The sequence below is a fragment of the Musa acuminata genome, chromosome BXJ1-11 (genome assembly GCF_036884655.1).
Source record: "Musa acuminata AAA Group cultivar baxijiao chromosome BXJ1-11, Cavendish_Baxijiao_AAA, whole genome shotgun sequence".
Taxonomy (NCBI): domain Eukaryota; kingdom Viridiplantae; phylum Streptophyta; class Magnoliopsida; order Zingiberales; family Musaceae; genus Musa; species Musa acuminata.
Window position 1 is genome coordinate 2,062,501 of NC_088337.1, and position 56,418 is coordinate 2,118,918.

General features: G+C 37.7%; 6 protein-coding genes across 10 annotated transcripts; 2 read left to right on the top strand and 4 right to left on the bottom strand.

Annotated features, from left to right (window-relative positions):
* The first annotated feature begins 1,156 nt into the window (after positions 1–1,156).
* LOC135596816 (UNC93-like protein 1) lies at positions 1,157–2,967 on the top strand. Its single transcript, XM_065089002.1, has 2 exons — positions 1,157–2,435; positions 2,545–2,967. The coding sequence occupies exons 1-2, from the start codon at positions 1,273–1,275 to the stop codon at positions 2,759–2,761; spliced, it is 1,380 nt and encodes a 459-aa protein (XP_064945074.1). The 5' UTR covers positions 1,157–1,272; the 3' UTR covers positions 2,762–2,967.
* A 3,250-nt stretch (positions 2,968–6,217) lies between these two features.
* LOC135596817 (uncharacterized calcium-binding protein At1g02270-like) lies at positions 6,218–10,552 on the bottom strand. Its single transcript, XM_065089003.1, has 11 exons — positions 10,407–10,552; positions 10,103–10,288; positions 9,905–10,009; positions 9,710–9,815; positions 8,283–8,503; positions 8,121–8,197; positions 7,935–8,043; positions 7,709–7,834; positions 7,151–7,261; positions 6,967–7,074; positions 6,218–6,754 (listed from the first exon to the last, which is right to left on the bottom strand). The coding sequence occupies exons 1-11, from the start codon at positions 10,407–10,409 to the stop codon at positions 6,512–6,514; spliced, it is 1,395 nt and encodes a 464-aa protein (XP_064945075.1). The 5' UTR covers positions 10,410–10,552; the 3' UTR covers positions 6,218–6,511.
* Positions 10,553–13,500: 2,948 nt separating this feature from the next.
* Positions 13,501–19,347, bottom strand: LOC135596818 (uncharacterized). Of its 5 annotated transcripts, none has more exons than XM_065089004.1 (7): positions 19,168–19,347; positions 17,578–17,991; positions 15,882–16,016; positions 15,753–15,795; positions 15,306–15,365; positions 14,996–15,110; positions 13,501–13,858 (listed from the first exon to the last, which is right to left on the bottom strand). In XM_065089004.1, the coding sequence occupies exons 2-7, from the start codon at positions 17,892–17,894 to the stop codon at positions 13,728–13,730; spliced, it is 801 nt and encodes a 266-aa protein (XP_064945076.1). In that variant the 5' UTR covers positions 17,895–17,991; positions 19,168–19,347; the 3' UTR covers positions 13,501–13,727. The 5 variants fall into 5 exon arrangements, with proteins under 5 accessions (XP_064945076.1, XP_064945077.1, XP_064945079.1 ...); XM_065089005.1 differs by lacking the exon at positions 19,168–19,347 and adding an exon at positions 19,097–19,121 and having other exon boundaries at positions 17,578–17,994; XM_065089007.1 differs by lacking the exon at positions 19,168–19,347 and adding an exon at positions 18,954–18,974.
* A 5,619-nt stretch (positions 19,348–24,966) lies between these two features.
* LOC103970248 (small ribosomal subunit protein eS17) lies at positions 24,967–25,621 on the bottom strand. Its single transcript, XM_009383951.3, has one exon. The coding sequence runs from the start codon at positions 25,570–25,572 to the stop codon at positions 25,147–25,149; it is 426 nt and encodes a 141-aa protein (XP_009382226.1). The 5' UTR covers positions 25,573–25,621; the 3' UTR covers positions 24,967–25,146.
* A 231-nt stretch (positions 25,622–25,852) lies between these two features.
* LOC103970249 (heavy metal-associated isoprenylated plant protein 44) lies at positions 25,853–27,374 on the bottom strand. Its single transcript, XM_009383952.3, has 3 exons — positions 27,110–27,374; positions 26,430–26,505; positions 25,853–26,347 (listed from the first exon to the last, which is right to left on the bottom strand). Exons 1-3 carry the CDS (start codon positions 27,305–27,307, stop codon positions 26,031–26,033), a joined length of 591 nt encoding a protein of 196 aa, XP_009382227.1. The 5' UTR covers positions 27,308–27,374; the 3' UTR covers positions 25,853–26,030.
* Positions 27,375–49,087: 21,713 nt separating this feature from the next.
* Positions 49,088–53,844, top strand: LOC135596819 (B3 domain-containing protein Os02g0683500-like). Its single transcript, XM_065089010.1, has 2 exons — positions 49,088–50,858; positions 53,517–53,844. Exon 1 carries the CDS (start codon positions 49,413–49,415, stop codon positions 50,445–50,447), a length of 1,035 nt encoding a protein of 344 aa, XP_064945082.1. The 5' UTR covers positions 49,088–49,412; the 3' UTR covers positions 50,448–50,858; positions 53,517–53,844.
* Positions 53,845–56,418: the final 2,574 nt, after the last annotated feature.

Consider the following 56,418-nt stretch of genomic DNA (forward strand, 5'->3'; position numbering starts at 1 on the left):
AAGTAACTCCGTTATTATACCACCGAATAAATATACTTCCTTAAAAATCAATTATCCAAAACAAAATTCTATCAATCCATTTTCACTCAAGCTATCTAACACCTTCAAGTTACATTGTGCTCAATTATTGAGTTTTAAATACTACTATACCTTGATTCCATATCATTCCACAATCAAACACATTAATTCCGATCAATCTGATTAGTATATTAATTCCTCAATCATCTCCCATGTCTCATCTCTTCCCTGAGCGCTGATTGATCGATTAGATTCGGACCATTGGGGATTGACGTTAATTTGGGCCTCTAGTGCAAGATCGAATCAAACCCTTAATGATAGTAGACTGCCTCTACATCATTGTTTAAGTCATGGAATCCACATATCATTGTTTAATTAGACCAAAATAAAATATTCATCAAAGAGCAATCTCTGAATTGATTTGATTAACTGCTCGCTCAACAACTCCTCCTTTTAATTAAGAGGAAACACGAAGATAAATATAAGCAACTCAACGCATTTGTTTCATTCGGCAAACTCGGATTCCTTGGATCCTTCCTTCAAAGGCAGCTATTGCCCAGTCCAAGCTGTAGCGACACATTGACACTTGGATCGTTCTCCTCCAATTCCAACCAAACTCCTTACCAATTGGCCACTCCTCCTGCCATGCTTCGCTTTCGCAGTCTATTCTTCAAGTCAAAGTGAGGGCGTCGCCTGATGTGAGCCTTAATTACGTTGGTAGAACAGGAAAACTCGCCGGCCGATGCTGCTGCTTTGTTCGTATAAACTTCCCCGATGATGGAGACGTGGAGACGAAGACATGCAATGGAAAAAGGGGACCCACGAGTTGCATGTGAGTTGGAGTTGCCATTCCTTTGCTACCGCAGAAGACAAAGGCGAAAGCCGGCAACTAAGAGTGTGACCAAGTGATAGCAACATGCAACGGGACACAGGAATTCTCTCTCTTCAACCCAACAACAAACATACTCATTTCTCCTAATCTTAGCTCACCAAACACGAACGATGGTCATTCAAATTCCTCCATCTGGACCAATTTTCTAATCCGGAAATTTTCTGTGTGATGGAAAAGATTCCAAACTAATGAAACCCGTTGGAGATATCCAATAAAAACTTCCCCGATAATTCCTCCCCCCTCCGCGCATATATCAAGAAGCCAACCCCCTTCGCTGTTTCTTCCAACCCATTCCCAAATCCCCTCGCTCTTCTCCTCTCCCAACGCCGCCGACTCCGTCCGTATCCAGAGGAGGGGGAATCATGGGATCGGTGGGGGAACCGGTGGCGAGTCCGAACACCTTTCCCGTCCGCCCCTCGCCCTTCCGCTACAACTCTCCGCTGGCCCAAGTGAGCCTGATCGGGCTGGTGTGCTTCTGCTGCCCCGGCATGTTCAACGCGCTATCCGGCATGGGCGGCGGCGGCCAGGTCGACCACACCGCCGCCAACAACGCGAACACCGCACTCTACACCACCTTCGCTGTATTCGGCGTCCTCGGCGGCGGCTTCTACAACCTCCTCGGCCCCCGCCTCACCCTGTTCGCCGGCTGCTCGACCTACGCCCTCTACGCCGGCTCCTTCCTCTACTACAACCATTACCAACACCAACTCTTCGCGATCCTCGCGGGTGCGATCCTTGGCATCGGCGCTGGCCTCCTATGGGCTGGCCAGGGCGCCATCATGACCTCCTACCCGCCGCCGGAGCGCAAGGGCACCTACATCTCCCTATTCTGGGCCATCTTCAACATGGGCGGCGTTTTCGGCGGCCTCATCCCCTTCTTTCTCAACTACCACCGAACCGACGCTCGCTCCGTCAACGACGGCACCTACATCGCCTTCATGTGCTTCATGGCTGCCGGCGCCCTTCTCTCCCTCGGCATCCTGCCCCCCTCCCGCGTCGTCCGAGACAACGGCACCCGCGCCACCGCCGTCGCCTACTCCGACGTCAGCACCGAGGCCGTCGAGATCCTGAAGCTATTCGCCGACCGGCGGATGCTGCTCATCGTGCCGGCGGCGTGGGCCAGCAACTTCTTCTACAGCTACCAGTTCAACAACGTGAACGGCCTCCTCTTCAACCTGAGGACCAAGGGGCTCAACAACGTCTTCTACTGGGGCGCGCAGATGGTCGGCTCGCTGGCCATCGGCTACGTGCTGGACTTCAGCTTCAGGAGCCGGCGGACGAGGGGGTACGTGGGGATCACGGTGGTGGCGGTGCTCGGGACCGCCATCTGGGCCGGCGGGCTCGCGAACCAGCTGCGGTACACCGACGGCGTGTGGCAGGACGAGCTCGACTTCAAGACCTCCGGTGCCGACTACGCGGGACCGTTCGTGCTCTACTTCAGCTACGGCTTGCTGGATGCCATGTTCCAAACCCTGTGCTATTGGATGATCGGCGCGCTGGCCGACGACTCCCAGACTCTTAGCAGGTTACTCCTCCATCAGTCATGTTCTTCTCACTTCAATTCCGCTTCAAAACAACGTGTCTGCTTCGTGCGCATCGCCATCATCGACATTTTGTCCTGTACACAATTGCAGGTACAGCGGATTCTACAAGGGAGTGCAGAGCGCGGGTGCCGCAGTTGCTTGGCAGGTCGACACGCACAAGGTCCCCCTGCTATCGCAGTTGATTGTGAACTGGTCTCTCACCACGGTGAGCTACCCATTACTAGCTGTCTTGGTGATGCTATTCGTGAAAGATGGAAACACGGCCGAGGACGGCGAGAGCGACCATCCAAAAGTCATGATCTCCTAAAGCTTGTGGATAACGCTCATAGACTGGCTTTTGTACGTATACCTGTTGTTTTAGTTTAGCAACTCTGCTATTCGTGTTGTTCCTCTGTCAGTCAACTTGTTAGGAGGAGAGCATGGGATATGGTTCAAAGATTTCATGACTGTGAAATTGTGTAGTCAGTCCTTTGGTATGTTCTACTAATAAATTATATATCATTTTCAGAATCATTCATACCATGATAAATTTAAAGCTTGTAGCTATCTGCATCCCTTACCACTCCAACATGAACTGGCGGCGAACGGAAGAAAGCACAACTCCTTCAAGGAGCTACAGAAGCCAACGACACAAGCAAGCGATGGCTGTGTCACGAAACGCTTTCCAGGATACGGTTGCCTAATACATGTCATGTACATGCTGCTTGTTTTGGGTTTCTCTGGGCCGGAACGCTATGAGTTGTATATGCTTCCCTCTCCGCTCTCGTCATCGTCATCGTCATCCTCGCGGTCGGAGATGGCTATGTGGACGCCGGGGTCCTCCGCCGTGCAGCTTCCTCCGAGAACGATCGTGTTGTTGACGGCCTGGTAGTTGCTGTTGGCGCATGCGGCCAGTGCGTTCTCGTCAGCCCGCAGCACTCCGCCCGTGTCCACCATCTCCTGCGAGTTCACCCTTGTCACCGCGCCTCTGTTCTCACCCGCGAGCACGACGATCCTCGTGCCATCGCCGCCCTCCTGGCCGAGTCCCATGGCATCGGTGTGCTCTCGGCTGCTCGACTTGGGAACCATGGTCGAATAGAGGTGAAATCTTAGTCCCCGTCGGTCGGTCGGTGGTGACACGCAGGTGTCGGACAAAGCTCGATAGATTTATAACGGAGATTGAAGCTTGCTATGGAATGGAATTATTCTTATCTTGTAACGAGATTTAAGCTTGCATGGCGGACAAGGGACCGAACTGCATATTCCGGTCGCAAGGTTGGAAGCCAAGGATGCGATTGCCATGGCTTAACACCCAAGAAATCTAATGAATTAATCTTGGAATGAAGTGTTGGGACTCCTCAACATGACAATCTCGTGTTCTGCTGCTTATATTTCAGTCGGCAAAGGTAGCCAACACGACAACATGACAGTCGAAGCTTCAAGTGCTCTCCATACAAGCAAATGAGAGATAAATAGTTGTTGTAAGGGTGGGAGAGAGTTGGGAAAGTCTTCCTCGGACAAACGTATAAGTGGGACAGGACATCATGGGTTTAAGGTTGTTGTTGGGTAGCTAAATGTAACGCAGATGTAGTTTCATCAGCGACTGTCCTTGCTTCTGCAGAGAACTGACAGATTTAGCTCCTGCGACAGATTTTGGCACGCTGCTAACGCCAAGAGCAGTGAAGACTCCGTCGACCATTTCTTTCTTTGCAGGTCCGCATGCAAGAGCTGGCGAGGGAGCTGTACAAGAGCACAAGTGAAACCTGGAACTGGTTTCTCGAGTAGCAGCCATTTCGCAGGACTCTTTCCACCAAGTTGCTGCTATGACACCGAATTAAGTGATGGCATGACTTCACTATTGCGTCCATCTCCTCCACCTTGGTTAAAATTGAAGCAGTGATGCTTGCTTGCTTATAATGTTGTCATGAAACAATCTTGTGAAGTTCTCTTGCAAGTAGAATATTATTGGTCACACGATGTTCTAACTCAGATTTGAAGGGCACAGCACACAAATAATGCCCTTCAAAGCCACGAATAGGTAGGTGTTCAGTAGCATGCCAATCTCGACAAGTACTGATCGGTTTTATGTTGGGAAGAAAGAAGAGATTTGAAGGAAAGATTTCGTTGTATTGGAGAAAAATACTGCAGCATATACAAAAGATTTCTTTTTAAAAGAGTATTCTGTTGAATTTTTAGATCTAAAACCTTAAACTCCTAATCTAAAGTAGTTGCACCCATTAATAGTTTATCAAAACTGTACACGCATTCATATTAAAATCATAAATTAGTCTTAAACTATAGGTTGATCATTTATACTACTACTGAACATATCTCATCTTTATTCACCAAGTCTTTAACGAAGTGATGACGAAGTTCAATGCGTTTTGACGAATTTCAATATGTTTCCTCCAATATTTAAGTTACCAAGTCTTTAACGAAGTGATGACGAAGTTCAATGCGTTGGGAAAAACATCTATATAAGTTGTAAATCATAATATATAATGAAATTAAATAAAAATTATAATCAAATATGAAATCAAGATTTACGTGAAAAACTCTTCCAACGTGCAGGATAAAAATCACGCGACAAACTAGAGATAATCCACTATAAAAATAATAAAAGTATAAATCTCAGTATTTTGTTCAAAACTCAAGCAACAAGCTTAAGAGAATAACTGAGATATAAGGATCATGTCACTGTGCATAATATCCAAATTCTCTAATTAGAACCTCTTTGCGTTATCTTTGTCTTCCTCCTTTTCTTTCTCTTATTTTTTTGTCCTTTTCTCCTCCTTTTTGAATCAAGTTGCTGCTGCAATTTGATGCATCGTTAATGCAGTTTTCGTAGCCACCACACTCCCCTTATTAGATCGGGTTAGATGAAAGGGGATGGACTATGGACTGTTAAAACCCACTATGGGCTGAACGTATGGGCTATCAGCCCAACAGCACTAAGGAGTCCTCAGTTCTATCATTTAGTTGGAGAAGAATAACGGACTATACCACGGGTTTGGAAAGGCCCTGCAACCACTCTATTTTGTAGAAGGAAGATATTTTTAACAATAATAGTACACTAATCACTAAAAATGTATCGACAATATACTTGAATCTGAAACTAATATGTAAAGAGAAAAAATATTATTATATTTTTTCTCGCTCATTTATATTAATTTTAATATTAAATGATATTAGATCGATGTAATGAGATAATTAACATGAATCAATTACCGAATTGTTTGAACTCAACTACTAGTAATAAGTTTTTATAAATTCAATTCATTCAAGTCTTCTTCCACTTCACACTTTTGATACTAATAATAGGATCTAAAATGCAAATAAGTAGAATAACTATCTACCAGTTACTAAATCTTGAGGCAATTGTTTCAAGGAGAGACATCCTAAAAGGCAAAACAACGACTTGGATCTTCAAAGATTTTCCATATTAACCGATGGTTAAAGCTTTCCATCGACTTGCATATAGAAAATTATAGCAAGTAGTATGTTTGAGAAATTTGTCTCTTCTTGCCGACGATACAAACAATAAATTGGTAATAGAAGAAAACAAAAGTTGTAACAAGACAAATGCAGATGTAATTAATGACTGTCTGATGTCGGAAGGGACACTGTTTTAAGAGTAAGAAATGGAGCTCAGCATTTGGCTCGAGAACATCTACTCTTGTCGCTTGATGAAAGAAAAGGTCAGCGATAACAAGTCAAGCATGAAAGGCCACTAAGATCTAATAACCATATATTATAAGCATCAATCAGTGAACGCTTGGAAAGAAACAAAGAATTATACAATATTCACATTAGAGAGGCCATGTTGTCGCATTGAAAATGGGACAGAAAGACGTCTCTCAGAAGATTGGCAAAACCGTTGACATTTGTCATTGTGTTCTATTCTGTACTGCTTCACTTTCATCCTCTCTCTCTCTCTCTCTCTCTCTCTCTCTCTCTCTCTCTCTCTCTCTCTCGTAGTTACAAGTGTATATCGTCAAATACCCTACTCATAGCTCTGCGAGCTTTACACAGAGAAGAGGCAGTGGTAACACTTGAATCTGAATCCCCAAATCAGGGATTAGCAAATTGGTTGACCACATGGAACACTTACAGGTGAAAACACAACGGTCAGTGGTGCATGGTCGGAGAGAGAATAATTTTCTGGCCACATCCCTCGCTCGACTTCTGGTGGGAAGAGGACAGCGTCCTTCACGTTAAAACCCAAGGTCTGCTGTCTCCCTCCCATCATCTGTGTTCCGTCGATTCCCGGTGCTATTTTCTCCTCGGGTGGCTCTGAACATTTATGATTCCAAATTCGCTGCTGCAAGAGCAACTTGTTTCCATGAGGATATGATATACATGCAGGGCAAAAGGCAAGCAGGCAGCAAACGACCAATAGTTCTATTTCCTTGACTCAGCATGCTTGGTTTAAAGATTTGCGAGTTAGAACACCGGTCAATATATAATGTCATTCAACCAGTTAATGCAGTGGGGTTTCAGGAACCTTAGTAATAACGTCTCTAGAGCATATACCTGAAACTCTTCATAGTCCACGACACCATTTCCATCAATGTCGACTTGAACCCATAGATCATTTGTATCTTTAGGACCAAGACCATGAGGATGACCAGCTACACCCAGCTGAATTGATTTGATGCATTAAACATGTTAGATTAATGATTTAATAAATGATTTCTTAGTAAGAAGTTTTAATTACCTGACAAAGTGCCTGACAGAAACCAGAGTAGGTAATGTAGTCACCAGGACTGGCCACTTTAAGGAATGCAAACGCATTATTCTCTGTAAGAGAAGCTGTTCGAAGAAGATACTGAACATGAAACAATTCAAGTCAGCCTATGAATTCTTTTCAAGATAAGATGTAAAAGATGGGGGGGGCCATAAATTTGACAAACATCAGAATGTTTTCAGAAATATGTGAAAAAATTGCAAATAACATGTCATGATTCTTTACTATGCAAATTTAGAATAAACGACATGCTCATTGCGCCTTCAGATGTATATATCTTTTCCTCGAGGAAAAGGGTCTAACATAACTATGATTGTAGAGAAAGCAGAGGAAGCATTCAAGTGCCACTGGATCACGGAAAGATCTTTCTACTGCCATTGCCTAGGTCGAAAAATGAGTTCCTTTTAGCTGAAACTCTTTGCTCTCTAAGAAGAGCATGATATGGGTTACAGATGCAATATCACTGGACAACAACAGCATATAGCATAAAGGCATCGTCGGTACAGTTAATCCAAATAAAGTATTCACCTTAATAATGCCAAATACAGCTTCATTCCAGCTAGTTCTCAAGGGTTTCCTGCACTTATTTGGATTTAAAAGCCATATAAAATCAACTCCACAGATGTTCCCACGGTGATTGCGATGGCTAACCCACTGCAAGCAGAAAAAAAAAAGAAAGAAAAGAGAGATGTCAACTAACATTAAAAAATTGACAATTATGGCATCAAATTTAGCATATATAAATATGACAAACCTTGTGAGCGTCAAAATCACTGTACTGATGAGCAGTATCGTATGATGATACAAACCCTTGGGACCTTAGGAACTTATAAACATGCCCTCGTTTGCTTCCATTCCAATCGCTGGAAAGTAGAGTATAAGATTAGAAAATTTCATACTATTCACTAATTAAAGATGAATGCGTGCGTATAGTACTCACCCACAGAGTATGATAGGCATAGGATCAAGATTGTGCTCTTTCTGATATGTCTCTATATACTGAAGGATCTTATACACCTGCCGGTAACAAGCCAATATCAAAGTTAAGTCACATGTAGGTAGAAGTGGAAGAAAATCCAACCCAAAGAACAGAAAGGATTACCTGTTGCAAACGAACTATACACAAGCTAGAATCGTGAGGAAATAATAAATGGGTATTTACAATGAGGACTTGCTGCTGAATGCTGCTTTTTTGCTCTTGCCAAGAAGGATCAACTGACTCAACATGTAACAGCTGAGCAACACGATCTCCAAAGTCATTAAAGAGCAATTCCCGATGGTTTATTATCTTAAAATAGTCTCTGTGGACAGCAGTGAGGAGTCCTGCACACAAATCGATAGATCTCTTGTAAGCAGAAAAAGAGTGCAGCTAACAAAAGTAACTACTAAAGCTGGTCTTCTAATATTTCATAATAATTCTAAATATATATATATACATATATATTACATAATAATGCTACATTCTGCTATTTCTCTCCAAAGATTGCACATCTTAAAAATCTGTCTAAAACTCAAAGTACACTTTGGAAAATAGGACTTGGGAAGTTAATTATTCAACGTTATTTTGTTGGATTAATAAAAATAAGAGGCAATCAAGACTAATTTGTGCAAGGGAGAGATTGAAGGAAGATTTTACAGTGGTGATATCACTTGAAACCAAATTTCTCATAAGCTAATTAGTCTCATTGTGGTCCAAAATGTAAAAAATATCCATAGCCTTGATAGGTATGTCAAATTTTCATACACCTAAAACAAAAGATATTTAAGCAAAGAACACGAAAGATTACTAGGGAAGAGGATAGGCTCTGCTGGCCAGCAAGGCTAAAAGTTTGTTGGTCATTACCGTCCAAGAACTTCTCAATTTCTTTTCTTGAGGAAAGCCAAAGTGCATTGATTGGAATGACGGTTCCATGCAGTAATTAAATAGCACAAGAACCCTAATTTCCTCTAGAAAACTGCACTGATTAACATGACAAACGACATTCTGTTCATTTAATTTGTCTATTGGAGAATTCTCTCAAATGTCAACTGGAAGAACATAACACGTCTATAAAGCAAATTGACAGAAATAACAAATAAAGATCTTTGGCAAGTGCACCATCATCCCACTTGGCAATTGCAACAGATAGCACAAAAACGAGGAATCAAACAAATGTCTTTTTTTTTTTTTTTTCACTACTACTTGTTTCAGTCCAATTCCCGGAAAGGGATTCTCGCTCCATAATAGAAAAAATTCTCGAGAATCTAAATTCTCATTACTGTATAGGGATCTACAAAATTAGGTCATGGAATTCCATCTCTCATGTTTGGAATCAAAACGCTAATCAATTAGATCTCTGGAAATAATAAAGCAAAACTACATCGTCAAAAGAAATAAATTAACGTAAATGAAAGCCTCCTTTTTTTTCTCTTAAAAAGCAATGTTAATAATCTAAATAGCAGAAAAGGTGCCCTCAGTCACAATACATCAAAAACATTCCATTCAAAGCCGAAAGAGATCTAAGAAAAAGGAGGATCAGACACGCATACCATCGCCACGATTGTTCGTCCGTGCGAGCTTGAAACAGACATAACCAGCGTCGCCTAACCTCTTCTCATACATATCGACGAGCTCATCATTCCCCAACCAGACCTCCTAAACCAATTCACGCCAAACTGATCAGATTCGCAGCATCTCTCATCCGAAATCCAGATTATCATTCTTACAAGGAACATCGATCGCACCTGGAGGCAGATTATGGAGGAGCGATCGCCCAAGAGCCGCTCGATGATCCTCTCGTTCCGGCTCAACCAATACGCTCTGTACTGGCTCTCCCTGCAGCTCTGATCCTGTCAAACATAGAGGACCAAAAGTCAAACAGATTGAGGAAAGGCGAAGGCAAACGGCAATGAGGAAACAAAGAATGGGAATCGGCTGCTCACCTCCTCGCTGAGCCGTTTGTAGATGGGCGCGAGAATGTTGAAGGTGGTGCAGGAGACGCAACGCTCGGAGCCCACCATCGAGCCGCACCCCATCCGCATCCTCTTCTTGTTGTCGCTGATCTTCCTGATCCTCTGCCGCCGCTGTTTGAGCCTGTCGACGCCCGGTTCATCATTTCGCTCCTTCCTCTGCTCTCAGTTTCCAAACAAACGACACATGAAATCAGCTAATTGGTTCGACGCCGAGATCCTTGCAGAAGAAGTATCTGGGAAGAAAGAGATGGACGAGAGATCCAATTCTGCGTACCATTTTGGAACGGGAACTAGAGGCGAAGAGCGTCGAAGAAGACGAAAGGTGAACAGAAAACGGAATAAAAGAAGGGAAATTGGGGTGGAGAATGTGACGGAAAGGTGTTCCGCTTTTGGCGTAATATCGAGATGAGTGGGGGACGGAGGAGGGAGGAGGGAGGAGTTTATTATATAGCGTGGCCTTTAAAAAGGGGATAAGAATTAAGAAGCCCCGATGGTGTACCGATGTTGATCCAACGGCTGGCCCACGTCATATTATGGTGATTTTTATTTTTGACTGCGTAAAACTTTGAACCATTGAATTCCGTCGGACCGTTGATTCGATGTGCGTACGCAGAGGGCATATCCGATCTGGCGAGTGGCAGGAAAAATGACTCTTATCACAAACCCGCATCGTTACTGGCAAGAATGATGGACCTATCAATTGGGTCCCGGAACTATCGGCCAATTACAAGCGGGGTAAGTAGGCCAAATCGGTGTTCTCTTAAGATAGTCGAATCATGTCCCGAAAAAACTGGCGGCTCAAGCGAAATCCCGCAAAGGCGGTGCGCCGTCCCCGTCTTTCGTGGCTTGAATCCTGACCCGAGTGGTCTTGCGAAAACATTTCTCCTCCATAAATGGAAGGGTGCCGCGAGCCGACACGAAGGGTTCGTAACCCAGGTGGCGGAGCGGTTGTTCGGCTCAGGGGTTCACATGTCGGTGGGGGCGCGTGTGTGTCCTGGAGATCCATGATTGAGTACGTTCCGAGTGGTGACACGATTCCGGTTCTGCCGACTTGAAGGACACGTGTCGGGACGCAGGGCCGGGGGCGGTTCCGTAAACGGGTGGCGGCCCGCAGCGGGAAGACGACGGCCGGTAGTTTCTCGAAACGCATCTTATGCTTGGAAGTTTCCAAATCGGACCGCAAGAAATCCCAAATTGAGTTCGGTCCGGTACTTACTATGGAAAAGATATTCTCGTTGGCCAATTGGTCTCCGAATTTTAGGTTGAAGGAGGGAAGTTGCAGCTCTCAGTCGCCATGCTTACGCTCCATTGCAATCTAACACATTCGTTAATGACATATGACATTTTCGTCGATCAATAGGTCTCCGGATTTTAGGTTTGAGTAGGGAAATTGCAGCTCTCAGTCGTCATCCTTACGGTCCATCGTCTCAATGGTTCATCGGTTATGGCCGGGATGCATCATTGTCTCCGAAACCAAACCTGAGGGATTTCATGTGGAAGACATCATTGTGAACCACATGTAGCACATTAAAAGAGCGCTCCCGACAACCCACCCCGTGAGGGTAGAAGAGATATCGTCAGAGAGGATTTGAGTGGAGGCAAGAAGAGGTGCCCAAAGTTGAGGGACTCCACGCCAAAGAGAGTCCCTCCATCCATCACTGAGCCGCCCATACCGTCGTTGACTTGGTGGTCTGTCAGTCCATCAGGTTATGACTTCCTTTCAAGATGCTTTTTTTTCTTTTAAAATCAAACGTTCATCCTTTTATGAATGAAAAAAAAGAAATATTAATTTTTTTATTTGATCCAATTAGATGGAGATTTGAGAACAACAAAAGAAGTGAGATGAATAGTTTAAGAATCTTCTATAGCTTTCCTATGAAGGGGGGTGCACATAATTTGCAGTTTTCTTCTCCTTGTGGTGGAATCCAGATTAAAATATACTCCCCTCTTCTGTTGGCAGCATATGTTGTCATGGGCTCCACTAAAGAATAAAGAACAATCAATCTAGTAAAAGGAAAAAAGAAATCTAGTCCTAGCATCGGTGGAGTTGATGCTGGCTCATGTTCGAGAGACATGTGACCCACTTTTATGTGAAATGAGAAAGAAAAGGTGAAATGGATATTTTAAAGGCCAGAACCTGATGAGAAATGAATATAATGATCAAAATAGAGGAGTTTAATGCATTAAGCAAAATAGATTCCCTGTTAACCTTTGCGAGATAATTAGGCTTAAGGTTGGTAGTCATGTCGGATTCTGCAGCCCTTATGAAACTTGTGGATTTCTACGACTTGGAGGCATCACATGAAAACGGATGTCAAAAGCAATACTTAAATAGGTATTGGATGTCAAGTTTCACTGCATGTGAACCGGTCATGTCCTAAGGAGCAGTTTTGTAGAACTTTGCGCGAGGGCGTGACAGATCGAGCTATGGAAAGCAATTTGGTATCCCCATTTTAATTCAAAATTACAATGAAGATGATGAGATGAACATGCTCTCGTAAAAGGTGACGAACGTACGTAAAAAGATATGTAAAAAGATGGATAAAGGACTAGAGATATTAGGAGAACGTACGTAAAAAAATGGATAAAGGACTAAAGATATTATGAGAATTAACTGTTTAATGCATGATAATGTTGTGTATCATAGAAACCTGGTCTCAACCTCAGTGTAATGTTGTAGTTTATGATCACCTCATTTGACGCCTATAAACAAATCCAATGTGTTTATGTAAAATACTGATCTAAGTTAATGCAGACACAGTGACTTGATTATGGGAAATTGATTGTTTTCTTTTGCTAAATAAATTAACTCTTTTGGAGATTTTTTTTTCTAGTATAATTTGTTTTTTCTTGATGCAAATTTTTTTCCTTTGTTTCAATTTCCTTACTATATCAGGACCAATCATGACCGACCATCTGCTATCCATGTGAAGTGAATGAACGACCACACATTAACCAGTCATGAAATATAGAAATATGAAACCCACCCATGATAGAGGGCAACATCCAGCTGAATAGATAATAGAAGCTCACCACAAACAATTCTTGGATGCTGACAGAAAAGGTTGTATTTCCACATATTCTAGCAAAATGAATCCTTTAGTTCAGATGACATCCATGAAAAATGAGAAAGGCTTTTTTATATGATGACCTCATAATATTAATTGAGAAATAGTAGCTCAAATTCGGAATAAAAAAAACAAAATTTGACGCTGAAAGAAATTTCATAATTTAACTACATGACTATAGCTCCAAACCATATGATTCAAGCCTAAATGACTTGTATCATAAGGATCATGAAACAAGAAGCCAAACCTTGACATGAACACCACACCGGATTTAAGCATAGAAAAGTTCTACATGCATCAGAATCAAACAGACAAATTTATTCATTCAAGTTATAGCATATAAAATACAAGCTGATTATTAAGGTGTTTTCTTACAGATCGGATGTATTTACTCAAAGAAAAATGTTTGACTGTACACAAATTATGCCTGGTATTCAGCCTATAATATATGGCGACAAATTTTCTGCATGTTACAGGTAAAAAAAAAATGGAAACAAGTGTACTGTAGTCATACATTATTTACGGTCTTACACTGTTGGATGGTATCCAGGATTTAGGGTCACTTGTGTCAGTTGGAGGTTTCTCCTCGCACCCCACTCTTGACAGCATTCTAGTGCGAGCCGAAAGGAAGTGCCTAATCCGAGTACGATAAGAACACCTGCAGCGTTTGCTATCTACATCACATGACACATATGTACATAATTTCTTGAACTTTTTTTCTCAGAATATAAGAAGACAATAAGTTAGATTCCAAATAATACAAAACAGCAATGTCAAGAAGGGTTCTGCCTGTTCATTCTTGTACTGGTAAACACTCAACGATTAATTTTCCTCGGGGAAATCATGTGCATGAAAGGAACATTGAATTAAATGTATTATATGACAATCACACAAATCTAAGTGTCCATCTTAGCATGGTCATGTACAATCTAAATAAAACACTTCTCATTACAGTAGTCAATGCTTCAACCACACCCTTGGGTTCTCAATCATTTTAATCTAGACTCTCAGTCTTACTCTTAAAATAGCTTCACAATAAGTGATTTGAGCAAACTCCTTGTGAGAATAGACATTCCAGTTGGTTACAACTTACAATAGAATAATCTGATCGCTTGCCCACTTGTGCACCATTTTTCTTCCATGTTTCAACCAATTTAATTCTTAATGAATGATATATGAGGATGGTGTTCAAATAAATTTACTGTAGCTGTTATGAATCCAAAGCTTATAAACATGTACGAGGATCATGAGAAGCCACTCAAAATGATACCATCGCACTGGAAGGGAAAGGAAAAAGGGGCTTGATTTTAATAGCAAAGAGCTGGATGATAGAGAAGACATGTGCAACTGGCTGTTAACTTAAAATAAACACTTCAGAAAAATCCCCAGTGCATATCTGAGGTAATTTATGCAAGAAACTTCGGATCAGCAAATAAGTAGACTTCCTCGCTCACCTTTTATCTCATGAATCAAATCAATATGACTCCTAAAGTCTAAAGTTCCAGAATTTTGGGTAGTTGTCTGCATCGTGTAGACAATAGATCTCTGTAGGAGTTTATCAGAATGCCAGTTATATAGCAGTAAAAAAGTATTCATATATCTTTTTTTTAAGCCGATTCACCATCACAATTTTTTCAATCTCTTTCTCTAAATTGTTGCCTAAAGAACAACATGTATTCATCCAATCAACTAAATGTTCTGTTTAAGATGATCAAACACACAGTTTGGAGATAAACAGTCAAATAAAATTGATGAACTAAATAGATATGTGCTTCTGGTAGGATACAAATGTTACCAATTATGATGTTCACAGGCAGTGCAGAAACACCAAGAGAAACCGAGACTAGCACATCCAACAAGAGTCCGCCAACTAAAATGGCAAATGCAACCCAAAATGGGCTAAAGCATCCCTGACAGCACAAAGAACCAAACAAGTACATATAAGCAACGGAATGAAATCTACAATGAAGATGACAAAATGGCAACAACAATCACGGTGTTGGTGCTGGAAAATAGGAAATTTATTCCATGAACATTTGAGTACTCAATGATGCAGATCATGCAATGCTAAATTGTAGCTCAAGCAACCTTAGAATTATAAATACCCTTTCACGTTCTTGTCCCATGATGTAAGCTGTGTTGATCCTCCAGACCCAGTTATTTACCTATACAGCAAATGGAAAAGGAAAACACAAAATAAACCTTACTAGATTACCCAGCAACTTCCTGAATATAACAAACCTCTAACCTGAATAATATCTAAAAGTTGTAACATAGGGTGCTAACTACATCGAAAAAAGTAATCTTCAGGAAGTCTAAGGTTCATATAACAATTTTTTGCTAATACATGCCAATATATTGAGAATGATATTAAAACTAATTTTTAGTTATTAAGTTCTCCATATGTTTAATAGTCTTGATAAGTACCCAAAAAAAAAAGTAAATTGGTCCGTGGCTCATAACAAGTAACTGGTGATACCAATAACCAATAAAGTGGTCTTCATGTTACTCAGAATTAACCAACTATACCCTTTCTAATTCGATATACTTACACTCGGTCCTGATTCTGGAAATGGTACATTTGCAGCTATCTGCCTGGACAGAAAGGAATCTAAATAAGAAACCAGCCTTATCTACAACATACAGAACCGAGAAAATCACTTCGCAAGTAAAACACTTACTGGCATATTTCACATTTATTTGAACCTTTTGTATGGAACCAAGTATCAATACAGGAGCGGTGAGCTTTAGCAAGCTCACCTCGGCATCTGCACCCTAGATCGATCAGTGGTTCTTCTGTTTCCTGCTGACAAACCCTGCACAAGTTTTACAGCAACACAAAATCAATAGCTAAAATGACAAAGAAAAAAGTTGAAACTTCTTCTGTAATATTTAACTATAACATATAAGCAGCAAAAGCACAATGCAAAGTCAATTAACACAAGGTGTGGATTAACTGTTGATACGGATTAGCAAAAGCTGAAGTCAATGGTTCATGCTTTATGCAATCAAATTCATCCTCCTTAAACATGGAATGGCATGGCACTAACAGGAGCAGCAGCAATCAGGAAGTCAATGCCGGTTAGCTTGATAAAATATAAGCTTAGAAACCAGAAGAAACTGAAAGTCTTCCAGGTATCAGAAATGATACAAGAGTTGTAAAAGGAAAAAAGAACTAGAGGATACAAGTAGCATTATAAAAATGGAGGATGAGAAAAATTTCCATAATCGTGTCTTAGTGGTTCCCAAAATGATAAAAAAAAGCTACTAAATGTGCATGCCCAAGTTAATGTATTTAAGCAAAAGTTGATTCCTGGCTATTTCAGAAATACAAGTTTACAGAAGGAAATCTTACATTAAGCAACTGAGTCTATTTGTTTACAGATTTTGTTTGGGTAACTGCAGTTACGTTATCTCCATCAATGAATTTTTTTAATAACAGGTGAACAGACAACAAAAAGGATATGATGGCTTCATGTTCCATGGAATGTACCAAACTCAATTAGTGCTGAAAGCAGCTTGCAACTAATTCCACTCAAAATTGGATCCAGTAGCTGTACTCATATGTCCTTGTAAGCAGGACATGGCAGTCCTTCATGCAAAGTTATAGCAAGCCAACAGTGGTTTATATCAGCTAACATGAAGTTCCCAAAACCTATCCCAGCTTGCTTGCAATTGAGCCTTGGAGGAAGGAGAGAACAGTTTTAATGCTAACAGAGGCAGCAAATGAGAATAGCAAGGTTCACTTTTACCCTGTGATCCTTATCTATTCTTTTGCCCCTTCATCTCGTTCATCATCTTCCCTTTCTTTTGCTCCCCTATAATTTCTGTAGTTCTCAAAACTGAACCGAGCAGTGACCCGGTTGAGCCTCAAACAATTGGGCCATTGATCAAATGGGTTAATCAACAAGGTTAGACAACAGTGTAATAAAAAAAAAGAATTTCCGTCATGTTAAAATATATAAAATTATAAAAACATTTTTATAACAAAAAAATAAAAACAATTAAAATGATTTGTTTGAAAAGGTTGGAGGAATCCGTAGAACTCATTGGCCAAGCAGATAAAAGCATGAGCCCTCATGGGTTAATTAAGGAAAGAGAGAAAGAGAGGACAGTGGTGAGAAAAGGCGATAATGAGAGAGGGTGAAGGCCAGAGGAGAGAAGCATAGTGAGAGAGATGTTATCCAAAGATATATGTTGGTATCAAAGAACATATGGAGACAAATGGCTATATTAATGCTGCAACCAAGAATTCTGTAATGTCGATTTTACAATCCTACTTCCAGAAAGTAATGAATTCCTATTCATCAATTCATTCATGCACAAAACATGGCATCTAATGTGGAAACAGACTTAGAAACATCAATCATGTTTTACCTGCACTGCTCCTGATAGCTCCCACTCCTAGATAGGAAACCCTTCTTTGAGGCAGCCATCCCAGGAATCTTGTCACCTGCCTCAGAAGCTGCTGCACTCTTCGAGGCACTAATGTTGGGTTTTGAGATGTCATCTGGTTGGAAGATCGTGATGCTCAGTGCCAAAGGAGGCACGGATCCGTCCACAGGACCCTCCTGCGGAACTGTACCTGCTCCTCTTCTCTCATTGCCACTAAAATTCAAGGTTGAATATATATTTGGTTCAGAAACACCCTCATGTCTTTTCTGCTCTGCTCCACCACCCTCATCATTCGGCATCGATACTCTGCAACACAACCAGTCTTCAGCCTTCCACTTGACCCTTTGGTACTTAAAATTTCACAGTTTCTGCGTTCTCCCCCGAGTGCTTCATGGACTGGTGCAACAAGAGAGATTTCATGTAGATGCTATTGTATTGGTTTCATACTTCAAAAAAATCTTTAATAAAGACCAAGATATATATATATATATGTATATATATATATATATATATATATATATATATATAGAGAGAGAGAGAGAGAGAGAGAGAGAGAGAGAGAGAGCAAATAAGAAAAGGATTATGAGGATTGACATGGTTGCTGAAACTGCTACAAATGATAACGCAACATGATATGACAAATCAAGCTTTGGAAGATTCCGCTGCACAAGTATACTGCTCTCAAAAATCACAAACAAAGGCCAGGTAGGAACTATCGATCATGCCATGACACATAAAAAGCACCTCAAATGATGAGCAAAAAAACTAAATAAGATTCCTTCAAGCTCTCCTCATATAATCTTGGAACAAAGTGATATCACCAAACTAGGACATCAAATATTTTCAGTATCGAAGTTAACCTCAAACGAAAGCAAAGTCGAGAACTTCACCACACGAAGAGATGCTAATGAGATTTTCCTGTCGATGAGGACCACCAATCAAGAACACAGTACCAAAACGTAGGCACCAATATCGATCTCATGTTTCAAGAAACTGCCTCAAACGGCAGCGAGATCTAAACTTCAATAGGAGGCCGAGAGCTTCGGAATCAGAAAACACCACCAGGTATCTCACTTGCCTCAAAATCCGACGCCACGGGTCCGCGAATGTGTACCGAAAACAGAACTTTATGGGAAAGCCAATAAATCAGACAGAGTTGGGGACTAACTTACGGCGCCGAGACCAAGTGACAAATCAGAAGACGCCGTAACAGCAAAATGGAAACTTGGCAGCAGAAATCCCCAGATTCCATGGCAAAGCAAGAGACTCTAAAGCCTAAACATAAGCAGATTTTTAGAAGCCCAAGAATTCCTATACTCCTATCCTACAAGATCAAAAAGGCGGTTCCTGGTACTCACGATCAAAATACCGGGCTGGTCGACTGGTCAATTGACTTCTTTTTCTTCCTACCATCCTCAATCCATTTATTTCTAAGTATTGATCACCTCCACACCACCTAATTCTTTTGTAATGGGTATCCAGGTCAGTATTCGATTTACATGGAAACGATGCAGAAAACCTAGAAAAGACAGCAGAAATCCCAAGATTCCACGGGAAAGCAAGAGATTCTACCTGGGAAACGATGCAGAAAACCTAGAAACTAAGTGCGGCAGAGGAGACCACTTTGGAAGTGCAGAAAGTAGGAGAGAGAAGGGATCGGCTGACCTTATAATGCCGGTTCGGTTCGGTTCGGCCCGGCCCCGACGAATTAACGGAGGCGTGGAGAGAGAGAGAGAGAGAGAGAGAGGGAGAAATTATATATTCCTTAGTAAATACTTGATCGTAATGGTGTGATAAAATAATATTTCGGATGATAAATAATTACCTTTTTTTTCATTTTTCAATGCGTGTTTCCATTTGTAAAGCTATAATTAATCTAAAATAAAATTATAAAAAGGATAGCCAATTATTATTAATTGTGAATAGAAGTACACCACCGACTATTATTTCAAGCAAGGTATGTAATATCGTACTGTATCGGTGTTTCGAAATTGGCTCAGTATGATACGGTACCGACGTATCGAGTGGTACACCAGGGTGTACTGAACAGTTTTATATATTTTCTTCCTTATCGGAACACTGTAGCATTGCTACAATGTAATACTGTAGCTATCATTTGGTATTACATATCATGATTTCAAGCCGATTAAGTCAGGGTTTAGTGGATGGAGTTGTGAGCTATAGAATGATAAGGACAAAGCAGGAGTTCAAATTGGTCGACTGATATCATCCTTTTGCTCCCTGGCCATCATCTCATCTCATCATCTTGGCAATTTTAGCTTCGATCTTTTAGTCCACTTTACTGAAAAACAAAAAAAAACAGAGAAAAAATGTTGAGGAAAAAGAATCTAATCGAAGATCAAGTGCAAATCTTCTAAGAATTGAACTTCGAAGTGATGATGTACTTCAGATAGATTTTTGAGTGGAATTAAGCAACTAGCTATTACTAAACTGTTGGCAGCAAAAGAAAACGAAGAACGAGGAGGCGTGCGAGAGTGGATCACCGAGGATATGGGATCACGCAGATGTTGTTGGTGTTGGATGGATGAGGTGATAGCCAACTCTTAAAGCATCCACTTTATAAAGGGGATGCAGTGCTGGCGATAGTGCAACATCGTATGTCTTGGAATAGTTGCCATCGACAGCTTGCCAATGAGGAATCTTGTTCCATTTAGGGATCGATCATTAAGGTCGTAAACAAGTGTTTCTCCGTGTTGACGATGTGAAGTATAAATTCATGGGAAGACGATGATAGGATGTGGAGGGACCATATGGGTTTCTTTCACTTGCTTGCTGATGGAAAAGTCACGAGACATTTAGTGGGAACCACATTGACAAAATGCTTCTCGCTTTTCCATCCGTTGCTACTTAGTGGCTGCCCCTATTCTTACTTCACATAAGAAAGTCGAGCAGTGACACATAAAGTGGTTGGTCACTTTGCCGACTTCAGCTGCTCCACAGGCTATTATTGGGTGGTTATCGGTCGCTTCAAACATGTATCATCGAATTCTGTCAAAACACAATCTACGATCCAACAAGATGAGCCATACAGATCACCTGCCAAAACAACATGCTAAGTTGTGTTTGCAAACCGAATCCAACGCTGTTACATCATCAATCAAGTGCCACATCAGAAACAAGAGCACCACGTGGCACCATTTAATATGCAATGCACCATTTATATAGGATGATAAACACCCACCTGGACACAAACACTGAAGGATATAAATGGCTGTGACCAAAAGGAAAAGCCCAAGAAAGGATAGAGAACAAGCATGAGCATTGACCAACACCTGGGATTTTAAAGATTTGGTAATATCCGGCTGAATAGATTGATATCATTGCTGCTTTAATCTTGTTGGAAAGAGTTATTTTTTGCACCAAGGAACAAGACATGCACAGAGTTCACTAAATCTATTTCCCTGTAGGCAGGAATATAAACATATGGATGCTGGCATTCAAGTAAAGATCGTCACCCAGACATTTAAGCATCTTTAAAAACACATTGGAAACTAACAGTCTCTAGCATTTGTAAATATCTGAACTTCATTAAATATATGAACTAGAATAAGTTCAACTATCCCAAAGAAAGGGAGGCACAAAATCAGTCAACTCGCTTATCATTTTAATAGAGAGAAATAATCAGTGAAATAATTTGAACTTCTACTAAAGAAGCCAAATACTTAGCTATGACTTGCATGAATCTAAGCTTGCTATAACATCTGTAACATGAACAGGAAAAGTTAATGATCCATGAATTGACAATAATACAGCGAGAAACCATAGCGGCAAAATGGATAAAGAATTGCCATGCCAAAGACAGGGAGCCAATCGTCAATTGATGTTAAACAAACGGAACAAAAATATATGTTTCAGGTAACAGGGGAAAGGCCCAGAATACTAAACAAACTCACATACCAAATTATGGGCCAACTAAGGGTGGTAAGTGTGATCATAGTGAAATTTATAAATCTGTAACGGAAATATGCAAAAGAATCCATGTATTGAATATGCAACATAATATAAAATTACTTTCAACCATAGTTATCTAAGAACAACAAGCCTTTGGATGCACACACCAGAACTCCTTGGATTGATGCACTCAAAATAATTGGTGTCTTCTAATCTATGCCTTATGGATCTTCAAGAATGTTCATATCATACGCCTATATATATATATATATATATATATATATATATATATATGCTAGACAAGGGTCTCAATTCATTTTATTTCATGAAATATTTAATATCATGCTTTAATGCTTTATATTTAATGTTTTCGTGACTAATAAAATCAATTTTATTTGACCAATAACTATCATGTAACTACATATTACCACCACCATGATAAATGTTATCATTGTAGATATTATTAGACATGTGGACCATATTTCCAATGACTTATGGAATTCCCAACATTCTCTCATTTGGTCCACGTATCTAGTATACGGAATTCCCGATGGCTTAGTGATAACACCATATAAACATAAAAAACAAATCAAGTAATATTATAACTGCCAATCATATAAAGGATGCAACACATGAATCACAGTGATAGTGGTTGTATTCATGCGTTCGTATCTTTATGAGTAAGAGTTGTATATGATTATATTTATTTTTATAATCATAAAAAGATATTATCACTTGAGGTTATAATAAATGGACCAAGTGGAAAAATATTGAGAACATAAGTCATTGGAATATCACAAAACACTTGATATGATCCACATGTCTAATGATAACTTCAATAACGATAATAATATGAAGTTACATGATTGTTAATGACTAAATAAATTTGATTTTACTAGTCACAAATGAGAAGGTTACCAAAATTATGTTGTTCATTTTGTATCAACTTAACTCCAGAAAGCCCTGCATGATATTCACAATATGGATTGATAAACCAAAACCAATCCACCATGCATTATTTAGTGCATCAACAAGAAATGATTCATAACACACTAAAGATATATAAGTATTTTTATTTTCAAGTCAGCTTTTGTTCTTTTGACCTTCCTTCTTGGATAAACTTTATTAGCTTCATACTGTACAGTGTATTGATAATTTTTCATTTTTCTTTTCATCATGGACACAGTTTACTTACACTTGTAGCCCTTCTTCTGAAATTTAGATCAGCACTATCCCTTTTCTTATCAAACTTCTCATGTTTCAGCCTTTCTTCCCCTTGTACACACATGGTCCAAAGTTCATTACCTGGTCAATTTTCCTTATTTGTGTTATGAGGAATTTTAAATCGACCAAATTCTGTAAAGAGAAAATTCAATATGAAATGGATTAAAAATGATTCAAATAGCCCAACCTCCAAAGACTTAAGTTGGACAACAATATCCCTTGTTTACATTATGAGCTCACACACACATTAAAATTGTTAAACTTCATGCCTGAAAACCTTTTCATTAGGGTGCTAGTGAGTGTCTTAATCTAAAATCACATTATTCTTTGATGACTTTTATATGATCTTTTACCTTGTTGCGTTCAAGAATGGAACCACTTCCCGACATAATATCTAATGAGCATTATACTTATGTGATTGGATCACTCTTATGGCTCCTATGTCATTTTCTCAAGTGACATACTTAATTCCATGAGAATGGCTAGCTCATCCACACGAAGCACCAAGCCAAAGTGCATGCACCCAAGAGTGAAGAAATTTTTTTTTTTCCGATCAAAAAATTATCACCACTTAAAATAAGAGAATTATAAAAAAGAGCAAAAGAAAAAAATATAAAATAAAAAATAATAATCAACTTTTATGCTATGAAACAAATAGTCTATATTAATGCAAATTCTAACCTTCCTATAGGTAGCCGTGCATCATGCATAGAATCTACATCAAGTTTTAATACTTTAATTAATCAAAGCAATAACAAGAGTACTAAAACAATTTTTCATACCTATGGGTCTAGAAAAATTATATTCTCAAGTTACCATCTTATGACTATTAAACCATTAGGACCAAGTGCTTATCCTATCACAAGTCCATTATAATCTTACTTAATGTCATATAACCTTTTATAATCATTTTAAAATAATTACTTTACAATAGATGTGACTATCAATCAACCAATATTATATTATGACTTAGGATGTTGTGGCTACTCCTAAATTACAAATATTGAAACCTTATATGACATCTCATAATAATCTCATCAACAATCCTCATGTTGATGCATAATACAAGAAACAACTGAAATCACGTATCGCACATACATGCACAATAAGCCACATAAGCCTCTTAAGAGAATCAAAACACATGTAGCAAAGTACAACTTTAAATTGTAAAAAAAAACTTGTCAATTACAAGTCATATAATGAAAATCAACTACGATATGTCGAAGAAGATTATCTCATTAACCAAAAAGTCAACCATCAAAATATTTAAACCCATTATATTACAATTATAATGGTTGAAAGCAAAAAATATAAACATGACAAATTGGTTGTGAAACAAGAACATAAAAACTATAAGGGAATACCCGTTTGAATAAAATTCATAAACGAATCAAATAAATCAATTCCATCAAAGAAACATCTCAAATTTATAATTTATGTCTTGAACAGCATGGATGACGCATGTTCTGATGCCGCTAATGCTAGCAAAAAAATCCATGTATTAAATATACAACGAAATATAAAATTACCTTCAATCATAATTGTCCAAGAACAATCTTTGGATGCACACACCAAAACCAGAACTACTCCTTGGGTTGATACACTCACAAACAATTAGTATCTTGAAGTCTATGCCTTTTGAATCATCAAGAATGTCTATATCTTGATGGATAACCATATGCTTATATATATGTTAGACAAAAGGCCCCAATACATTATGTTTCATGAAATATTAAATATTTAATGAGCTTTATTCTTATGCTTTCATTCATTATGAAAGAAATTTAAAACAATTTTGATAACCTAACTAGTAAAATCGATTTCATTTGACTACTAACTATATATAACACCATATCACATGACAAATAACAAATGCTATTATTGAAGTTACTATTTATTAGACATGTCATCACATCAAGTATCTTGTGAGACTTCACATCAAGTATCTTTGAGAGACTTCATGACTTATGGAATTTTCAGAGCTCATCAACCATGGACCAATAGCTGGAAATTGAAACTAAGAATAAATGATATATGTCATGTACATTGGCTACTTTAACCACGTTTTTTCTTTTACTAAAATTAAAACTATGCATTTAGCATAATAGGCTCCTATATTTCCTTCAGTTGTCAACAAGTACCGATCTTGCAAAGCCTTGCAGATAGAACAAGGGGGGACATCTGTGTAGATAATGGTGAATCATTTGATATATGGGATAGATTAGACAATCATCATAAAGACAAGAACATTACTACCATCAACTAATTAAAGGAACATTAAATAGTCCAAATTATTGAAGACTCCAACGGCACCAAACATCCAAAGTAACCAAAATATCGATCAAAAGACTAACTTTCCATCGATTGAAGCAAACACATCAAAAAAAGTGACACCATCTAAAGATTGCTACCGTCTCAGATCCTGCGGCCGCCGTACCCACCAGGGCGGGTCGGGTACCCAGTCCCCGCCGGCGCATCGGGCTGCTTCTCGACACCGGGGAGGTCAGCCATGCCGAGGGTGCCGAGCATGTCTATGGTCTCCTTGTCGACCACAATCTGGTCCACCTTGATGGCGGACTCGTCGGGGACGAAGTCCATGCGGCGCTCGCGCTCCTCCTCTTGGAGCTTGAGGGAGATGCCGCGAACGGGGCCACGCTGGATCCGGCGCATGAGGTGAGTGGAGAATCCGGCGATCTTGTTGCGGAGGCGCTTCGAAGGGATGATCGCCACCTCCTCCAGAATCTTCTTGTTCGTGTGGAAGTCGAGCGTCATCCGCGAGTAGTATCGCTCGATCACTTGCCGTGAGGACTTCTTCACCGTCTTCGTCCGAACGCGGCCCATCGCGGCGGTGCTCTCTCTCGATCTCTCGTCGGCTGTGGATATGTTAGGGTTTCCTAAGGTGCGTCTAAAAAGCATGAGTTGGTGACGTGGCCCTCCGGCCCTCAATTGTGAGCCACGTCATCAATAGCGACTTGGAATGCCCATTGGGCCCTGATCTGTGTAATGGCCCACTTCTCCTATAGCCTCTTAATGGAATTGTTGGATGTGGAATTATGATCCATTGACCGATTCAGTGTATGAGTCAACACTAGTAGTACGATGGGCGTTGGCAAGTCAAACCGAAGCAAGCTTAAGCCTTAAGCCGTATTATTCCCAACACTGGGAAAGCAGTCCACATTAGTTCCACAAACACATACTTATTGTACAACCACCCTTCCTTTCCCAACATGTACATGAACAGCTTCTACTTAGCCTACTTAGTACACATCATATGCACCGGCGTCGTCTGTCTCCCACCTTCACATGACGCTGCATGCGTTGACGTCATCGTCGTTGAACATGTTGCTGACAGCGTCCTCACCCCTCTGCGTTACGGGGAGACGGCCGTGCTTGTCCCCGTTGTAGCCATGCCTCCAGTAGTTGTAGCTGTCGCGGAACGACTCCTCGTCGTGGAAGTAGTCCTTCGCCGTGGTGAAGTGGAGCGGGAGGTCCGGGTTGGGCCAGAACTCCGCCTTTTTGCCGCTCCGGCGAACCTCCTTGAGCACCTTGTTCCGGTCAACGTACCCCGTCACCGTCACCTTCTCCAGCTCCAAGTCCACCTCCACTGAATCGACACCTACCATGCACGAAAAGCTCCCATTTGTTAGCAAACTTAGCTAAGGCCTTTGGAACCCCATTGGTCCAAACACAACAATCACCTCTGAGCTTTAGAAGAGCTTGTTTGACAACCCGCTCGCAACCTGTGCAGCACATCCTCACTTTGAGCTCCACAGTCTGCAGAAGAGAGAGTAGAAACTGTACTCAATACCTGCGACAGGGATTTTTGGCCCTCAAGAAGAAGGTTGTCCGTGACAAGTTTTTATGATCTTTGATTCTCAATTTGTTTAATAAAGATAATGACATGGTTACTAAGAAGATAAGATTTAAAGATTCTCTGATTCATCTTTGATAGTGGTGCAAATTCCCTTGTTGACTTGTGCGTGAGATGATGGTAACAACGGTGCACCATTCTTAACGCTATGAGAACAGAGACACGGTGGGTAAAGAAGCCAAGGAACAAACTCGCCATTAACGAGACAGAATCCATCTTCGAAGAATCAAGCGAGTAGACCCAAAATTCTCGCATCAAACTACAGGAAAATAATCAAAATATTCTTGTAGGTAGGAGATTTCTTGGTAGATTCTTACAAATAGTATCCATGCAGCAAAAGTTGTTCTCAGTTATCATATTTTCTTCAACAAAAGCTGTAGCCTTTCCCCTTCTAAACTATCATGTGTGTGTTTGCGTGTGTGTGTGTGTGTGTGTGTGAGAGAGAGAGAGAGAGAGAGAGAGAGAGAGAGAGGGGAGGGAGTTGTTTCTCATGGGAATAAAGAGAACCTGCAAGGAAAGAGGCTTTCCCTTGGTCATCTTCCCGGTGTAAAGGTTCCCGTCGAAGTAGGAGTGAGTGCTGCTGCCGCTACTCGTGCTGTTATAGTAGTATGTGTTGCTATAACTCTTAGGGTGGCTTCTCTGGTAGCGGAAAGGGTAAATGGTGGACAGAAAGGAGTGCAGTGCCGTCGCTAGAGATGCTGCCATGGCTTACAGGGTTGTGGATTTTAAAGGAAGCACATCAGGGATAGATTTAAATGAGAGCAAGCTCAAGGCATCCCGACATCACATCATATTATATTCCATCTCCTGCGTAATATACTAATATTCTTTGGTTCCCTGCGCCTGCCAAGTTCTCTTGCTACTTACGTTCCATAAATAATTTAGCATATCGAAAAAAATATAAGATATTAGATTATATAGTCATATTTAATTAGATAAATTAAGGTTATCGTTCAATAAAAAAAAGTCTAATAAATATTTTTATTAAGACGAATTTAAGAGTAACTCTCCTAATTATTTGTATAGACCTTAACGACTATTATTATTTAATTTTAAATTATGATATTAAATATTTTAGTAATGATAATAATAATATGATTATGCTTAGGATACTGTTTTATGCCTTTTTATCTCTAATGTATTGAAGCGAATATAACACTTTGCTTCCCCCTGCAGCTGCAGCCAGACAAACATATTCTGATCGTCCGGAACTTTGAGGACACTGAAGTGTAGCAGTCAAGCAACCTGAACCTGATCCAGTACTGTTCTACTCAATCAGCTCAAGACTTTTGCTTGACCATATGATAGATTCAAATTTGAGAAACAATTCTTCAAAATTACTAGAAAGAATATACAATCAATCTATTGGCAATGAAATGATGTAATTCTTGCGAATTTATTTCATTGATCCCAAAATCTTATCTTCGATAACTAAAGGGATTATTCAAGCTAACGATCTCATATCCGAATCTAATGGGCAGATGTAGAAAGAAGAGATCTCTCTCTCGAAGTGGCCAATTGTGGCCGACTCCTCTGCGGTCTTTACAGCCCTACCACAAGAGAATATGTGACAACGCTGAATCGTACTTCACATTATGTCTACTCAAAAGTTCGAGAGAGAATCAAACCAAGTACACTGCATCTTTCTTTTCCGACTAGGAGAGAGAAGAGACGACCACTGTCCATCTTCCATTTCCTTCGATCATGCTGTCTTCTTCGCTCTAAATAACTGAGTCATGCTTGGCCAGAATTGCATGGAATAAATGCCAAAGTGATGCTCCCTCACTCTCTCTTTAGATAAAGACGAATTCACTAGATTCTCGAAGCACTACTACTGCCTCGAGAATAATATCCCCCGGTGAGTTCCTTTGTTGCTAAGCAAGAAGAAGAGGAATATGTTCAGGTGCATCTATCAGAGCCTCCATCACCATCTCGAGATTCGTGCAATCATGATATCTCGATTAGTTTTTTTTCTATAATTCTCAATTATATTATCGAACGATAATGATTTCTCGATTATCTTAAACCAAATATATTAGACATTAGATCCGTGATGATTAGAGTAAAACATTCTAATAATATAAATTATAGGTTAGAATATATGTCTTATCTTCATTTTCATAAATATAAGGACTCAAACAACAACGTATGAGGAAGGTTTGAGTGAAAGCAATAAATATTTGAGCAGATAAAAGGTATAAAAAGAATGAGTGATTGTAAGCAATAAGTATTTGAGCAGATAAAAAGTATAAAAAGAATGAGGAGAGTCGCAACCAACAAAAAAAATAAAGCTATCCAACAGTATATAACACCAATATGCAAGTGAGAAGCTATTTAGCATGAATGGGTGGGTTCTTATTTTCATCACTTTTTCTATTGATGTGAAGTATGAATAAAAGTTAGATAAAAAATAAAAATAAAAAGTTTGTAAAGAGTATTTATAAGGGATTGTAACAATTTTGTATTTAAGCGAATAGCTCAAGATGAAAAGAATTTATACTACTTGAATCTAAGAGGATATACTACTTGAGTATACTAAGAGGGTATACCCGAATCTAAGAGGGTATACTACTTGAGTTTGTCATAAAGAATCACAAGAATTTAAATTTATATTTTTCAATACCACACAAGGTAATTCAATATGAACAATTTTCTATAGAAGTAGAAGCACAAGAACAACATAAAACACCTTCACAAAAATATAAAAGAACCTATGCTAGCAAAGAATTACATCAGGGGATGTTGTCTCCATAGGTGGAGTAATAAGTCATTTTATACGAATTGATAAATATTGTATTACCATGAGGGGTTGGATTACAAATTCACCTTATGAAACCAGCAAGTTTCTTGGAGACTTAGGCCTAGGGAATAGAAAAATGTATGCTTATCCTAATGATTATACATTGTACTGAAAAAGCAAAAATAAAGAATCATATTGTAAATGTGGTGTTGATAGTAATTTAAAACATCTTCAAAAATAATTTTCAATATGAAATGACATGAAAAAGGCCATAAGAAAGAAAGATGGTCTCTTTAAATGACACCATGTAGACTCTGAAAGGACTTGAAATGCCCATATCTAAAATTTGTCTGACTCACGCAATATTTGGCTTGGCCAATTATTTTGGTTCGATGGATGACTAGACACATAGATAAGTTTATAATCTCAAGCCCAGGCTCAAAGTATTAGAAAAATATGAGAATCGAATCAATGGTGAGAATTTCCAAGAAAATGGTTTTGAGATGATTATGATAGTCTCGATTGTAGATTAATTAACTACTTCATTAATCATTTTTCACTTTGTCATATTTTCATTATATATTTTTTATTGACGTGAAACTGTCATATTTTCATTATATATTTTTTATTGACGTGAAACTGTCATATTTTCATTATATATTTTTTATTGACGTGAAACTTAGCACCTGAAGAGTGCGTTGTTATTTGATTATGTACAAACAAACACAGCATGTCGGTCCTGAAGGCGGATTGTTAGGTGAATTTTGAGTGAGGCACAATTGCTAGAAATACAAAGATAACAACGTTCAATTTCAAATCATGGAAACAGATGTTAGACTTAGGCTTTGTTCACAGAGAAAAACAAAAGAAAAGGTTGAATGATACTTCAGTACTTGAGAAAAGAAAAAAAGATAGGATTAGCCTCCTTTCATCATTTTGAGGGGATCGATCTTCTTGTTAACCAAAGGTTGAATGATACTTGTTACTTTGAGAAAAAAAAAAACTAGTCAAAGATATTAGAGTTCTAATCCTTAGTCCACTAGGATTATGAATCCTAAAAAAATAGTAATTCCTAAATAAGAACCTTAGCCAACTCAACTAGGAAACTCTAAACGAACATGTATTTATATCAAGTTTAGGATCCAAAAATTGAAGAGATCCTAACATTTCTTCTCCCTTTAAATTAGTCTTGTCCTTAAAGTTGAATAATAACCGACTCTAAATTTTTTTCTTTCAATGCTTTATAATAAGATTCTCAAGTGGAATCTTTAATTAGTAAGTTGGTCCATTGCACTAGCATTTCAGTCATAATATATTTACGACACAAAATAACCCATCGATCAAGTATGACTTATGGTATAACTTGAGCCTCGCTCTTATCCGAATGATTCTAGCTCAGAATTTATCTGATCAAGAACACATAGGATATTCATCTCATAACACTGAGAATCGATGATATTTTATCAACATTCAATATTCCTCGTAAGATTGATTGTCACTCCTAATGACCGGTTGTGCTAGATTTGAAACTTTCAAACCTATAAGTCCGGTATTAAAGAGTGTAATACTTATACAGGACATTCTTAGTATCTTAAGTTTAATGACCAAATACACTATTGAGATGATAGAATCGTTGTTTGATAATGAAGTATCATCAACCAACCAATATTCCGTGAACGAATCGATCAGCGAACTCATTCTATAAAGAGCATTTACACTGTATCCCTAGTGTTTCTACACGAGCAACTATAAGATCACTCAGTCTCAATCATATGAATAGGCATACAACACATTAGTTTATCCGGTCATCTCGATATCCCTCTCGAGCAACCTATGATCGGGATAATGTAGGGTCCGAATTTAAAGACGAATCGGTCTCATTATTGTGTTCTCATCACGATCCAATTCTCATTGTACAAATCTATAAACATTAAATGTAAGAGACAATATAAAATGAAAAAATATCAAATATATAATAAGTAAAAAATATATATATCATATCACATATGTCATCATTCATAATTTATAAAAAAAATTATATATATATATATATATTAGACATTATTTTTCACAATTGTAGTTACATTAATTATACCCATTCTCCCTTCTCTTTAAAGGTGACGAAAATAATTTAATGTTAACAATTATAATAAAATTACTATTAATAAGAAAAAGTTAGAAGCATAAAATGTATAGTCATGCCTTTGTTATGCGAAAAGATATTTATATATCAAAAATTAAAATCAAATAATAATACATCGACATTATCTATCTGTTGATGAATCTTATCATAATTAAAAAAATTATTGATTAAAATCTTAATCAAAATCTAATAATATTTATATTATATTTTATCTAATTAAATAAAATCGTACAATTAAAAAAAAAATATGAGCCAGAATTATACAACTGATTTGGCAAACACAGTGCGAGACTTCTTCTCAGTCTAATTGCCAATTCACTTTCACTGTTTCAAATCAATCGAAATAATTCTCGTCGGACAAATCTTCCTCCACTTGGTTTAGAGATCTTGTAAAAACATAGGATTACAATCAAACGAAAGAGTCCAGCGGAGGGCACCAACGAAAAGGATCAAGAAGAAAGATAACATCCACATATTTCACATTTTCTTTCTGTAAGGGCCCACTATATCTTCTATCTGATCCTCAAGGAGTTGGCTATGCATCTATAAACATTGCGGGCTACATATCTTCTCGACCTCTTAAATAAATATCTTCTTAGCGATATTTAGGATTTAGTCCAAATAGTAAACGTAATTAATTTTAATCATATTTTTAGAGATTCCACTATTTTGACTCATAGTTTGCTAACTTCAGCAGAAGATCTCAAATCATCTTCGCTTGGGGAGTGGAATCTCCAAATATTTTTAATTTTAATTTTGAGTAAATGGAATGGTTTGTTTTTGCTTTAAAAAAACAAAAAATTACCCACTTTTTTTTTGCTTCGATAATTATTGAAAATATTCTTTTTCCGAAATATTTAAATAGAAAGCGAAAATAAAATTATATATACATTCATACGAACAACTCTAATCTCGGGAAAACATATATACAGAATATCAACTAAATTGAGGGAAAAAGCGAGAAGCCAACATCTAATAAGCTAAAAGGAAAGGAGGCTGCCGACGCACGTCATCCGAGCCGTAACAGCATCGGATTCACCGTGTGCGGGCGGCGGGGAGGGGCAGGGGCAGGGGCAGGGGCGGGGCGGCGAAGGGGAGGCTACGGAGCATGAGGAAACGCATCCGCCTGGGGAAGGGCGCGTCGCGGAGCAGGTGTTCGAGCACCCGCGCCACCAGTGCCGTGTACTCCTCCAGCATCTCCGCCACTATCGCCACCAGTATCATTCTCTTCTCACAACTCAGAGCAAGAGAAGCAAATGAGGCGGGGAGGGGCAGATACCTCCGGTGTGCTCCGCTACTGGGATGGGAAGGAAGAGGAGGGGCGGGGGAAGACAGAGACCGACACGGCGGTAGCGACGGGAACAGATCTCTCTCGATCACCGATCGTTTTGATTTGTCTTGTTCGATGAAGGTGGACGCGTGGAGGGTCGCGTTTTAATCTTATCCGCACCAATTGGTGAGAAGATTCTGGAAGTGGTTTGGGGTTTGCAAGACTGATTTGAAGCCGCGGTTTCGGACGACGGTATTCGTTCCCAATGTCGTGTCGTGTTCCAAATTAGGAAACGATACATAAGTAAAGTGCCGCGGTTTCGGACAACGGTTTAGTACGATACATAAGTAAAATACACAATTAAAATGCTTCGAACACATGTTAATACGAATATTTTCCCTATCGATTGCATAGCATAACCATTATTAAAGTCCTTATCAGTTAAGCTAATGAGCACTTGTAAATGGATTAAGTTAGCTCACTTTCCGTGGAAGATTAAATCAAAATGTGATAATTCAGACATGGATTCAAAGTGGATTTGACATCATAACATCTCTACGAAAAATGAGACACCAATAATTCTATTGGGACAAAGGTCGTACAATCCTTTGTGGATTTCTTGCGCTACAATCCTAGATGTTGTCATTTTGTTGGATTCAAGCATCAGAAGTCAACATAAAATAAGGGATTTCCATTAGGGCCACCGGCAGTAGGCCCAATGATTTGGACGAGGCCTGTGAGGATGCAGAACCACACCATGTTACTGTGACGGCCCATTAACATGTCTCCGGCTGTTTGACTCCAAAGTCCACAACAGAACAATGCAACCTTTCTGTTCCTCTTAACTATTATCATTTGCCCCAGCTAACAATAACGTTGATCTGAGGCTGTAGATGAGACACTTTGTAGTCTTTTTCTTAAGCCTTTGGTCAATCTGATGAGTAGCTAATTAACTAGTGAAGCACGTCTGCAGCAGCACGGAAAGAGCTACTGTTCTCAGCTCTCTTTTTTGCACGCAACAATAGCAGGACCAGCTATTGCTGCTGCTATCTGTGCTTCCTTCCAATATACCTAACAGAAAACACGAGATGAACTGATGCATGAATGCAGAGAGTCGATCCCCTGTTAGAATCCTGTAAAACTCTCTCTCTTGATGGCATCTGATGAGTTCGGAAAGCGACCCAACAGTGAAGTCTCAACGGTATCACTCGGGGGTTTGCAGAGACGAAGTATGGGCAGCTGCATGCGCAGCTAACCTTCTTTTTGTTTCTGCATTCTGGAATCATTTTATTCTGCTTGATTTTGTTCAGTCCAGCCTATGCATGGTTGTGCCAGTGGCAAATGAATCAGGGAGACTTCATCGGTAACAGTTAGCTCTTCTTAACTAGAATGGTTGGCTTGCATATATAGGTCATGATATATACCACCGAAACAATGGACCTTGTCAGTGTGGCAAATGGAAGGAAGACCATGAAGAGACTGCTGGCCTTACCGGAATACTGATGGGGAAGAAAGAGAAGAACGGGAAGATGGACAAGTGAAGGTGTGTAGGAAGAAAGAAAGAGAAAAGCCAAGAAGAGGGTCGAGGCCGATTCCATTGAGGAGCATGGTCCTCCGGCTACTTCCCTATTGCCTTATGCCTGTGTCCATTGGACATGATTGCACAACATAGTAGTACACACTGCCACAGACAAGGCTTTCCTCATCTGAATCAATGTTGACATAGGGATGGAGCAAAGTGAGGGGTGGAATTAGCCCGATGAGGTCCCCTCCCCTCCCTTGAACCAGCCTTCATCTTTAAGGCCATTCTCCACCAAGCTTCGTAGGTGCTCACTTCGGAGGAGAGACGGCTTCCAATATTACCTCGACCCATTCCTCTTAAAGTGACTGTACCCACGCGTAGGCATCTACCGCACGATGGTTTCAGCTGTCCGCGAAGAGTAGAAACATATTGTTTGCGAGTCTTACGTCTGATGGCGTTCCCAACACGTTTGACATGGGAGGGACAGGCCTCCGTGGGGTAGCTATAATCGGCGGTCCAGCCTCTGCACTAGTCTTCTAGTATCATACAACCCACTCATTGGTGTCTTTGTGACTCACATACGACACGTACAAAAACGTCAGTAGAATATAACACCATGCATCCAATATACGTATGGTCGTACTGATAAGGTGGGCACCGTAGCGTTTGGTAGCTCCACCTCATTGTCACATTCCACAAAGGTCCCCTCCATTGCTTGTCCGAAGCACACATCACGAGGGCCTCAAAATATGCCCAGTTTTCATTGGAATTGTAGTCTGAGTGTTAGGCAAGCATGGCAGTACCTCAGCTCTCGAGTTCCTGAATTAAAATTAGATTTTGTTGTGAATATAATACCTTTCTAAAATACATTGCTGAAAAATCTTGGTAAATATTTAACAATTATAAGGAAGCAATATTAGAGTAGTAGAAGAAAAGAGAGATGAAATTAGAATCTCAATCACAATCTTCTTTTATTTTATCACTAATTCAAATTATAATTTTTGATGATTTTTTTTATTGATGATAGCTATGATAATGAAATCGTGATTTATGTAACAATATTTATTTATAATAGTAGTAATTATGATGGTAATGATGGTATAACGACAATGATATAGTGAAAATGATGAATGATAGTTGACATGGCACCATATACTAATAATGATTGTATTTAGTAGTAATAGTGTGAATGATGATGAATGATGGCGCAAGTGTGATGTTGGGAAGGGTGATATAGTAACGATGACAAACTTAAGTAAAGACTATTTATTATTTTTAAATAATAAAAGTACTTTCTCTGGTTTCTATTTTCTGATAAAAGTTTCCACACATTGCATATGTATCTCAATTATGGAATAAGGTGCAATGAAAAATATGTGAGAAAGGGTAGGGTTTTAGTTGTAGGCACGAAACAGGTTGCATATAGAATATATAAACTTGCCAAAGACCGAAGCAAAATTGATATTTGATGAAAGCAAACAAATAATTAATTTAAAGTTTGGAAATAGTGATTGTTGGAATTGAAAATCGATTTGAAGTCCTTTCTCCAAGTCAATAATGAGTTAAATATTTTCGGGTGGTTCGGTTCTCATTTTTTATTTTATAAAATCAAAATAATGATTAAACGGTTAAGTATAATAAATATAAAAATATAACATATAGATTTCTTGTGGTATAGTGGTTAAATACTTTGTTTCAGACTAATTAACATGAGTTTAAATCTTATAATCATTATTTATTTTATTATAATTTTTATTTTAAATATCAATTTTTTTTTTATGTTGTAACACTCATTAGAGTTATACATCAATTTTTTTTTATAATTTTAAAAATAAAATTATTTTTATTATTTTAATTTAAAAATAATTTTTTGATTCTTCGAACCCGAACTAAAACTATTCGAACTAGAACCGATGATTCCAACTTTGGTACTGATGGTTCTAGTTTTAGAACGGATCATAAGTGGTTTAGTTTCGATTCTTGATTTTGAAAAACTAATATCGATAATTCCAAAACCAAAATCGGTGATTTTGAAATCATCATAGTACATAATAAGTCACTTTTTAGTGAATATTAGTCATAAAAAATATGATACTCCTCTCCCGAGTTTAACTATCATCGTGGTGCATCGAACTCAAAACATGATAACATTTGAATATTAGTAAAATTAACGATCGATTACTTGAGACCTAAGAATTGATGCTGAGATTTTAACCAATATGATATGTCATTATCAAGATATCGACCACGACAATGCACCCCTAACAAAAAAAAAAAGAAAATCTAAAAAAGTTTAAATAAGTAGGATTTGAAGTAAGCGGTGAAGAGAGCAGTGCAATCATCGAGGAGGCCTCTGGCCTAAGCTCTTATCCCACTCTCAACTATGAATCGGCCCTTCTTATACTGTTTCAAGAACACAACAAGTACGTCTACTTCATACATTAACCACAGCGTGCCCTATGCCTTTATCCTCTTCGGCGCAAACCCATCACTTGCTGTCTATCCAACTTCACGCATGCGAATTATTATCCAATATCGTGATGGCCATTTTTGTCTTGTGTGTTCACAGAATAATGTCTCGGGATCTATGCCGTCCCATATGAGCATGCTCTCCCATCGTAGAAAATATTGACGATTGTACGGACATTCACTGTTTACTTTGCTATTTCACCGATTATCTTATTTCTCATATTTTTCATAAGAAAAATACTATTGCAAACTGATTGGCTGTAATAAATCTTCTTGCCTTTGACGGGAAATAGTTCAGATACGAACGATTATACTCATTATTATTTTTAATTAGTATATTTTTTTAAAAAAATAATGGAATTTCTGTACCAAAGTCTTATATGAATGCCAGAGAACAATGACCCAAACTTTTGTCTTTTATTATTATTATTATTTTGGTAAGATCAATTTTTTATTCTATATAATAAAAAATCTTAATTTGATGATCGACATTCCTATCTCTTAAGGCAATATTTGGTTGTCCAAGTTTGAGGTTGATTCGGAACCAATCTGGATCAATCTCACACTTATCCCAAAATGATTTTTACCAACACCATCGTCTAAATCCAATCGAGCCGAGTACTTATAAAACTCTGTAAGGATGTTTTCAATAATGTCCATATAATTCCTCAATTAGTAAAAGGTTCGAAGGATCTGATTTATACTTCTCAAAAAGGAAAAAAAAATCCACGTAAGAAGCCCTTTTATAGTGGGCTTCGAATATATTATTTTCACAATAAGCTCGGTTATAAAGATGGTGGTGTGTCTCTTCTTAATTACGATCGTGTTATGTCGAACTCGAGACATGATAACTTTTGACTTATTTAGCCGTATGTTGAAATATTGGTCACATAACATAACGATGAGGTATCAATTGTCTTGGTTGTGCAAAGGGATCATAGCAGTGGTTTTTTTGGTTGTACAAAAAGTATATTTTTGAATCTTGATCAAGAGATTGACTCCAATTAGTGCGTCATCTCAAGCAAATGTTGTGAAATCAGTGTTTCATCTCAAGTAAGCGCCCATCTAAGTTTGTATTTAAAATATCTAAAAAATAAAAAATCTTACCAATTGAATTAAATAAAAAATAATTTTCTTGGGAGTTTCAATCTTGAATGATTGTGAAAGGAAAAGACTTAGTGGGGGCATTTAGATAGATCCATCACAAAATCTAAAGTTAACACTAATAGTAAAGGCATTGCATAATGAGATTTAAATAAAAGCTAATTATATATTATATTATATAATTAATTAATATATCCTATAATTAGTTACCTTAAATATTTTGATCTATATACTTTCAAAAGTTATATTGAGATTCCTATACTTACAAAAGAAAGAAAGTGAAATATTTAATTCTATTGCTTCAACAAAACTCTTCCCTCTTTCTTGATTTTTAATCTTATAAAATTATTTTTTTAACCCTATATAGAGATTTCAACATTTCACTTTTATATACAGGAATCCTAATATAACTTTTAAAAAATAAAGATCGAGATACCAAAGATAATTAATTATGGGAGATAATATATAAGATAACTGATAGCAAAACTCTTCTAGTGTCTATCAATGAAAATAATATTTAGAAATATTTTGATCTAATTCGTTCAAATGTTTGAGGACACTCACCTTTTAACTCTGATTCTTATCATAAATATTTTATTTTCTTTATTGACGATTATTGTCATCATACTTGAATCTATTTTTTATATTTTAAATCTAATGCCTTTGATGTCTTTCAGAATTTTCTTGCATACGTAAAACGAATGAAGGATTCATTTCTTAAATATCTTGCACGTCGACTCTCTAATAAAATGAAAATGTAGAGTGGGAAAATTGACACATTTAGTTAATTGCTTATCGTCACCTAATATTCATAATGAATCTCTATATTTTTATTTATTTAATAAACATCCTGATTATAATCAATTACATTTTTTTTGGATGACCTTGCTATGCATATCTTCCTTCATCTTATAAAAATAAATTGACTGCATAATTTGTAAGATGTGCAATTTTTGCATATACATTCAATCAGAAAGATTTTTTTTTGTTATGACCCTATTGCTCATTATATTCATATCTAAAGAAATTTTATTTTTGTTGAAAATTCATCATTCAACTCAATATATATTCATAATCAACATAAATACATCAAGGATTTGATTGCTTTAGGTAGACTTGAGCATTCAACTCCAATTAATATTCCATTGGAAATCAATGTGAAATACTCTAAAAACAGGGAGAACTACTCTTTGTTCCTACTATTTATCAAAAGCTTGATTTATTTGATAAGTGCTCGACCAGATATTTCTTATGTTGTAAACCTAATGAGTCAATTCATGAATCAATCTAGATATTGACATATGACAATAGTTAAAAAAGAAAATTCGTTAGTTGCTCAGTAATAAGGGATAATTTAATCGATCGGCCATTGGTGTGGCCTATACACTCACGAGGAATTATCTATTTTGGACGATGGGTATACTCGCATGATTTCATCCTTTCACGTGAGCTCCAAAAAGCACCTCTAAGAGTAAGGGAGACATACTATACACCAGCAACTTATCAAAATCTTGATTTATTTGATAATTACTCGATTAGGTATTTCTTATGTTGTAAACCTAATGAGTCAATTCATGCATCAACCTAAATATTTACATATGACAATAGTTAAAAAGGACAATTCATTAGTTATTTGGGACTTCTAATGGTCGATTATTTTACAAGGTTGGGTTTTCTCTTAACCTCCAAGCTTATAATGATTGGATAGGGTGTCAACATTCTTGTCGATCTACAATAGGTTGATGTATGTATCTTTGTGATACTCTTGTTCAAGGAAATGCAAAAATAGGAGAGAGTATCTAAATCTTCTACCGAAGCTATGTCATAGGTTTATTATGAAATCACTTGGCTTTGACAACTTCACTTTTAATTGAGTTTTCCTCAAATAACTCCTACATCTCTAAATGTTGATAACAACATGAGTGGCATTCCGATTGCTACTTGTCCTGTGCTTCAGAAAGAACAAAACACATAGAGGTGGATTTTGTCACTACATTCGATATATTTGTTCTGATCACATCATCACATTTCCTCATGTCGAAGACATGACATTAATTTTTAGTTAACAATATTGTTGCTTGTTGATTCACCAAACAAATCAAATATTATGACTAATGGTGTTCATATAGAGTCTTTTTTTTTTTATTTGATTTGATTAAAGTAAATAGTCTGAATTAAAATCGATTTAGATTTATCTAATCAAACCAATTCAAAACTAGTTAATCAGTTTATAATTTTACGTAATTTAAAAAAATGTATTTTTTTAAATGAATTAGTTTAATTCAATTAAATCGATTGAGAATTTTGGTTCAATTGAGTCATACAATAAGATTTGTGAAATTAAATTCATGCTATATGTAAAATTGGGACTTTCGACTAGTTTGATTAATCAATTTGAATCAATTAAGGGCTTAGGATAGTGAACTTAATAAGATAAATATCCTTTAAATTAAAATTGATTCGATGAGATCAAATTGGTTAACTAAACCAAAGAAACTATTTATAATCTTTAAAACTAAATCATTGATGAATGTTTGGTTCGGTTCGATTTGAACACGCCTACTGATGATAAAATTATAATAATTATTTAGTAAATTCTCAAAAATTACAATACTAAATCCTGGCAAAATTTCAACCAATGTATTGTATATATTTATAGTAATTGATTGTAAATATCCCATCATTAAAATTGATTGTCACTGTACCTAAAAGTTTAGAAAAACTTTACACATGATTATATAAAGTTGCATCTTAGAGACAGAGAGGACACGTTTTAAACCTAATAGTTGTTTTTGATAGCATCAAAGTGATTGAAAAGTCTCATCATGTTAGCTAATGCATATGGATTAGGGTGACACCTAAGAGCTTTTATCCTTCATTAGTCAAGAAGAGTATGATCACTCACGAAGATATCCCAATAGAAAGGCTTCCCATTAGATATAGTTCCACAATCTAATTTTCTTCTAGTTACAGCTTCATGGAGTAGTTGGAATGTTTCTAACTCATGTTGGTATATAACCCCGGAGAAGACGATGATGATCATATATTGATTGCTTGTTTCTTTAGTATTCATCAACCACACATTAAGTAAGCCTATCCTACCAAGCAAACTGTTCATTTGCAGTGATCTCATCCTCTCTCTTCTTTATGAGAATTGATCTCATTGTCAGTACAGATCGAAAGAGAGAGAGAGAGAGAGAGAGAGAGAGAGGTGTTCATTTTGTTATGAAGCAAGGTTGACTTCCTCTCTGGAAATTTCTATCGGTCAGATGGTCTCTCTTTGATCACTGTCACACTAAAATCCAACGTGCTTACTGGTCCTGCAATATGTTCTGGTGACAATAAACTAAAAACCAAGATAAGGTTGCACATAATTTTCTTACTCCATGACCTGATGTAGGTTCCTAGCTATTACTGCTTCAAGCACTTCAACATGTTGCAAATCGCTGAGTTTGTGCTTGCACGTTGTCTCATCTCCCCTTTTAGTGACAGCACAAGAGCATGGTAGAGGAGAAAGAAGCAGCAGGAAAGAAGAGTTAGGTCACTGTATAGCTCTCCGTAGACCCATATTATTTTGTTTTTGGGACACCTTTGTGTTCTTGGTCCGTACACAAGGAATTCTTTTAGTAGCAGCATCCTGTAGCACATCTTTCCTCTTTCAAACCACCACACACACCTAAATCTTCCCTCCCCAAGCAAAAGTAGAAACCCACAGCCTAATAAATTCGATGGTGGACAAGAGGGGAGTAGTTTTTATGGACAAGAGGGCGTAAACAATTCTGCAGCTCATTTACAGGGCACGAGACAAGTAGACGGACGTGAGAAAGCCACAGCCAGCCTTCCCTTTTACGTATTAAACCTCCATGTGGTGCCCTTAAACTAATCCCCACTTCTCCCGCCCCTTCGATTCGGTCCATCGGCCGACGTAAGGCGTCGCTTGGCAGCTGACATTTACTGTTAGTTTAAGGCGGATTCACCGATCGATGAGAGAGGAGAGGGGGAAGAAGGAATGAAAATGTGATACGACTTCGGTGAGTTCCACGAATCACATCCCGTGAATAGCAAGAGACGTACATGTAGGCTCTTCTCCAGAAGATAATGTGTTGCCGTTGGTAGAGGAGATGACATACAATAATGGCTGTTATAAGACTGACGTGGCTCATTCTGAATCTTAAATTTTACATGTTAAATTATATGATTCTATTTAATTAAATAAGATATATTATATATTTTATTCGATTATAATAATAATTATTATTAACTAATAAATTTCGATGGATTCCAATTAGATTCTCGAGACTCAACACGTGATTTAACATTAAAAAAAATAGATCGTAGATCTTCTCTCGTATTATTTTACTTTTTATTTTATTATTTAGAGTGGTTGGGTGAAAAAATAGAAAGAAAATATATTATAAGTTTAGTTATCGATATCGTCATAACTTTCGGATCGAACGATACTACACTTGTAGACCAAATAATTTTTTTAAATAACATTAAAATATACAGAAATCTAAACTTCATTTTATAATTACTTGATTTTAGTTCTTGCCATTAACAAAAGCATGATTTTAATTTTCATGCTTACAATTAATATCAAAACCATATTTTTGAAATCAAAATAACTTAGCTCATCAAGGAATTTTAGATCTATTCAACTTTTAAATTATAATTTTAATCTCAAATTAATATTATTTTTAAATTAATTTATAATGTATTATGTTCATCCTTTGAATCTATTCCTCATGCTTCTCATATGCTTACATGTGATGTAATATAAGTGGAACCATTGCAGAAGTATATTGTCTATATTTATTTGATGGGTTATCATTGGTAGCTTGTTGTTGGTATCAGCATTGTTAAGGGCGACGACTTTTGTTGGCCACAGGCCCAGTCATGAACAATGGTCGTGCAAATGGGAGTATTGCTACGATATAGCAATAGTTACTTATGTGTAGTAGCTCAAGCATTACAATGGGCGATGGAGACTCATATAATCATGATAGTTGCATTAGGGTATGATAGAATGTCACATCGATTATTGGGGTCATCGATCGATCGCACAAGGAGTTCGGGCTAGCAATAAGTAGGCAATAAATGATCGTGCACCTAGAGGCCATATGCCTCTTATGACAATTGAGAAAAAAAAAAGAAATTAGGGTTTTTTACTCATTAAATTATTACTTTAACTTTCTAGATTCTTTTAATTTTAATTGATGTCATGCTATTTAGAAATAAGATATTTTCAATATATATCATACTTAAATTATAATGTTACTTTTCAAAAATCAAATGTTTTTAACTTATGTCCTCAATTATTAAATTGACTAATTTAATATACTTTAATCAAATTTTGACTGAAACCCAATTTTTTATCAATCTGTTTCTAAATTGGATTTATGATTAAATGATTAATTTATTTGATTTGATTGTTGGATCTAATCTGGGCAATTTAATTTTGGCTTAATTTTAAGATGTCTAATTAGTTAATATTGATTGGCCCATTTAGGTTATTTATATCTTTAAAAAATATATTATGATTTTCTTTTATAGTTTTCTCATATGACATATTTATTATTATTTTTACTTGTGATAGTTAAATTATAATTATTATTCTATGATATTTTTATAGTTATTCATATATATATATATATATATATATATATATATATATATATATATATATATATATATATATATATATATATTTAAAATTATAAAATAATATTTTTATATAAAGGCATGATTTATATTTTATCATAATTATATTTATGATATGAGTTTTTTCTTTTATGGTGATTAATGCTTAATAATTATTACTATTATTATTTATTATTATTAAACTATTTCTACATAAATTAGATTAAAATATATTTGGTGAATATTATTTATAACTTATATCTCTAAGAGTGATAATTTTAAATAATATAAAGACTATTACCATTTGCAACTAGAACAAAGGAATATTTGAGAAATATAGAAGATATATTTAAATATATTAATAAGTCATTGATTAACATATTAATGAAAGAACTGATTATGGCTCATGGTGGCATTCAAGGGATTTAGGATCACATCTTCAATATGACTGACAAGATTGTGAAACTTAAAGTATTAGGCATAGATATGGATGAGTATTTCTGTTCATTTTTAATTCTTTTCCTCAATTTGACCAATTTAAGTTTTATTATAATATAAATAAGGATAAATACGACTTGAATGAGTTGATTAATTTATATATTCATGGAGAATTAAAGTTGAGATAAGAAAAATCTCATAATGTTTTGATTACTGCTAAGGAGCCAGTAACAAGAAAAGAAGGTTAAAGCATCATTCACCAAATAAACACATAAAGAAAAATTACATAAGAATTAAAGAACCTTTGAGATCATTTATACTAATATATATGAACCACTTTATATTCTTCATTTAGTGGAGAGGGATATTTTATTATATTTATAGATGACCTATTAAAATATGAATATAAGTATCTAACATATAAAAAGTCTTAGGCTATTAATACTCTTGAGATGTACACAAATAAAGTGAAGAGATAATTATATAAAAAAATTAAAATTATATAGAGGTGATAAATTTTCTGATAGATATAATGAGTTAGGTCAAAATCCGAGTCTTTTTGTTAAATTCTTATAAATGTGAAATGTGTACTTAATATATCTTATCAAGTGCATCACAATAGAATGATATTATTAAAATATGAAATTATACTCTTGTAGATATGATTAAGAGTATGATGAGTTTTTCTTACTTAAGTTGATGTAGGACGAAGTTCTTAGGATGACTATATATATTTTAAATAGGATTCTATCAACTTCATTTAAGATATAGACCGATAGGAAAACCAGTTTGCGACATCTATATATTTAGGATTGTCTCGTAGATATAAGAGTTTTCAATCCATATGAAAAGAAATTGGATCCAAGAACTATTTCTAGGTATTTTATTTGTTATCCAAATTTTTTTTAATTAATACATATTTTATTACCCTAATCATAATATGAAGATAATAGAATCTGATAATATAATATTCCTATAAAATGATAAAATTAATGAGAGTAAACAAATTAAAATATTAATTTTATTATAAAAAAGATATAAGATGATGTTTCTTTATCATTTCTTATTCGCGAGTTTATTATTCCTTAAATCATGAAATAAATGGATGAGGGTAGATAATAAAATAATATTAATAAACTCCCATGTGATATTGATGTAATTACTAATAGCTTTGTAAAATAACTATAATTGATAGTTTTAAGAAGATCTCAAAGATAAAGAGACTTATAATTTCTAATGATTATATAATATATCCACAAGCATAAATTACGATATAAGAATAAAAAAGGACCCCTTGTAATTTTCACAAGTAATGTAGAACATGCTAGTTAGAGGTGCCCTACAAGCCAATCACGTGACTGATAACATATGTGATATGCTACAGAATTTCTTTCAGTTAATACTAATAATGATATATTTTCTATTTTATTCGGCTAATGATATATTTATTATTAGAGTTAAATGATTCAATCAAAGCCATTGTCCTAAGAATAACTTAAAAAAGAATTAAAAATCTAGTACATGCTCAAGCATATATGAGACCAGATATTAGTTTTATAGTTGAAATATTGGGTAGATACTAGAGCAACACATGAATGGAACATTGAAAAGCATAAAGAAATTGATGAGATATTTATAAAGGATGAAAGATCACATGCTCACACACACAAGAGATTAGATTAACTTAAAGTGACATGATATTCAGATGTTGATTTTGTAAATTATATTGACAGTAGAAAATCTACTTTAGGATTTATATCTATATTAGTTGGAGGAAAAATTTCTTGAAAAAATATAAAATAATCACTTATTGCATCATTAATAATAAAAACTAAATTTGTGGCATGATGTCACAAATCAAGCTTCATGGCACTATCATGCCTATGGCCCTACTCTCCGTCTCGTTTTTTACGATCGATAGATATGTCTCTATGACACTATGACACACCTTTGAGTCCACATTCATTCTAATTGATGCTTTGTTCTGGGTAGATAAGTCTCTATAGACTCGTCGTCGCTTCCTCGTCCCTTTTGATCCCTTGCTTCAACACTTCTGTATTCTCCGAATAATTCCTTTTAGTCGATAGAAAAACAAACTGTAACTCCTATAGATGGGCTTTACTATCATGTTGCAAGGTTTGCACCAATTCTATTTTCCTTATCTTCCATGGTAGCAATGTTCGTTTACTCACCATATTATAGTATATATAAGAGAGTATAATATATCACTATGACTGATATTGATAGTTAGACTTAATGTAGTATTATTGTGTTTATTAGATTTATTGGTCTGTTTTATAAAATTTGTATATAGGTTGTAAAATATTTTTTCAAAATTTTTAGAATCTAATTTAGTAAAAATATTTTTTAATAAAAAATTATTTTATTATTTTAGTTTTAATTTTTTTTATGTCTTACCAATGGACAAGTGAGAGAATATTAGATTATGTATTATGTTTGATTTGGTATGATATATTATAAATCTGATTAGATTCTAATTACAGTTATCGATTAATAAAAGAAAATTTTGATTGTAATAGTATTCTTTATGAGGGACTGAATACATAAGATAGATTAAGATAGATTACGGATCTTTTAATTGAAGGTAAGTTAGTTTTCTTTATATTACTATAGTTTTAGGATGATGCGTTTGTAGATTAGATAAAGATTTTCTGAATGATATCGAAAGATACACATCTAAATTTTATTCTATGATTATTTGATTTTAATTCTTAATATTAAGATTATTTCGTATACGATTTTTATACACAACTGAAGTGTGTAAGTTGTGATGAGTTAGCAATTGTTATGATAGATTTCGGATGGAAGAAAGTGAAGATGTTGTGCGTGTCGATGTTTTGGGATCTGTCTAACTGTATCAGAATAAACAGATGCAAATTCAATTACGACCTCAAAACGAGAAGCGTTCCCTTCACATGTTTGTCTCGGTCGGCATCAAACAGTGCCTCGACCCACAGATTAATTTGCGAAGCTTCGGGAGCCACCATCTCATAGAAGTCGAGTAGGCTAAGGAAGATGCACATGGAATGCTGCAGCGTCTACCGGAGATGATGATGAAAATGGAGATGGAGGTGTCTCTCGAGGACAGAGCTCTCTGAGGTCGCTGTTCTGATGGGAACATGGCAGCTAACCAAATAGATGGCGGTCATTCTTGGCTACCACGTGATATCGTGCTCAGGAAGTCGACAGGTTTCATTTCTTCTGGGTGCGGAAGCCATGCGCATAGGAGGGATCGAAGAGGACGGTATCACGTCGATGATGGTTGATGGGGACATCTTTAAGATTCCTTCTCTTCTCCTGATTTTTCGTCACAAGCTCATCTGAGCCGTCCAAATTACCACACTGTCTCACCCTTTCGACGCTTCCAGCCTCAGGTTTGCGTCTCAGCCTTGCGAGCTTGGAAAGCAGACAGATGAGGAGAGGCATGACCAAGAGAAACAGGAAAGAAAGAACCTGATGCTTACTGGGTTATAATAGCCATATGATTGCCACGGGATGAGATCCTGAGCTAAGAAAGGTGGCCTTGGGAAGCGGATGACAACTCATACTAGACGTAAGATTAAATTGGGGATTGGGAGCCGTTATAATATGGATTAATTATATATTTTTTAATTAGTTATTTTTAATATTTTGATCTTTTTATTTTTAAAAATTATATTAAAATTTTTATATTTATGAAAGTAAAATATTTAATCCTATTTATCTTTACATCGTCGATCATATTAATTAAAATACCGTAAGTACTCAGTGATAAACCCAAATGATCAATTTTACGGTATTTTCATTAGATGTTTTATCTTCGTATAAGTATAGAAATCTCAATATAACTTTTGAAAGTACAAGGATTAAAATATTAAAGATAATTAATTATAAGGATAATCTGTAATTAATTCTTATAATATCCACCTCATGGATCCAAATGGGCATGTGATCGACTAATAATGTAGGGTCCAAAAGATTATTATTGCTACCGTCCATGATGCTCATCCTCACCAAATCGTGTAATGTTGATGGGTGTTTAATTAGACGAAGATTGTCCATACATGATGGATGAAATCGATTTCACCTTCCTCACTAATGCGAGAAAGAGCTTGTCACATTTTCAATTGTGTCATTTAGAAATCTTGCAAGACAAGGGAGATAGTATAGTCTTTCCAACATTTTTCTTCCGATATTTAAATCAATATTCCTCTTCTAATGCTTAAGTCAGGAGATCCTTTCGTAAAGAAAGACTCGAGCTTTGCCACTCTAGGAAAAGAGAGTGGAGATAGTTAAGAAAGTAGAGGTGGAGTTCTCAATTCTTGCATAATTATATGTATGTGTTCTTGCGATTGTATCGATTAATAATTTATGTGTGTGTTTTTGGAATTGTATCAATTACCATATAGAGTTGAATATTTATAATACTGGGACGATGATATTGGCCACTCCAGACGAAAGCAGATGGAAATTTAGCACACCTAATTTGAACTCGAGATCAGTATCAAAGCTCACATTCAGATTCAATCACATGTTCATGTTTCTCTTTCTCTACATGGGTTTCAGAAGTGTCGAGGAGGAGTGTCTGATGGATGGGTAGGAGAAAGACCAGCTGCTACAGTCTGAACTTTCTCCCCTCCGTTGTTGAGTTATCAGTGTAAAGCTCAAGTCACAGTATTCTTCTCTGGTCAGGTCAAACCAAGCCAAGCTTTCTGCTCTTCCATTTACCCTACCAAACAATATCATACAGAAGCAGCCCAAACGAACGAGAGTAACCAAACAGGAGATGTCACATCAAATGCATAGGCCGAATAAGATGAAGTTTATATATGAGTGATTCTGGTCTCTGCGACGCAGTGGAGAACCAGGCTGAGGGCCTTTGTTCTTTAGAACGACTTGCTCTGGTGGGGCTCGTCACAGGTCATCTCTGTAATTGTATGACGAAAGGGACAAGGCCACATGAACCCAGTCAGATTGACAATTCATTCCTCTCCCTCCTTTATAAACTTGCTGCTGTTAACTATGCAACGTTTACTGCTCTCTCTCTCTCTCTCTCTCTCTCTTTCACACACACAAACACACACACACAGTATAGGATGCTGCTCTCTTAACCTACAGCAGCATGGCTAACATACCACCATCCTTCTTCTGGGAAACTTCTAAGGTGGTCTCGGTTGGTAGGACAAAGAATAAGCCACGAAACCAAGCTAATATAGTGGTGTTACGATGCACTCAACATCTCATCTCTTCTCCCAAGGGGTCAATGGCATCCCGCTTAATCTACAAACCTTTCTACTCTGCAGTCAAAACTTGAGGCACCGACCCCCCGCCCCCTTTGATTCTTTCTTTAGATCGCAGATCAGGATAATAGAAGGAAGGAAGGAAGGAAGGAAGAAATAGGAAAAGACGATACTAATATCAGGGGAATAGTAGCCCTCCTGCTGCTGCTGCTGCTATCACTTTTAGTTGGGGTTTCTTTTGAGGATGGAGTTCACGCATGGAAGAAGAAATAGGTTTTCCATCACCGAGAAAGAAGAGAAAGGGGAAGATTGCAGATATGCTGCTTTCGTACCTTCCCCTTCTTCCTCCTCGTCGCCATCGTCCTCCTCCGCTCCTTTCAGGCGGAACGACGGCTCCTCGGCCAGCGGCGACAACCTTTTTGTGGAGAAGGAGCACATGTTCGACAAGGTGGTAACGCCAAGCGACGTCGGCAAGCTAAACCGGCTGGTGATCCCGAAGCAACACGCCGAGAGGTACTTCCCGCTGGACGCGTCGGCCAACGAGAAGGGGCTGCTGCTCAACTTCGAGGACCGCACCGGCAAATCTTGGCGCTTCAGGTACTCCTACTGGAACAGCAGCCAGAGCTACGTGATGACCAAGGGATGGAGCCGGTTCGTCAAGGAGAAGCGGCTCGACGCCGGGGACACCGTCTCCTTCAGTCGTGGCGTTGGCGACTCCGGTCAACGCAATCTTTACATCGACTGGAAGCGGCGGCCGGAGAACCACGACCCGGCCCGGATGCCCCGCGTTCCTCTCCCGGCCGTATCCTTTGTGCGGTCGGTAGGACCGTGGGGCGGTCACCTCGTCATGCCACCGGCGTCGGCGTACGACCGCCGCCGCGAAAGCTATGGATACAGTGTCGCGAGCCCGAGTGCTATCGGGGGACAGCTTCTTTTCTTTCGTTCCCCAGAGACCGCGCCGCCACCCGTGAAGGTGCAACCCAGTGGCAGTGGCGGCCTGTCCATGGTTCTTGAACCGATGCCGGAGGTCCACAGCCAGGCGACGGCCAAGCGTGTAAGGCTATTCGGAGTCAACCTTGTCCGTCCCGAATCAGAAGGCGACGCCGGCGGCGGCGACGGCGGCGGCGGCGGCGAATCTACATCATCTTGCCTGTTACCATCGCAAGAAACATCTGCTCTCCATCTCCTCCGATTTCAGCATGGCAGCGTCGAGTCCTCGTTGGCATCATCGTCCTCGATGAGCAAGGAGCAGCATTCGTCGTTGGATCTTGACCTATGAGGACGAAGGACCCTGCGAGGGAGCATATTGCGATTCACATGCTGATCAATTGGGATGGAAATCGAACCCGAATAGAATGAAAGTTTTGGAGGTTCTTTCTTTAATCTTGTGCTTGTCTTTTACTCTTAAAAACGGAAGAACGGATGGGTGCATCCAAATCAAGAGCTGGTTTAATCCTCCATAATCTTCTCTTAAAAGTGTAAATACGCTGGAAGATTCAAAGGCTCGTAAGCCCACAACATAGGATTCTTTTGCTATAAACTCTCATGTCTTTGTTGATCTTCCTTTGAATTGGAGTTTATTCCAACTCCTAAGCCAGGTTTTAACAGCGTCGTCTCTCTCAGAAGATTCCAAAGTAGTCGATTCGGCATTCCTTAAAATGGAGGACAGACAGTTCTGGAGCAAATAGAGGTCAGATCGAAATCCTTCTCTGTCCATTTTCCTATCTTGCATTTACCGGGATTACTTTTTGGTCTGCTGTGGCAGCGTTACAATACTTTCATCCATGCACTATGGGTAGCTTAGGACACGACTCCATACACCTGCATATGTTTTCTTCCTTCCCTTCCTTTTAGCTGAATGTCTTGTAGAACTTGTGTCACCGTAGGAAGTTGCAGAAGGATGAATTACCTGTTCCTCATTTAATTAAAGGCTGTTAAAGTTGGATTATCTTTGCTTTTGCTGCAAATTTATTGAGTTCTACCTGTTGATATATGTACACAAAGGTGCGATGTTCTCCATAGTTTCATGCTTTTACTGGTTTATTAATCTTCTTACTCCCAAAATTAAACGGAGAAGTTCATATGATTTACATGTAAATGAAACTTTGAAGGCAAAAATAATCTACATGTCTAGTAGCTTTATCCCAATCTTTTCCCTACAAGTATTTCGTTGTCTCTAGCAATTTTCACTCAAAAATTGCTCCTTACAATTTTCATTAGAAGAAAATCTCCTTATATGTTCCGTTTAAAATGTTAATTAGTGATTAACTAGCCATTAATGCTTCCAATATCGTGAAGGTTAATTAGTAATTAATCTGATCGAAAGCTGGTATTGTTCTATCAGTCATGCCATGTTCATTCATTGCTGATGCTACAAGAGAGTGACATTTATTTCACTTTACCGTAATGCTACAGACTGGTCCCATGAAACTCTTCCACCGAAAGCAAGGTTAGAAAGACAACAACATGGCTACTACTAACATTTTATTTCATTTCTCCGGACTATGATAAGATCGTAATTGGCTCCTACTTGAACAAAGAGATACCTTCTTTTAGTTTTACATGGTTGTGCACATGAGTTCATCATCATGCAGTGATGAATAGCTTGTGCTTATCGACGCAGAATAAAACAAGGTTCATTCATGCATATTATATGGGTCTCATTGTTTCTTCAGAAAATGCTAGTTATGACTTGGAAAATTTTGCGCTTGCGATACCGATGTTGATTAAGGAATAACTCATTGTCAATTTGTCTAGTACAGTGTCAGATACATGCCTAAGTATTTGAAGAAATCGTGTGGTATTCGTGTTGATTAATGTTATATTGGTCATGAACATATAGATTATAGGTTTGGCATTGTACGTAATCAATTCACTTACTTTCAAATGGTCGTACTTTGATATGCTAATCGAGCTTTATATAAGTACTTTTTCTAAGTCTTATTTATTTGGTCATCTTGGCATGCTAGTTTTATTTAGGGCATCTTTCAACATGCCATGGCGGAATCCCTTTGCTTTTGCGACATCAATGAATTTTGCTCATGATAGCATACTGTGAAACTAATTAAGATGCAATCCTTGCATATAGAACGGACGTATGCTTATGTCCTCTTGATTGATCACTCATGTTATTGATCTGATTTGAATACGTCTATTGAGGGGGAAGAATTGCTATTATTGTACTATGTATCAAGATGAATGAGCATGCACATGACAATAGGTTTGGTCCTTTGAATTTGAGATGAAGGTTAACAACTTTAGATAGGACAGCCATCGATTCAGTCTTCTTTTTGTCTTGATCACAAGATCACAAAAAATGGTCATGTAGTTTGCAGAAAACAATACATTGGCACAGTTGAAAAACTTGTAAATGCAAATGTAACCTAAAGATATGATAATAGCAGCGATGATGTCTATTACAATATTATATTTTTCATAGACCTTTTAGACAGCTGAATGGTATTGCTATTGGTCATGAATTATGACTCCATCTCTGAGGCCATGATGATGCATTATGAAATTTAATTTGGTGAACCAGTTGAGTATATATGTTTGGGCAACGAACATCATCCGTATTGCTAATTGTCACAGCATGCGAAATAGGGTATTCTTCTATGGTTAAAGAACTTGCAATTTATAGAGATTAAAGCTTTGGGGCCATAATGTTAAACTTTGGATTAGAGTGATTCCAATTCCCTCAGTTAAGACTCCTATTGTTCAGCTTGATGTTTGCACTCCTATAAACTATTCTCACTAATAAGCATCATAATCAAGTGTCTTAGTTTTCTAACTAGCAATTTACTTATATCTTTTAGATATCATGAGCCTCTTCTTGAAGTGTCCGTATAAACTATTGCAATTCAACGTATGTTGGATGTAAGCTTTCCTTATGGTTCATCTATTGAATTCTTTCCTTGTGTACATATGCTTGTGCATTTTCTGCTACTACTGCACTCGGCCAACAATGAGTTCCTCTCTGATGTTTGGTTTACGTGCACTGAATACTAACCCAAATTTTAAAGAGAAAGGAATTAGAAATTTAAATAAATAAAGTACATATATATATATATATATATATATATATATATATATATATATATATATATAATCTTTTATGTATGCATTCGTGGCATTAAAGAAATGATGAAGATGAGAGTTGTACAATGTGCATTTGAGCAAATCTGTTCCAGTCACCATGTTAATCAAAACAATTTAGTTTAGTTGCAGTAAGAAGCTTATTTGATTTTGAAATACTAATGTGGCAAGCATAATTGGCTAAAAACAAGCATTTGATTTTGATTTGCTCAGGCTTATAAGACTTACAAGTTTCTTTTGTGTTCCTGATCAGATCTGAGAGTACTGACTGGTGGCTTCTTGAAGCACAATTTAGAACTTTTCCTTGAAAGGAAGGTTTCTTGTGAAGACCTGCAGAAAGCGAAGATGATGGTAATTCTTGATCTGATCTGAACATTGGAATCATATAGTTTGATCTCTAGAACTGAGCAATTTGTAGAATTGACCAATAACAACAAAGAAAGATAAGATGAAACTTGGACTGAATTGTCAGAAGCAGTGACAGGAAATTAAGGATGGACAGAGTAGTTATAAATAATGTTCGTTGTCTTCATGTGGTGTCACCGCTCTCGTTTTTATATGAATTTAGTCAATATTGTGCATTTATTGTGATGGAAATTTCTATCGGTCCACTTGCTATTTCTCATCCGTCGAGATCAGAAATCATCACATCATGCAGGCTTGAATAATGCACCCCAAAGAAACTGGAGGAAGATCTCATGGGGACTTCGAAACATAGCTGTTAACTTTTGAAGAGGACGTAACTTCAAAATACTTTCCCTACATTTACCCATACTACCTTTTTCTTTGGAAGCTCATGTCATTTGCGTATCCGATGCAGAAACAAGATATATTATAATATTAAAAGATGGTAGATAAAGGCTGATTAGTACACGATTTGGGAGTACTCTAAATCTGTAACTTCGTAATGTTAAACAGGGACTTTCTCACATTTAAGATGACTTGCTTTTCCTCTCTTCCTTTTGAGATGGAAGTCTGCATCGGCTGATGAAGAGTTTCCGGCCGCTATACGTTGAAGGTTTCAACATACCACTATGATCACTTGGCAGGCAAATAATTGCCAAGTGCTTTGGTATGCCCACGTGATCAGAATCACTTTCTTTGCACATTGTCCTTTCCTATGGGTCTCATATCATGCAATCAAATTATATAGACAACAATATCTATAGCATGTGATCTTTGGCACCAGGGAACTAATATGCTTGCAGCACTTTCTCATGGCACCACTGTTTCCCATACATGGTGCCCTCATCGGCATGGGCGTGGCAACAAGCTCTCTCAACCTTAGCTCGAACATGTAGAAGCAATAATGTAGAAGAAGAAGAAGATAGATAGCTGGTCCCTGTTCATGCTGAGAGAGCAGATGTGGTACGCATGTAAGCTAAGGCAAAGTGTGCATGAGCCTGCTCTCATCTCCAAGGTGGTCCAGGGGCTGCTAAAACTTTATAGCGAGTACCGAGTCTTAAGCATCTGTCTTTTTTAATCTCATGCCCGGCCACTGCTGTCCATGGCTGAACTCGTATCTCTAGATGCCTGCATGCTCTCTCTTTTGGCTGAGCTCAACTACCGCCAACACCACCACATGTTCTTGATGATGACCTCTCCTTGATCCTCAGTGGTGTTTCAGAATGATAGGATCAAACCCTTTGTTACCTTAGCATATATGTGATAGACCTCATTACTTTGCTTTTCTGTCACCTTAGCCCACTTGGATGTTGGGTTATTTCCTTTCACACTTGCAGGCAACATGGCATTATTAACCTATATTGATCGAAGTTGGTTTAAAGTGCTCAGTACTGCACTGCATCAGTCCACCTATATACTTCTTTTCTGAATGGATGCTAGCATAGCGCATAGAGAGAGAAAGAGAAACTATGTGGTTCGTACCCTCTCAACATTGATTTGTTTATTGTAAAGGAAGCGGTGTTTCTTTGGTGAGTGGGTGGGTGGGAAGGACGCGGGTAATGCGTGCAAAATGATACGACCAAGGGTTGCATGGGACCACGTAGGTTGAATTTTCCTGTGCATCAGCTAGCAGCGGAACTTCTTCATCACTTTGACCTTATTGATCTACGACAAGGTTGGGACGATAAAGTTTCGTGTGCAGGAGGGAGAAGCAGTAAAATAGACTTGTTGCTGGTTTCTACAGGCCTCGTGTTGTAGAAACCGCTACCTTGTTTCGGTGCACTACAGTTCTGACAGAGCTCACATCCACACGAGGTTTATTGGCAGCGAATGATTGGTTTACACGGAAACAGATCAATGGCTATTTGTGCTGGTGATTTGCCAGAATCCGCCCGTGGGTCGTAGGTTAAAACACGATGGTAATATAGGGTTTTACATCTCATGAAGGATCCTGCAAATGCAAGCTCTCAACGGTGGAAGCTGCTCCGGCAGTGGCCCCGATCTGTCAGGCCTTGATCTGTGTGCCCAATGAGGGTGCCAGGGATCTCTCTCGATCAGAGGCAAGGCCGACGTCGCTCCCATCCACGTACATGCGTCCACAGGGATCCTGCGGGCTTATAATCGTCCTTTTATGAATGGTTTCAGAGTTCAGTCGTTGGCCATGCCCGACTGGCCCTTGTGCTTGCAGTAGGAAACAATCTTTAAGAGGCCTCATTAATGGAACATATATTGCTCTCCTTTCTTATTTCTGCAGTTGCCTCTCTCTCTCTCTCTCTCTCTCTCTCTCTCTCTCTCTCTTTGTTTTGTTTTTTCCCCCTTCTTAAATTCCGGTATCTGTTTGAATGCATCTTCTTCACTCCATTTATGCATTGTGGTTGCTCGTTTCTCGATTCATATCGCTTATATGGTAGTGCAAAGTTTGACGTGGTTATTATTATCATTGACCCTAAAATTTCAAGAGCCGTAAGCGGGACTTAATCCCAAAAATTGTAGATTACCTTCCCAACCTTCAGATCTAAAGTTCGAGAATGCAAGAACTACCCATCGGCTGATACAGTAAAACAAACACTAGAGGAGCCTCTGCTAGCTGCATCCTGACGTCTCACAGGCCTGCAGCACAAGTGGCGTATATCAATTAGAGCTGCAGACTCGAACGAGAGTAACAAAGCATGGGAAACTAGAGACAAAAAGGAAAACAGCAAGCAGCGAAAAAGGTGGCCCTGAGGAAGACGAGCGAGCTGCGTGTTGCA

Excerpts from the sequence above, each read along its gene's own strand:
- LOC135596816 (XM_065089002.1), top strand. The coding sequence starts at position 1,273 with ATGGGATCGGTGGGGGAACCGGTGGCGAGTCCGAACACCTTTCCCGTC. Across the intron at positions 2,436-2,544 it reads GACTCCCAGACTCTTAGCAG|GTACAGCGGATTCTACAAGG; the intron begins GTTACTCCTCCA and ends ACACAATTGCAG.
- LOC135596817 (XM_065089003.1), bottom strand. Across the intron at positions 7,262-7,708 it reads CTGTATTTGGCATTATTAAG|TATCTTCTTCGAACAGCTTC; the intron begins GTGAATACTTTA and ends TTTCATGTTCAG. Across the intron at positions 7,075-7,150 it reads TCTGTCAGGCACTTTGTCAG|CTGGGTGTAGCTGGTCATCC; the intron begins GTAATTAAAACT and ends AAATCAATTCAG.
- LOC135596818 (XM_065089004.1), bottom strand. The coding sequence starts at position 17,894 with ATGCCGAATGATGAGGGTGGTGGAGCAGAGCAGAAAAGACATGAGGGT. Across the intron at positions 15,796-15,881 it reads AATAAATGTGAAATATGCCA|GCAGATAGCTGCAAATGTAC; the intron begins GTAAGTGTTTTA and ends CTTTCTGTCCAG. Across the intron at positions 13,859-14,995 it reads GCCTGTGAACATCATAATTG|GTGTTCTTATCGTACTCGGA; the intron begins GTAACATTTGTA and ends CAAACGCTGCAG.
- LOC103970248 (XM_009383951.3), bottom strand. The coding sequence starts at position 25,572 with ATGGGCCGCGTTCGGACGAAGACGGTGAAGAAGTCCTCACGGCAAGTG.
- LOC103970249 (XM_009383952.3), bottom strand. The coding sequence starts at position 27,307 with ATGGCAGCATCTCTAGCGACGGCACTGCACTCCTTTCTGTCCACCATT. Across the intron at positions 26,506-27,109 it reads GAAAGCCTCTTTCCTTGCAG|ACTGTGGAGCTCAAAGTGAG; the intron begins GTTCTCTTTATT and ends TCTCTTCTGCAG. Across the intron at positions 26,348-26,429 it reads AGCTCTTCTAAAGCTCAGAG|GTGTCGATTCAGTGGAGGTG; the intron begins GTGATTGTTGTG and ends CGTGCATGGTAG.
- LOC135596819 (XM_065089010.1), top strand. The coding sequence starts at position 49,413 with ATGGAGTTCACGCATGGAAGAAGAAATAGGTTTTCCATCACCGAGAAA.